General features: G+C 38.4%; 1 protein-coding gene and 1 long non-coding RNA gene across 3 annotated transcripts; one reads left to right on the plus strand and one right to left on the minus strand.

The window, feature by feature from the left end:
- The first annotated feature begins 22,623 nt into the window (after nt 1-22,623).
- On the plus strand, nt 22,624-41,550 carry LOC134491398 (cytochrome P450 1A1-like). Of its 2 annotated transcripts, XM_063295131.1 has the most exons (7): nt 22,624-22,701; nt 27,637-28,465; nt 30,867-30,990; nt 33,662-33,751; nt 34,116-34,236; nt 36,344-36,430; nt 38,451-41,550. In XM_063295131.1, the coding sequence occupies exons 2-7, from the start codon at nt 27,650-27,652 to the stop codon at nt 38,731-38,733; spliced, it is 1,521 nt and encodes a 506-aa protein (XP_063151201.1). In that variant the 5' UTR covers nt 22,624-22,701; nt 27,637-27,649; the 3' UTR covers nt 38,734-41,550. The 2 variants fall into 2 exon arrangements, with proteins under 2 accessions (XP_063151201.1, XP_063151203.1); XM_063295133.1 differs by lacking the exon at nt 22,624-22,701 and having other exon boundaries at nt 27,601-28,465.
- A 17,886-nt stretch (nt 41,551-59,436) lies between these two features.
- On the minus strand, nt 59,437-61,769 carry LOC134492549 (uncharacterized). Its single transcript, XR_010067464.1, has 3 exons — nt 61,730-61,769; nt 60,568-60,680; nt 59,437-59,518 (listed from the first exon to the last, which is right to left on the minus strand). It is a non-coding gene; the product is annotated as an uncharacterized LOC134492549 (long non-coding RNA).
- Nucleotides 61,770-72,089: the final 10,320 nt, after the last annotated feature.

Consider the following 72,089-nt stretch of genomic DNA (forward strand, 5'->3'; position numbering starts at 1 on the left):
GAGCAATTAAGCAATGACTTGGAAAGAAACTAAAATACATTTGGATGGGAAAATAAGGATCGTATTTATAACATAGTGGATGAAAATACCCACATACCATTTATTCTGTTAACCATGTAATAGACATTGTCATTTTGACATTCAGATCATTTCTCTCTTTCCATCACCTCCATGTCAGTCCAATTCATTCATTCTGACCTGTGATGAAACTGGGTGAGGGGGGTGTGGGTGGGAGAGGAAACATGGAAAGATTGTTTTCGTAGATGATGTATTTGCAGGGCATTTTTAAACTCATCAGATTAAGTATTGGAAAGATGGTGGCCTTGATAAAGGAAGCCCTGCTGTTTTTCTGTCTCCTTGAGACAATAAAACCACATAGCTGTGTCTGTGTCTTTATATTTTGGATTGTTCTGCTTTAACACATAAGAGACTGAAGTCCAGCTACTATTCTTAATTAACTCAAGTTAAACTAATGAGGGTGGGTTGGTGGGGAGGGGAGAGATGGAGGATGGGGGAGGAGGAAGGATGATTAAAAAAAGCGACTGAGCTTCAGTTTAAGAGAAGGATCCAATACAATGCATGTTTGCTGCAGAAGAGTTTGCAAAGCCACATGCTTTTGCTAAAAGTAATGAGAGCAAAGGGGAGCCTGGAATAAAAGTCATGCTTCCGTTCATCAAAGTGCATATTCCGAATTGAATGCTACTGCTAGTATATTCTCTTCACTATATTACACAGCATCTTCAGTCTAGGTCTCCATTAGGAATAACCATCCAGTGACACTTCTATATAATGAGTAAAACCCATACTGTAAAATATACTTCCCAACTGTAGTCAAAAATGACAAAAAATAAACAGGAACTTCAGATTTTGAGAGGTTGTTTTATATCATAATTCATTTTTAGCTAACTGTGTCCACCTATTGCTGCTGGTTTTGTTTTGTTTAATCTGACTGTGCATTTATTGTACTTTCTGTTTCTCTAATTGTTAGCCACCCCAAGCAGTGGCGTTTTATGGACAGAGAAGCGAGGGCAACTGCCCCAGCCTATAATGGAAGAATCTGAATCCAAAAAATTTAGATAGGATCAAGCCTTTTCATTCAAATAATCTATTAAAATATATCCAGAGCCTTTATGTGCTTTTCTGTTTACTGAGCATGGACTCCAGTGAACAAAGGCAGTGGAGAAAGTAGTTATACTGACCTAGGATGCAATGTGAAGAACATAGGGGAAGATGGCTGAAATGAACAGTCTGCCCCTCAGCTTCTCAGATGTTAAGGATGGCATCGCTTCATAACACAAAGATAGATATAATACAAAGATAGAGTTTTGATTCAAGCTGTAGTCAGCACTTTGGCATTATTGCCTGGAATTAGTCAAATTATATCCAATTTGGTTTGTGGTGGGCTAAGAAGGGTTGATTTTGCTTAATTTTTAAGTGCTACTATGTACTTCAGTAAGTATTTTTTGTGGGTTTATCTCACTTTGCTGCTATGAAAGGCCTGTAGCCAGGAAGGCAGGAAGAATCTAGTGAGTCCCTACCACAAAATGGCTCCTCTTAGTATCAGGCAGCTGACAAGGTTGTGTCCATCCTGTGCCTGGGCTGATCCATGGTTATAGGCCTGATGTTCTTACTCCAAGATCGGCTAACAAAAAGCAATTGGAGTAGGCTGCAGGGGCACCCATGAGAGGATCAAAAAAGTCAAGGTTGTGTCTGCAATCATGTGATCAAAGCCCAACTCTTTTAAAACATGCATTGCACATATGACACACTAGGGAGCGGCTTTAATTGTACAGTTGTGGATGCCGTATTGATTTCTTTAAAGCTCCCTCCGTGGATGGCCCTGATGGGATTTAACTATTAACTCTACTACATTTAGAGCAGTGTTTCTCAACCATGGCAACTTAAAGATCTGTGGACTTCAACTCCCAGAATTCCCCAGCCACTCATGCTGGCTGGGGAATTCTGGGAGTTGAAGTCCACACATCTTCAAGTTGCCAAGGTTGAGAAACACTGGTTTAAAGTGTCTCCCAGTAGATGTGGAACACTAACTTAACATGGACTAGGTCACCCGTTATTATTAAGGCAAGCACTACTTTCTCTGAGCCAAGCAATAGTGGTACCTAATCAACAGCCAAACTGCAAATAAAATTAGCCTTTAGCTCCCTCCTACTTGTTTCATAGTTCACATACAGTATATCCTGCACTCTGTTGATTCTCCAATGGGGAGGCAGACAGGATCCAATGATTCCTTCAGCAGCAGCCTTTCTCTTTCCTTGCCATAAATGGTTTAAGTGGGCATGACAGAAGGACAATGAGAGGGTGTGTATGTGCACAATGGTAAGAGTCATTGCACATGATTCTGTTTTCCTGGTTAGGGAATTGCAGCAGACTAGGAGGGCTACTGCAGGCACACCTCCCAACTTGTCCACTCTCTCTGAGACCATAACTCTGGTAGCAGCTTTCTGGTAGAAAATGTGTGTAAAATGATGAAGCACTTTGGCTGAAACGTATGCTGATGCAGGTAAGAAAAGTGGAAAACTGCTGTCTTGCTACTGCAGTAGGTCCAGATTTTAGATAAGCAGCTCCTAACCAACAAGTCCTTTTTTCAGTCTAATGTAGTTCTGCACAACCTCTAAAGCAGGGTTTCTCCACCTTGGCAATTTGAAGATTCGTGGACTTCAACTCCCAGAAATCCCCAGCCTGCATTGGGAGTTGAAGTCCACACATCTTCAAGCTGCCAAGGATGAGAAACACTTTTCTGAAGTATCACACATAGCCCTGGCAGTCCACCAATAAATCCTTGAGTTCTGCTGCTTCCCTCAGACTTTAATTTTGAGAGTCGCCAAAACCTGATATTGCTACGATATAAGTTTGGGAGGTTCAGTTCAGCTTGGTGGATCACCAGCTGTGCTGGCTTGATTTAATGCAACTGGTCTGAGTGTAATAGCAACATGTGCCAGATTGGATAATTTTTCAAATATAGAAATGTGTTTAAATGGCAAACGTGAATTCATTGGTACAAATACAAAAGACTGCTTTCACAACACAGCAAATTCTGTTCTGTCCATAATGATACTTAATATCTACTAAATTCCTCCTGGCAAGATCAACTTGTGTATTATCTGTGAATTCAGCTGAATCCTGGATTTGTACTGTTGTATGCCTGAACTTCTATTCTGGGAAGCCTATTCAGAATTTTATAGCATTGCATTGCAGCAATCTAAAGTGTATCCACTTTAGTAATATATTATTACAGCAATAGAAATTGCTGGCATGGATAGCCTCGACATTCCTTTGAGTGGAAGTAAACCCTGGCAACTTCACCACTCTGTCTGAAAGACCATAGGTAAAGGTAAAGGTTTCCCTTGACGTAAAGTCCAGTCGAGTCCGACTCTAGGGGGCGGTGCTCATCTCCGTTTCTAAGCCTTGGAGCCGGCGTTGTCCATAGGACACTTCCGGGTCATGTGGCCAGCATGACTCACGGAACGCCGTTACCTTCCCGCCGAAGCGGTACCAATTAATCTACTCACATTTGCATGTTTTCGAACTGCTTGGTGTGCAGGAGCTGGGATTAACAACGGGAGCTCACCCCGCCGCACGGTTTCGAACCGCCGACCTTCCGATCGACAGCTCAGCGGTTTAACCCGCAGCGCCACCACGTCCCTTCTGAAAGACCATAGGTGGTGTTTATTATGTCACAAGAGCAGCTCTACAAAGTTTTCATCAAGAAAAAGAAAGACAATTTCCCTATGTTAAAAAAGAGAATCAAGCAATATAAAATAGGTGAATTATCTACAGTATGTTCCTCTGAGAAATTTGACATGGCCTACCTTCCTGCTTCTTTTCCTTTGCCTCTCTGCTCCCAATTTACTGATGGCAAAGATGTTCCTGACCTTCTAGAAAGCCTTGTTTCTGCAAGGCCAGGTGACTACAGGATCTTCTTGGAGCAGAAGCCCAAGTGTTACAAGTGATAGCTAATTATTGTCCCAATGGTTACTGAACTCCGCAACAAATATGATTTTTCATAAATTTAATATTTTCTGCTTCTCTCTCTTCACACACACACACACACACAATTACACTTTAATGGACCTGAGGCAGATGGTATAGGAACTATAGTAGAAGTTTCAAGACATGATGATTATGGTAAAGAAGCTGTCAGGTGCGGGCATTCTAGGGTGGTAGGATCAGAAGGCATTTGCTGATTCTGTTACAAAATAACAGTACAATCCTTGGTGAAGCCTTTGTTTTACATACAGTACATATGCATTGTATGTGTCTTTGTTGGTCATAGCTTGACTGGGTTTAATAGAAGTACTGGCTGCTTTCAAAAACTTAAAGGGGAAGAATAGGAAACATGGTTCAATGTCATTGTTTATGCTTAACAAGGCCAGTCAGTCAGCAACCTCTTTGAAGATGAACTGAAGTGACGGGCTGAAGAAAAAGAGGCACTGTGTCCTGACAGGCTGAGGTGTGACTTGATGTATCCTAACCACCTCAGATGATGTCAGAAGACCAAGTGAAAGGAAGAAAAAGGTGGAACAGATCAGAACTGAGATATCAGGAGAAGAAGATTGAAGAAGAAAGAATGAGTTTAGAAAGTAGCCTTTCAGAACTAGCATCACACTCTCCAGATATATTCCATCATCCTCAGCCAGTGCAGCTAATGATGGGAGATGATATGAATTGGAGTCCAATGCTAATGAAGGGCACCAGCCTGGAGAAAGAGACTCATGTACATCCTTCAAAGACTGAATGAGGGTTGGAAAGAAACATATGCACAAGATCAGGTTGTTGTTGTTATTATTATTATTTTAAAATCTCTCCTTACCTTGCAGACAACAAACTAACAAAGGTGTTGGGATAACCCAAACTAACCATCCTTATCCAGAGGTAATCTCTAATAGGTAAAATTTACATTTAAATAAATAGCTATGCTAACATAAGGATATCCTTAAAAATAAACTGGCTAATTTTAGTGGCGCTTAATCCTAGGTAAATAGGTAGAGGATTTTATTCTTTCAAGTTTAAGAACTTAAACTATCCTTAATTGGAATGTAAGAATCCTTGGGATTACAGGAAAGATGAAAATCCTTTGCTTCTTTATTTCATTGCATATGTAATATAGCTTGATTGATAACTGGCAAATAGAGGGAGAAAATGTAGGAGCAGTGAAAGACTTTGTATTTCTAGGTGCAAAGATTACTGCAGATGCTGACTGCACTCAGGAAATCAGAAGATGTTTAATCCTTGGGAGAAGAGCAATGACAAATCTCGATAGAATACTTAAGAGCAGAGACATCACACTGGCAACAAAGGTCCGCATAGTTAAAGCAATGGTGTTCCCTGTAGTAACATATGGCTGCGAGAGCTGGACCATAAGGAAGGCTGAGAGAAGGAAGATAGATACTTTTGAACTGTGGTGTTGGAGGAAAATTCTGAGAGTGCCTTGGACTGCAAGAAGATCCAACCAGTCCATCCTCCAGGAAATAAAGCCAGACTGCTCACTTGAGAGAATGATATTAAAGGCAAAACTGAAGTACTTCGGCCACATAATGAGAAGACAGGACACCCTGGAGAAGATGCTGATGCTAGGGAGAGTGGAAGGCAAAAAGAAGAGGGGCCAACCAAGGGTAAGATGGATAGATGATATTCTAGAGGTGACGGACCTGTCCCTGGGGGAGCTGGGATTGTTGACGACCGACAGGAAGCTCTGGCGTGGGCTAGTCCATGAAGTCACGAAGAGTCGGAAGCGACTGAATGAATAAACAACAAAATGTAATATAGAACAATATTTTCACATTATTCAATTCATTCATTCATTCATTTTATTTATTACCCCCTTTTTTCCCACAGGAGCTCAAGGTAGTTTAAATGGAGATCTGCATTTTATTCCTACTACAACCCTATGAAGTAGGTTGGGCCCAAAGTCATCCAATGAGTTACCAAGAGTGAGAGTAGACATGAGATTCAGAATGGCTGTTCATCATCTAAGGAGCTAACTTAGGTAGTATTTTGCCTCTTTACACTTTGATCAGCCATTTGTTGCATATAATTTCTTTCTACAAGCATTGCAACTCTGCATTTTCAAAAAGAAAATAATTCTCTGATTTCAAGATGTTACAGTAACGTACCTATTATAATAAGACACATTTCTGTAGACATGTTCATATGGTATGGGGAAGAGAGAGGGGTGGGAGGGTGAAGAAGGAGAAGGACAGAGAGTTCTGTACAAAACCCTGCACATTCCAAGCACATTTACTTCTGGAAAACTATCAGCTACCCCCATAATGGATCCCTGTGTACTGCAAGAGGAAACAGAATATTTGGGAAATTCTTAGGCAATTTCTTTGCCCTGAAGATAAAGCTTTGCACATTCTTGATGTTAATAAGTATGTATATGTATACATTCACATGCAATGCCAACCTTCTCTTAATTTTATTAGGGAAAAAGTAATGAAAGAGATAATTCAAGTGCTTGTGATTAATTTGCTACTAAATTATTGGATACTGCTAGGAAGTAAAATGAGTTGATCCTGTTCAAGGAAAAAGAACAGATAACAGAGAAATGAACACCGAAGGCATCTCAATCATGACATTAATGGAACAAAGAGTTTTACTTCCTTAAATAGGCATAGAATAGATAACCCAAATACAAAGGGCCAAAGTTCTTCTGGGAACTTTTTCAGAGTCCGTGCAAGCTGAAATAGATTTCCAGCCTAACAACGGATACATTACTGATTAGAAGGGAACTGCTGTAAAAACTGTTTTGCTGAAGAACATGTTAGTAGTTGAAGGCTGCAAAAACTAAATTATCTGCTATTTAAACAAAATACATAATCCTGGGCAGCACTTGTCCAACATAGCAAGGTTTAAAGAACCTATGTACTCCAAGTCTGTATGGCAAATCATAATTAGTGAAGCATTTTGCTTCTAAAATATCTAAGGATACAAAGATACCCTGCTAAATCTCACTAACAACTCATGCCTAACATATAGGTTATGAAAACAGCTTTGAAACAATAATTGTGAACTCTATATTAGGAAAATTAGCTCGTTTTCCTCATTCATCTAAAATTTCTGTGGCATTTGGTACATTTTCAGATGATCAAGAAAAAATGTATTTTGTAGTAGAATTCACTATTTGATAATATTGACAAACTGTTTCATTTAGTTTGACCAAACTGGAATCTCTATATTCTAGAAAATGGTTTTCAGAATTAAGCCTTGCTGTTGTATGCTGTAATCTGTAAATGACAGAAGGAAACACATCTAATTCTATAGATGGAATAGAATTAGAACATGTGAAGAATGTTTATCCACTTTAACAGCAGATATGCCTGGAAAACACAACAACCTCTATCCTCCATTTTTATTATAAATACATCATATTGAATGCCTTAAAAGAATGATATAGACTGGTGATCTTTAGTCCCTCTGTGCTCAGTTGTGGCCTTTGTGATGGCTTTGCTCAACATTAGTACTCAGAATTTATAATCATCCAGGTTTTTGCTGGCACAGCAATTTCAGCATTGCTGAGTTGATTCAAAACACTGGCAAAATGCCACATTTTGACATTCCCTCCCTTCTTATATACCATGGTTCACTTCACTCATTTCAACAAAACTCACCTTTCAGGTTCTATATTTATGATGGCTTCTTAAGTTTCCAGGCAAGTTGGGCTCTAAGGAAAATATTACTAATATATTAATATCTGGGAGCTTGTTTATAATTTGGAATTACTAGCCAATCTTGAATTGGTAGGAGAAAACTTCAGAGGTGAATCCTCTGATCAGTTTTCCAGTCTAGAGGTTTATGTGACAGGAGGAGGGATAGAAAGAGAGGTAGGTAGGACCAAAGGTTATTGGAAATAAAACAAGAATTAGTGGCCATTTTGTTCATTTTTAAAGGTATTGCCTGCTCCCAATGTGTTTGATGCATATGTACCTAGATATTTCGAGGTACAACTCTTCCAAAGTGTTTCCTCAGAAAGGCACCAAATTTAAGGAACATAGACAAGATGTTCTGTTGGTGACCCCAAAATGCCCAACCTTGGTCTCCTCTCTGAAAAAGGAGCCCAGGATAGTGTGCATTAGTCAGATCAGCAGCAGAGATGAAATGGAACAGCAGCACAGGGTACCTTTGGTCTAGCATAGAAACAACCTGAACCAGGTTCTAGCAGCTACCCCACAATTATTACCCAGGAATATTTTGAGGCTGATATGTAGTATATGTGGGAGACAGGCCCAATACCCTGAAGTTAGGGGTCAGAAGAACTGGGGAAATTTCTGAATGTGGTCCTCTTCTTAATACTGGGTCCCAAATACTTCATTACAATAAATTAAAGAAATACTTATGTCAGCTGGGAGCAGCAATTGCCAAAAATTACATTTATAAAGACTGAAAGGAAGATTGAAACAAAACAAGGAAGAAGTCAGGAAAGTTAGCTTTTTAAAAAAATTCTCAACTCTACAAACAACTGAAAATGCCCCCCAAACTATTATCTTGGTAAGATGCCAGGTATGTGTTTGAGAAATAGATGAAATAAAGACTGGGACTCCATCATTGGTTGTTTTTTTTTTTAAATTAATCTGATGCTCTCTAGGAGAGAATTAGTTAGAAAACTACTAAATATGTTGCCAAGCAACCATCTCTAGTTCTAAAGCCCGTAATAATTAGAGAGGAAAAAACTTTAAATGTTTTTTTTCTTTAACAAAAGAGAACTGGTGAGTCATTTTCAGATGCTGGAAAATAGAACTCTAGCAGAGAAGAGTTCCATGTTTCTGAAATTCTATTTAGGGATATTTGGCACAATTAAGCCATCTCCAAATACCGGGGTCAATAAAACGCAGCTCATAAATCCTGTCATCCTAAAGGCATCCAAGGTAAAACTATGGGAAGGCACCTTGTCCCAAATAACTAGAAATGAAGCAGTTGCCTTTTTAATGGTTTTTCTACCAGACAAACTAGAAAGGGATGGTAAATATCCTGCAAGTCAAGAGCTCTGGGATACTGAGGCCAGGGGATATTCTATTTACAATATAGTATCTATTCAGCACCTTAAAACGGGATATAAAACAGGAAACATCAACAGAGTTTGATAAATTATTTGTGAAACAGGGCTGATTTTTTTCAGAAAATAAATAATACACACACAAAAACATGCACTTATAAAAAAAAGGAGGGAGGGAGAAAGGAAGGGGACCTCCGCTCCACCCCACCGCCCAAAATACCAGCATAAATTCACAGATGCATAGATTTACATAAATGTTCTACATAAGCATTTCAGTGAATGGTAGCCATATTTCATTGTAATCATCCACAACTATTCTGCATTGATAAGTGGATAAGTAACGTATTTGTATGTTGTTAGTATCAAATCTGTGGATCATTGAGTAGTTGGAGCCATATATTTGGCTTTTAAATGCTGACAAATAAGGTTTTTTTTAGTTAAAAGTAAGGCATGGAAATGCTGCTTTCTTTGTCCAGGTGTTAATTTCCATGAAATATGAATACAATTCAAAAGAATATGAATGTCTGAAAATATTCAACCTTGACTTGAATTTGATTAATTCTTCTAAGGAATTCTTCCCAAAAATGGAACTATGACAGGACACTGTACAATCCTATTTGAAGCATTACTTTCATTGCATCTTCCACAACATGTTGATTTGCTTCAGCCTTTTCTATATAAACATAATACAGTCTAATAAATACAAAATACTGTTTTTTGTTGAATGAAATGTAACCTAAGTTTTATTGAAGTTTTTAGTATTGATGTTAAAACATCTTCTCGTTGTCTAGGCAAAAAGGAATCCCTGATTATTCCATTCAACCATTAAAGTTTGCATATCAAATTAATTCATCACCAACAGAATTTTAAGAAGACTAATTATAAGGCTTTTTGTATCAAAGCACCCTGCTTATAGTCACTCATGCCCTTGTGACCTCCAGACTGGATTATTGCAATGTGCTGTATGTAGGGCTGCCCTTGAAGTGTATTTGGAAGCTTCAGCTGGTGCAGAATGTGGAAACATGGGCAGTCACTGGTGCTGGTTACTTGATACATGTGATACCACTGCTCATGAGCTTCATTGGCTTCCAGTGTGCTTCTGGGTACAATTCAAGGTGCTGGCCATCACTTTTAAAGCCCTTTATGGTTTGGGACCAGGCTATTTATGGGACCATTACTTTCCAATTGTCTCTACCTGCCCTACCTGATCTGGGAGGAGGGGAATGCTCTGAGAACCATTGGCAAAGGAGTGTTGACTGGTGGGGCCCAGAAGGAGAGCCTTTTCTGCCATGGTGCCATCCCTGTGGAACATAATCCCCCTGAGATTAGATTGGCTCTGTAAAGTCCCTGTTGGCCTTCCGTAAGGCCTTGAGAACTTGGTTTTGTGCCCAAACCTGGGGCCCTGAGTAATGAGATAGAGCCCATCTCCTGGTTGTCTGGATAATTGGTTGGATGATGCCTGGCCGCTATTTGTTTTATTTTTATTTTTTATATTGGGTATTTTATATATTTTATTTATTTTATTGTAAGCCACCTAGAGTCATATAAAAGTAAGATGGGCAGCTATATAATTTGAATAAATAAATAAATAAATAAATAAATGGGATTTAATAATCACTTGTAGCAGATTAAGTGTTTTGAAGTTGAAAATGCAGGTCCCAATTGGGATATCAATAGATAGAATGATAAATATTGCCACTGAGTCCTTCTAAGCCATTAATACCTTCTATTTAAAGCACAAAACAATAATTCCAAAATTTTCATCTACTAATTGATACAAAGCATAAGTCCTGGTTTCCATCCACATTTTCCATATAATAATTCATCTAGATCTCTGAATAAAATCACCAACTTAGCATTAGAAAAAGGATCAAAACACCATTTCCTGGAAATGTTGATAGGGAGCGAGAGATCCAGCCCGCAGCCCCTATTCTGTGGGGTTCTGGAGGGCTTGTTACTCTCTCCGGTCCTTTTTAACATCGACATGAAACCACTGGGCGAGATCATCCATCACCATGGGATGAGGTATCATCAATATGCGGATGATACTCAATTATATATCTCTATCCCAGGTGAAGTAAGTGATGACGTGACCACCCTCTCTGAGTGCCTGGGGGCTGTGGGGGTGTGGATGGGGAACAATAGACTTCAGCTGAACCCTGGCAAGACAAAGTGGCTGTGGGTTGGGGGCTCCTCGGTTTCTGGGAAGTTGCCATCTTTAATTCTGGATGGGGTTGCACTGCTCCAGACAGACCCGTTGTGTAATCTGGGGGTCCTCCTGGCCTCCTGCTCAAAGAGCAGGTGGCAGTCATGGCCAGGAGGGCCTTTGTGCAACTCTGTGTTGTGCACCAGTTACACCTTTTCCTGGAATGAGAGGCCCTTTGAACAGTCACTCATGCCCTGGTTATCTCTCACATAGACTACTGTAATGCGCTCTGCATGGAGCTACCCTTGAAGAGTATCTGGAAGCTACAGCTGGTCCAGAAAGCAGCCGCGCAGGTAATTCTTGGTGCCCCAAGGATGGCACACGTAATACCTTTACTGCATGAGCTGTACTGGGTTCCAGTTTGCTTCTGGTTTGCTTCTTTAAAGCCCTACATGTCTTGGGGCCAGGCTACCTGAGGGACTGTCTCACCCCCATCGCATCGACCTGTCCCACCCGGGCATGCAGAGAGGGCATGCTACGAATCCCATCTGTTGGAGAGTTCCATCTGGTGGGGTCACAGAAGCATGCCTTTTCTGCAGCAGCACCTGTCCTTTGGAATATTCTCCCCCCGGAGTTGAGACAGGCCCCATCGCTCTTGGATTCTGCAAAAATTAAAAAACCTGGTTTTGTCATCATGCCTGGGGCGGGAAGGAGAACAGCTCTAGAATTGACCTGTTTTGCTTATGAATTGAGAGAGAACTCTGCCATCTGGATTTTATTACATTTTAGTATATTTATATTTTATATTTTATCATCTATTTATATTATATTATATTACGATATAATATTTATCACATTGTGGTTAATTATTTTTTTAATGTAAACCGCCCAGAGTTCCTTCTTGAGGGGGAGATGGGGGGTGATAAATTTGACAAACAAACAAACAAACAAATAAATAAATATAATTGTAATGTAATCTAGATTGATGTAATAGTAAAAGGAACTATTTGAAATATATTATATACTGATCTCAACAGTAACTAACTAAAGGTGTCGTATATGAATAACGGAGGGATGTGGGACTCTAATCCAACTAACTAATGGTGTCATATATGAATGCACTGGTGCGAGAAATAAGGAAAATTTCCACTAAGGGGATTTATCCAAACTTTGGCACTAGTCAACAGATACACAAAATTTGGAAAAGCAAATAATTCTCTTTAATAGACATCTGTACTTTTCAAAAGGTATCTTAACAACAACAACAACAACAAAGCCTCTATCTCTTCATGAGAAACATTTCCAGGTTGGCTATACAGATTTTAGTAGAATTTTAAAAATTGAAAATTTACAGTTCAGAGGAATGACATAACATCTTCTTCATCTTTAAAAGCTATAACTATTTTCATCTTTTATCTTCTTTAAATTATTTGCTAAGATCTGACCAGGTCTTGTCCATTTTCCCAATACATTTGACATAAACATATTAATGACAATTAATTCACTTATATTTAATTTTCTGTATCTCTCTGTATAAACTATTGATAGCACGTTTAGCAATCGGTGCCCAAAGGGTTTTTAATTTATTTTTCAAATAAGTCTCATGTAATTTTTCTGTTATTATTTGATGCATGTAAGAGCATGAATATAAACAGTTTAAGCTTCCCAATCAAAAATCAAGGAACCAGCCATACCTGCATTTAATTCAAAATATTGTGATATCTCAAAATTAATATATTTATAAAGACAACATAGTTTGATAAAGAAGAACTGAAATAACCAAGATCCAGATGGTGTACTATCTTATTAGAATTGTATTTTTAAATTAATTGGACTATGATCTGATATAACTTACAAAGTTTGAATATACTGAAATAGTGCTGAAGACACCAACAAAAAATTAGAAGTGTTTATTAACCATTTACTAGAAAAGGTATCCTCAGTTGAGATGAAGCATTTGCTACGAGTCAATCAAAATTAAGTCCTTCATGTTTGTAAGAATTATAGTTTTTACTGCTGAATGTTTTTAGATTGGGGGTATTTCTATCTAGATCAAATTTTAAAATCTTGTTAAAGTCTCCTCCAATCATCATCATTAAAAAAATACTAAGTCTAAAGACTGTGTTATTTGTTGGATGAACAGATAACAATGATTCATGGTGATAATAGTGATGATAAGTCATCATAAGATATCTCTACTAGGGAAGACAGTCATGAAATATGATTTTTAGCATTGGTCTATGATCCATTCCTTTTGAAGACCTGTTTTCCCTATGTAAACCATGTGGCTATTTACACAGAATTGCTTAACTGTTAATTGTTTAAACCCTGTATTTCTTTCAGATTGAATGAATACCTTAGCAACAGATGTCTCGTTTGGAAAAGCCTTTGCAAAATGATCCATTAATATTAATTGGTATTAATACTGCTCTCTCTATTTGATTTAGATATTTGGCAAAGGCTTTCCTGAAAGAAAATACTGCTGAACTATAACACATCAGCAACTAACTGTTGGGGGAATCCAGAACTGAGATACAGTTTTGTTTTTCAAGATGGATTGATTAATTACAATCATACACACACACACACACGTTTGGGTGTACACATGTGCTTACATATGGAATGCACACTGAACAGGGATAATACATATTGCTGGTAACGTCAAAGCATTCAATGTGCAATTTATTTTACTTTTATCTGGCCATATGGACACTAATCTTTAAAACGATCTTATCTGTGGTCTTCCAAATTAGCATAGAGTACCAGTTCAACTGAAATGTATCATAGGACACAAATTCACATACATAGACATTACCTAGATTAATAAATAATCTGCCATACTTTTTTTAAAAGGCTGGTTAAAATGGATCTACTGCTACATTTTAAACATCATTATCTACTGTATATTTGGAATTTCCTTCAATTTCCTTGTTATGTGTAATATTTTGTTTAATGTATGAATTGTTTTTTTTGTTTGTTTTCTTACATGCTTCTTCAGTTTGCTCACATTAGCTGAACAGCAATTCCCTTGGGTTTAGGATTGCTTGAGCTGCTGAAATATTCAATTTATGGGTAAAGGTACAATTTTTCAAAACTATGAGATAATTGGAAGAGTGATGTTATTTATGTTATAGTCACAGAATGCGATAGCTCTTCATTAATAATCCGTTTTCTATGTGCTCATTAAAAAAGGTTATTTATCCTTGATTTTCTGATCGTAGTAAAAGTTACAGTGAAGAAAGGAAACTACACTAACAATTTATCAGGGAGATTATACAAATACAAATAGATTGATAATCTCAACTGTAAATCAATAGTTTTTTCACAGAATCTGTATATTAAAATGTGATTGATCAAGTATTCCAGAGACTAGCAACCTCAACATTCATGTAACTTAAATCAGGCTTTATTTACTAATAAAGTAAACTTTATTTACATTGAAAAACTCCTCAGATATATATAACTCCTATATAACTTCTGTAGTGAGAAGTTATATTTGTTCAGAAAACTATGGGAATTTCTGCAAATTCAACTTCCTTATTTATTGTTTTAAGGTATTGCAAACACAAGAAATGAAGCTTTGTGCTAATATTTGTTTTCCAGTGGTTACCTATCGACCGTGAACTGCTTTCAGAAGGCCATACTGATGCCTTTTATCAGCTTTCAGCTTTCAAACAATACCTTTAAAGGTATTTTTTATTTTCCCAGTCGATCAAAAAATTATAAAATACCTCTACATTTTTAAAAAATCAGCATCTCTTTGACAACACTTCTTCCTGCTTCCTTGTAACATATTATGTTCACAACACACACCTCCTTGAAATCCAATTTGATAGAGGATGTATAGAGATATTTGAAATCAATCAATAAAAGACAGTTAATGAGAACAAAAGCAGCCAGCCTGGTGTCCTGGTTAAAGTACAAGGCTAGAAACCAGGAGGCCAGGAGTTCTAGTACTGCCTTAGGCACGAAGCTAGCTGGGTGATCTTGGGCCAGTCATTCTCTCTCAGCCCTGGGATGGAGGCAATGGCACACCACTCCGCAAAAAAACCTTGCCAAGAAAACTGCAGGGAAAAGTCCAAAATTGCAAGAAAACTCCAGGCAGTTGCCAGGAGTCAACAGTGGCTCAAAGGCACACACACACAATGAGAATAAACGTTACAAAGAACACAGATCAATTAAACATGATCAAAAGTCCATGAGTTTTAAAAGGAAAAAAAAAATTAAGGAAGAAACACAGTAAGTACTCATTCTAGTGTTATTGTGCAGCTACTTCAGTTCATAAAGCATGTAATTCTTCTAAATCAAAAAAAGCTGTGCACCTGTAGCCCATGTTGTAGAAGTGTGTGTGTGTATGTGTAATTTATTAATAAATCAATTATTATCAGAAATATGTGTGACCATGATCACATCTTTGCTTTTTAAGTGAATCACAGACATACCTGTCTCTGAGTTTAGGAGATAGCACTTGACATAAGACTCACATTATAAGTCAAGTGACATATTGTATGTTCATGTCAGCATCCTGTGAAAATGCTATTTTCAACAAAGGAAGCAGCTTTTTGATTATAATGAAACATAACATAAATTGCACAATTATTTAGTAATTCTTGAAAATGTTAAAGAGAGGAGAAAAAAGAAGTATAAATGTTTACTCATGCAAACACTGACATTTCATAAACACAAGTTGAAACTGTTCTATGTGCTCAAGGAAAATTTCAGTGGGATGTGAGAATATTTATTTATTAAGATCTTGTCTCTTTGCCAGGCTCTTATTTTAATTTATTTTAATATTACTATGGCAAAATGCTTTTATAAGCTTTGGAGTTTATCAGAAAATAAGCACTACTTCTATATTAACCATGATAATTGCAGCTATTATATGTATTGTGTGGGAGATGGGGAGTAAGAGAGGGAAAAGAAGAGAAAATATTTTCAGTTGTGGTTCAACATGGGGAGATATAAACCAAACAAAATAACTCATAATTAATAAACTTTTCTTCACTTTCCTCTTTTCTTAAAGTTACATGTGTAGGTAATAGGGACGCGGTGGCGCTGCGGGTTAAACCGCTGAGCTGTCGATCGGAAGGTCGGCGGTTCGAAACCGTGCGGCGGGGTGAGCTCCCGTTGCTCGTCCCAGCTCCTGCTCACCTAGCAGTTCGAAAACATGCAAATGTGAGTAGATCAATAGGTACCGCTTCGGCGGGAAGGTAACGGCGTTCCGTGTCGTCATGCTGGCCACATGACCCGGAAGTGTCCTATGGACAACGCCGGCTCTAAGGCTTAGAAACGGAGATGAGCACCGCCCCCTAGAGTCGGATTCGACTGGACTTTACGTCAAGGGAAACCTTTACCTTTAACTCATAATTAATAAACTTTTCTTCACTTTCCTCTTTTCTTAAAGTTACATGTGTACCTAGTAAAATATATTTGCAATTCATTTTTTTTTCTATTTGTATTGTTTTGTTTTTTATTGTACATCTCTAAAATTCTTAAGATTAAATTCTGTTCCTTCTTGGTAAACAGTTACTCAAGATTACAGTGAGTTGTACACTAGTGTTTTTGATTCCTTGCCCAGTACAGCTATATATCTATAATCTAAGTACCTCAAGCATTTCATTATTTAATGCATTATCCAAACATTCTGAACAAATGCTGTCCCACGACCCTATGCTTCACTAAACTTGCAGATGCATATCGGTGCAATTCCCAAAGCAGACGTGAAGGGACAATAGAAAGAATCCATTCCGTAGCATTCACCAGTGGAATTTTTGTTTTTCTTTTATCCAGCCTCTATTATTTTTATAAAAAACCCAACATACCTAATACTCCTTCCTCTCCCTATTTTCCCCACAACCACCACCCTGTGAGGTGAGTTGAGCTGAGAAAGAGTGACCGGCCCAAGGTCACCCAGCCGGCTTTCATGTCTTAGGTGGGACTAGAGCTCACAGTCTCCTGGTTTCTAGCCTGGTGCCTTAACCACTAGAGCAAACTGAATTATACTACTGAATGATTTTATGATTTCTATGCACAATCTGTAGGTTATTTTGGATGCTAAATTTAAATAAATCAAAGTTCAAGTTTTTCCTCCGTCCATTAAAATCGGGAAATCTTCTTTCTCACCAATCATAACATTCAGTGTTGTGCCTATTTATTTAATGCAGTGGAACTTACTTTAGGTAGTTGCAAAATTAAGTGAAATGCTGAAATCATCAATCCATTTTATATTAGTAGTTCATTATTTTTAGGAAATTGATCTATCAAGTTAACATACATTTTTTGTGTCATCCCTTATGAATTTATGTGGGGAAATCTTGGCTTTACCCATGGTTTCTTCCAAACTTTCAGGATCTGTATTTCATATTGAGACAGAGAGGAAAGATACCTCTAATTGTAACTTTAGGTTCCTAGTGAAGAACATATTATTGAGAAATTATAGAAATGCATCTAACATTCAGAAAATCATGCATCTAACACTATAGAAAATCTATTTTCCCATTTCTCTAGTCTTGGTGAGAATTAGAGGGTTCCTTGGCCAGAAACATGTTTTATATTTGTCACTGAGTCTCACAAATCATTGATCTTTCTCTCTCATACACACTAAAAACACACATTAAAAATAGCAGGCATTCTTAAAAGTTTTGCCACCCAAACCTTTTCATTTTTTAGGGAGTAATCTAAAGTGAAAATCAATCTAAGAGTTGACACTGACTTGACCGCACATAATCAATGAATGAATGAATCAATGAACCAATCAGTTAATCAAAAGTAATGATGAATCTACTACTGGAAGTTTTACATGAAAAGCACCAAGACTTCACACCAGGAAAAACAAGGAACTTTTTGACTTGGCAGATGATGCTTTGGATCCACCACATTCAGAACCCCTCATTCCTCTAACAGCCAGAAAACTCTAAATAGCATACTGTCTTTAGAGCTGGCATATTCCTCCCCCCGCCCCATTAGATTTAAAATAAGAGAAATTTTAAAAAGGCTGAACTGGAGCAGGAATGAAAAAAAATGCACCCCATTTTTACCAGCAGGGCTAAAGAATTTATGGTTTCTTCATATGGAATTGGTCATGGATAAACTGCCATTGATAAATTATCAAACTGCCATTGATAAATTTAACAAGCAGTACACTGTTCTACAGTGTTTTATTCATTTGACATCTCAAATGTTGCCTCACAGAGAGTAAGTATGAGTTAGAGGGGGCCTTGCAAATCATCTAGTCCATATGGACATCATCTGAAAATCTCTAGTATAGTACAATCGGACATTGTTCTAAGCCAATTTTTCTAAGCATATATTTGCATTAGGTCTAGTATACTTATTAACTCATAACACATTCTCCTTTATTAGGCCTGTTAAAAGTTCTACTATATCTGCTTTGTGTCATATTACAAAATACTGTAGAGATAACTACAAAAATTTCTGTTAGCAGCTGATTCCACCATTGTAAATGAGCCTGAGAAGCCTTGACGCAATCTTGTCTCTAAGAAACTAAAACCAAATATTTGTAATTTTGGTGTATTTTGCAAAAATAAAAATCATTAACTGGGAAAGTCCCCAAGTTCTTTAGTTTTGAAAGAGCAAAATAAATAAGAAACTGGAGATATCACAGCATACTTGAAAGACAACAGAAACTGAGGTCCCTGGAACAGAAACATTTTAGTAAGGATTGATGTAGGTTCAGAGTAACCCATTTTTAAAGATACCATTGAACACTTATTGTTAACCATCAGTTATGCAAACCCAGATATTATTATGTGATCCAGTAAGGTAATTAAGTAAAAGATATCTCAAGTCAAACTACCCTGTAAAAAAGAGCAAAGTCCTCCAGTTCAAGTTCAGGCCCTCTATCCAGATTAGATTTAGCATGATTCTTCCTCTACCAATATTTTCAAATGTTCCAATATTTTCCATTTTGCTTGATAACCTTTAACTCAGATGTACCAAGGAGCTTCATAGGGGGGAATGAAGAACCTCATATGTACAATCGTGTTAAGGTCCCAATATCCCTAAGAACATCCAGGGCTTCTTTGTGGGTGTATCAACCAAGAAAATTCCCCACTGTCTTCCCAAAATCATCAGGATCTACAGAAATGATCCACCAAATACATTCTTCCATAGCTGCAGAGAGAGAGAAAAATGTACAAGTCTCTGCTTTAAACAGAAATTGACCTGATCATGATAAAGTACCTGGATGAAAAAGTCAGGACTGAGAAGGAAATACTGTTTTATGCAGAACATACAAACTATAGAATTCACTGCCTGCAGTTGTGGTAATGAAAGCCAATTGGGATGATTTTAAAGGAGGACCAGATACATTCATGGAAGACCAGGCTTTCAATGGCTATTAATTCTGATGGCTGTTTATTACTTTTTGAATTGTAGGGAACCTGCTTAGGCACAAAGCCAGCTGACTGACTGTGGGCCAATCCCTCTCTCTCTCAGCCTTAGGGAGAAGCAGGCAATGGCAAACAACTTCCGAAATCTTGCCAAGAAAACTGCAGGGACTTCTTCAGGCAGTCTCCAGGAATCAAGATTGACTCAAAGGTACTCCCCCCCCAAAAAAAAAGGGTTCCTGGGAAATTACTGTGGAAGAGGGCTATCATTCTCTAGTCAAGGCCTGTGAGATTCCTAAGCACATCCAAGTGACCACTGTATGCAGCCTCAAGCATCCCAGATCCAGCAGAGTTGACATGGAAGTTGCCATCCTCCAGGTCAATAATTCTAGGAATATTCATCAAATATCATACCAGTACAAGTAGGAGCTTCAGCATAATTTTGTTGTTCTTCTTGCTGTCTAGGTATTTCTAGTTTTGCTCTAATTACAGAGTATCAGCAGTAACTGCTGCAACACAGTATCTTTTATTTGCATATACAAGAAAGATGAAGGAAAGAGAAGTTTTAAATGGTCAGAATTAGAGTTATACGAGTATGTTCTAGTTGGCTGTTTATTTTATTTATTAACTACCATAACTAGAGACCAAAGAAATATCAAAATCAGCAGAAACTATATAATAATTGAGAGAAAGAAAACATTCAAGCAGCTGCATTTGATAGGCGACATACACGTTGGAGACCAAATCTGGTAAAAGTGAGTCAAGCCTAACAGAGACTAATAGAGATGGTCATGGCTAGCAACTCCTAAATAGATATTGATAGAAGAAACAGAGAAAAAGCAGTCAAGGAATATAACAGTAAGTAGAAAAACAGAGTCCCAGATATTCCTAACTATACAGTAAACCCATCAGCTTCTGACAGCCTCGCTATAACATTTGCGATCTTCTTGTATGTTTTAGAACATTAGTCTTGCAGCAGCTGCAATATGTACAGTATAGTCATTGACTGCAGTAAGTGGGAAAGCTTGCTAACAAGTGGTTACTTGGTTGGCGATTTTATATTTTTATTGGTATTTTATCTGCCTTATTGTTATGCTTTTTGATGTGTAATTTACTGATGCTTTATTCTGTTTTTTAAATTATATTTATGGCATTTTTGATGCAAGCTAACATGAACATTATTTGATGCAAAGATAGAACACATATCCAGCTAATAAGTAACTAGCTCCTCATTAAATTGTTTAGGAATTTCTCTTAAAAGATCTAGAAATGCAGAATGGAAACTGAGCTAAACTCTGTCACCTAGAGAGAATGGGTATACATACAGAAAGCGGATATGTATACTTTCAGAAAGGGTAGCAGCACATTCGATGTTTCCTCATGTGCAGAATATCATATACAATGTTATGAGAAATATTGCAAAAGTATTTATTTGGTGTCATTACATGACTTAGAAGGCTATACTTACTCAGTATTTCATGCAGTGTTATACAGGTAGTCCTCGCTTAATGACTGCCCCGTTCAAAGACCTTCGAAGTTATGACAGCACTGAAAAAGTAACTTTACAACCAGTCCTCATGCTGACGACCATTGCAGTGTCCCCGTGGTCACATGATCAAGTTTTGGGCCCTTTGCAACCCACAGGCATTTACATGATCACTATTTGCACACTTCATAGTTTCTGACAAGCAGATTCAATGGAGAAGCCAGCAGTAAAATCTTAAGTTGCAGTCATGTAATGTCTCACTTAACAACCACTTTGCTTAGTGATGGAGTTGCTGGTTCCAATTGTGGTTGTTAAGTAAGGATTACTTGTACATCATATTTCATCCTATATGGTGGTTATTTTTATTTAAGAAAAGTGTTGTGTATGATGTATGACATCCATAATCCTCAGGTATAGATATGGGCAGTGAAGCTATGATCAGGATAAAAAAAGACTGACAAAAGAAAAAGTGAGATAAAAAAGCAGAATGTCAGGAAAAATAACTATTCACCAATACCAGAATGGAACAGCAAGATTATTTTGGAACTAGTTTTTTAACCACAGAGTCAGAGAAGAAAATACAACAAAGCAAATCTGATAAAATTACTATTCTGAAAAAAAAGAACATGCTATAGTAAAACATATATCAATAGCACCTCCTGGTGGCAAAAAAAATCTTAGCAACTTTCAGGGTGAGAATTGCTTTGTAGGAATCGTCGTTCAATTACAGTTCCTAGCAGTTCCTGGGACAGCTGGGAACTGTAGTTCACCAACAGCTGAACCTGGACATACCAGAACCACATATCACTGATTTAAAATATAAAATTAGTAGTACTGTACTAGTCCCAGCTACAAAAAGCTGAAGGCAAATATATATTTGCTGGGGGCTTCAAACTTTATGGTCCCATAACCACCTAAAATGATAAATGAATTTGTGTGGCTCCTTCTAAGAATAAAATGAATGCTTATTCACCAATAGTAAAATAGGACAGCAAGACTATTTTGGGACAAGTTTTTGAACAGTGATAAGTTTTTGAACAAGTGAAGAAAATACAACAGAGCAATTCTGATAAAACTTATTATTCTAAATAATATAATCTAGTAAAATACATAGCATTAGGCTTAGGATTGAGTCAGAAATAGACATTCATTTACTTTTGATAATTAAATGTTCATTTATATATCAAGTAAAATAATGATCCTTGCAACTATGTAAAATAACACCATTTCATTAGAAATAAACAATGAAACAATCAGATTTAAAACTCATTTTTTCAATGGGAATGATGAGTTTGCTTTGGGCATCATTCTTGAAATCTAGATTTTGTTTCTGAGACAGCCACTCATTTCTTATCTACATTTACTTTGGATCAATATCTGCTCTTTATATGCCCTACTGAATAAAATTCTGCATTTGCTGGCAGCTTATAGGGCAGAATGGGAGCAAATACTGACCCTGAACCAGCTTTGGGTACACATGCCCTGAGAGCTGTGCATGAAAAGCTGGAGTCCTGTTAGAACTTGTTCTGGACTTTGCTTGGTCAAGGCAACTGCTGGTTTGTCTAGGCAGGGAAGAGTGGAGTAATGCCAGCAATCCAGCTGTGCATATATAAGCCATCCAGTTGTGTTTCAGGCGTTGATCTCCACTTTGCTTAGATACGACTCTAGCCCAACCCCTTGCTAAGGCACCAGGTCTGGAAAGGCTCAGGTAGGTCATCATATTGGAAGTGTGGCAGATCCAGCTGCGTTGGATCTGTCATTTGACAGGTATTCTCCTTCTTTCTGTCCCCGAACCTTTTTGTTAGGGTTGGGTTTAACAGACAGTGTTAAGCTTACTAGGAGACATGGCCATCACCTAGGGAGGGTAATGACTCTCCACGGAGAGAGAAATCCCTCTTCACATGCTCAGGAATACTGTCACCCACCCCGGCAACCAATCCTAGCCTCATCTCTTCGACTTGTGCAGAAGGATGGACTTTCTCCAGTCGGATTATGCGCAACAAGCAGTCACGCTAGCGAGGGGCCCAAGGCGAGAGCGTTCCCGCGTTTGGAAGGAGGCACTCGAGAGGGTTCCAAGAGCTGCGCCCGTGCGTCATTCTGAGGCAACGTACAAAAAATTCTCCAACGGGAAGCAGCTGGAAGCCTCGCGCACGGAAGACGAGCCCTCGCCAGGAGCCAGAAAGCAGTTGTAACCTGTACTAGCTCCGTTGCACCAAGCGAGTTGGGCTAAGGGGTCCTCGTTTACGGCGGGCTCGACGTTCCTCGCGCACCGCGTCTTGCTTTCCTGGCTGGGCGGGCGCTTCTGCTCAGTCTCCCGCCACGCTCTTTACGCCGCACTGAGCCTGCTGTCGGTAGGAAAGACAATAAAAAGGGGTGGAAAAGGATTTATTTCTCTAAATCAGATCAAAAGGCCTATGAAGTGTAGATGCAGAATTCTTTCTCGCGGCTTCGCGCCGACCTTTGCAGGTTGCCCAGATAATGACAGGCGCTCCAGTGTCCCTTTTGCAAGCTTCCTGGCTGCGTTGCAAGTGGAAAATCCCACTGTTCAGCTTTTTGCAGAAAAGATACATGGGCTTCATTTGCAGGTCGACTCACCTCTCCTCAGGCGGATGCAAAAGGAATATGTAAGGTTTTCTTTTTATTGCCTGAGACAGAGTGACCAAGGAACTTCTTAAGGGTCAGGAGAAAGACTTCTGAGTGAAGACAGTCTACACACATTCTAGGCTCAGCGCTGGTTAATTTAAAAATCATATCTTAGAAAATATATTTAACTTAGAGATACTCCCTCTCCGCATAACTGTAATAAAAGTAATCAAGTTCGATGTGGCAACAACAACAATAATAAAAAACTTGGAAGAAAAGAAGGCAAAATTCACTTTGCATACTAATGTGCAACCTCAGCTAGGCTGGCACCAGTGATATTTATAAGGGCACTAGCACTTGCCTTAAAAAGTCGTCGTGAGTCATGCTAAAAAAATGCACCTTTTTCTCTCTTGAATCTAATCTTTGAACGTCGTTACTGCAAAGCTAGTGCAAAGGCATTTTAACATGATGTACTTGTTTCACTTTCAGACGTTCCACCCTGCAAAAGCCCCAAAACCTGATATAAGTAGACTTTATGAAAATGACCAACTTTCTTTCCATTCTTTCATATTAGCATCAGGGGAAAGCATTTTGGGAGATGTAAATTCTATGAAGTTCCAGTCTTCAGCTCTTTTTTGAAGAGAACTTTCCTGCTGCTTGTATATGAGAAAGAAATTTAGAAGATTGTTTATTGTGAAGTCTTTTCCAAGCAGGAAGTTGTCCAGAATTCCTGGGTCTGAAAATCACTTCTGATTCCTGCTCCCCACCCCGCCCACAGTTTCTTGCTACTCAACTCCCATGAGAAAAGCCAAGATGTCTTTAAGGAATTCTGTATCAGGGGAAGGGAATGATGCCAATAAATACTTCTAGTTTTAGAGGCACAAAAAGTTAAAGTTTGGATCTGTTCAAAGTACGCCATTTGTGCAAGTATTCGTTCCAGTAATGCCAAGTGTGCACATCTATATAGTCTTCAAGACACCTTGAAAATGCAGTTTAAATTGAAACCCAACTGCAAGTGGTGTTTTAGACAAACACCTAATGGTTAATCAATTTGTGTTTTCCTGCAAATAGTTGCTGTTTGTTCTGTTTCCGCCATCACAGAAGCTCCTGCTTTAGCTGGACACGTTCTCTGATTAATTCTTCTTGATATTAATACTCTTCCTCCCTCTGTTTTGGTTTTTCTGCCTTTACTGGTCAAGACTTTGTTTAGCAAGCTGGAGTTGGCCTTGCTTGCCACCTAATGTCAAATGTTGGGTTGCCACATTAGACTAAGCCATAATGTGTTTCATTTAGTTCGGGTTTAATGTAAGGTATAAATCCATCCATTGTGGTCTTCAACATTGCTTATGGCTTAACATGATGTGTCAGTCAAAACATTATGACTTGTGCAAAACCATGGTAGAATTTAGCAATGACTTAGCATGGCCGGCTGGGGAATTCTCGGAGTTGAAGTCCACACATCTTAAAGTTGCTGAGGTTGAGAAACACTGAGTTAGCATGATGGGTGAAACAATTCCCTGTTAAGTCCTGCCTTACAGTCCAGCTTCCTTCTCATTTCTGCCTTTTGCCTCTTGTTTGTTTGTGGTGGGTCAACTCTGGAGGTCTGGGACCTGGACTATATCCAGCCTCCCCATAGTTAAACTTTTTCTTTTCAGGAAAGTAGAAAAAGGAAAGTAGCAGGAATGTAAGAATGTGATAACCTACGTTTGTTAAACTTGCCTGGGAATTTAATTCTAAACTGTCTGTGCTAAGTTAGCTGTTTGGTGATGTTGAAATCTATTACTGCATCTTCAGGATTTGGGTATAATTCAGGCAAAGTATGTGCAGGTTTGAGAGCCAGTCCTGTGTAGTGGTTAAGACACGAGGCTAGAAACCGGGAAACTGAGAGTTCTAGTCCCGCCTTAGGCACAAAACCAGCTGGGTGACCTTGGGCCACTCTCTGTCTCCCAGTCCTAGGAAGGAGGCACTGGCAAACCACTTCCAAAATCTTCTGAAATCCAAGAAAACTGCAGGACTTGTAGGCACACACAAACATTTGCAGGTTTGGGACTCAGCCATAGATTAATTTGAATCCCAACTGTTCAAAGTGAAAAAAATGGCTCAGCTTTAGGAAACATGAAAAAATAATGTAGTGCAGTACTTCTAAACATATATAAAATGCCTTCCTTTCTCTAATGCTCAGCTATATCTAATCTATGTATACACGGGGAATACATTTTTGGAGACAGAAGACCCCTGTTCTTTTAAAAATGAAAGCAAGGGTTGAGGATTGCCTAATTAACTGGGGATGTATATATCTTAGGATGTTTTCCCATTGCTGAGTTGAAATGTTCTCCCCCCATCCTTAGAACAGTAGAAACCCAGAATGACAAGACATTTACTATCCCCACTGCCAACTCCTCAACTGCCTTTATTCCCAGTCACTTTGCATCTCTCCAAGGATCTTGTCCATGCTGAGGTTGCCCTTGGAGTGTGTTGGAATGAGGAATGTGCTGGGATGTGGCAGGAAAAAGATATGGGTAGGACGGGTTATGATTGATTGATTAATTAATTAATTTTCAAATTTTTATCACCGCCCATCTCCCCCAAAAGGGGGACTCTGGGCGGTTTACAATAAAATTAACAATTAAAACCATAAACATATAAAATACAATAAAAACAGCCAAATATAAGTAAAAAAATAAAAATAGATATAAAATCTAAGTAGCGACAGGTGGAGAGGGCTCTATGGCGCCAGCCACTTCCAGGAAGAACAATTGCCCTTCCCATCCCAGGCGAGAATTATATTAATTATATCTAATTAATATAATTATATTAATTATATTGTGCTAGTGCTCTGGAGGCTAAGCTGTGAAACATCTAATAGTGTACAGTTTATTGGAATGTATGTTCTCTGACACAATGTCTTCCAGCATGTTGGATTAGAAATCCCATTAATCCTTCGCCACCATTGTCAGTACTGGCTGTGGATAAGGGGAGTTGCAGTTGTTAGCTGTAGGCAGGGGTTTCTTGACCTAATGGGTGGAGAACCCTGTTCCAAGAACCCTGTCAAGAAAATAAAACTGCATGCAGGTCTTCAGAAATTGCAAGTGTCTTGTATGAAATTTTTCCTGAACATGTGGAAAACCTGCTCACAAAGATGAAAAAAGTGGTTGTGTTATATTAAGGACATTAAGGAGTTATCCAATATGTGTAGGCAGAGGTTCTGAAATTTCCAGGTGGATGGATAGACACCTTTTAATCCTAGAAGGGCAAAACTGAGAGAATGTCTAACCTAATTAATTTATTTCAGGGTTTCTTCACATATTTCCCTCCCTCCAAGAAGTAGAATCTTTTGTGCAGAAGGAAGTTGATTTATCTTTTATTACTGTGGAGGGGGTGTGAATCTGAATAATTCCTTCCTCCTTATGCTAATTCTGAAATTCTAATTCTGTATTTTTTTGAGTGAATAAGATCTGTCAAAGGACACCAGACAGGAGCTGAAACAGCCTAGGGATCTTTCCTCTCCCCACTCCTAAGAGTCTTAGGGAGAAGCAGTTGGTGTAGAAGAAAGTGTTGTGTGTACATTGGAATTGAGGCAAAGAGGAGAGTTTGCTCTTTGCTAGAAACCCCATGGCATTGGGGCTTTTCTTAGAAATTTAGTAAGAAACCAGAACCTATTTGAATGCTAATGTTGTGAACCTCACACTTTATGCTCCAATCTCTCTCTGTGTGTGTCTCTGTCCCACAATCCTCATCTGTCTCTGTCTCTCTCTCTCTCTCTGTCTCTCTATCTGTCTGTCTCTTTATCTCTGTCTGTCTGTCTCTCTCTCTCTCTCTCTATCTACACCTGTATGAACTTATATCTCAGAAATATCGTTAGCCTCCAGATACTTCATTCCAAAGAAATTGAACTCTGAGTCAGCATTGTCACCCCTCAGACAATATTCAGAATTATTTCCTAAAAATTGGAAATGGATGCATAGGCACGTAACACTTTCGTAACTCTGTATTGTATATCCATACATTTGTCTGACAGGCTTTTGAAAAGAGTTTCAATTTCTGGCATTTTCCTTTGCAGATCCTTTCTGAAAATGAGTTTTGCAATTGAGGAAGTTTCCTTTTCAGAGGTGATGATTGCTTTCTTTACTATAGTATTAATCTTAATCTATGTACGATTTTTAACAAAGAGCAAACAACCACTTCCACCAGGACCTTGGTCACTACCTATTTTGGGGAATCTTCTCCAGCTTGGAGAGAATCCTTATGTTTTCTTTGATCAGATGAGGAAGAAATACGGAGATGTGTTTCAGATACAGCTTGGAATGGTTCCTGTTGTGGTTGTTAATGGGCTGGATGCTGTAAAACAAGTGCTGCTGAAAGATGGAGAAAGTTTTGCTGGCCGACCTGATATGCACACCTTTTCTTTTTTTGCCAATGGTGAGAGCTTATCATTTTCAGTGAAGTTTGGAGAGAGTTGGAAGCTGCAGAAAAAGATTGCTGTCAAGGCATTAAGGTCACTTGCCAAGTCTGAAGCCAAGTCCTCCACTTGTTCTTGTCTTCTTGAAGAGCATGTTTGTGCTGAGGCATCAGAACTGGTAAAAACTTTTTTAGAACTCTCAAAGAAAGGGAGCTTTGATCCTGTTGTGGTGACAACCTGTACTGTGGCCAATGTTGTCTGCGCCCTCTGCTTTGGCAAGAGGTACAGCCGCAATGATGAACAGTTTCTGAGTGTGATTAAACTGAGTCATGATCTGATAAAAATCACAGGTGTCATCAATCCAGCTGATTTCATACCATGTCTTCGTTATCTTCCACTTCCTGCTGCAAAGGTTGCTCGCGTGTTTTTTGGAAAATTCAATAACTTTGTTGCACAGCATGTGGAAGACCATTATGTCACATACGATAAGGTAAGCTTTGAACAGTGGGAACTGAAAACAGTTCTGTATTGCTTATAGTTCCACTATATGCTTGGGGATTCTACAGGTAGTTGTCGCTTAACAACAGTAATTGGGACCGGCAACTCTGTTGCTAAGCAACACAGTTTTAAAGCGCGATGTCACGTGACCATGCCAACTTAGGGCAGTTGTGGCAGTTTCGGTTGTCATTAAGTGAACCCTGAGCAGTTGTTAAGCACAACATCACATGGTTGCCATTTGCAACCTCCTGTTGGCTTCCCCATTGACTTTGCTCGTCAGAAGCCAGCAGTGAAGGTTGCAGTGATGATCGTGTGACTGTGGAGCTCTGTGACCATCATAATTGTGAGCTGGTTGCCAAACACCCGAATAGTGATCATGTGACCATGGGGACACTGCAGCCACCGCAACTATGAGGGCTGGTCATAAGCCTCCTCGTTCAGTGCTGTCATAATTTTGAATGGCTGCTGAATAAGTGGTCACTAAGCAAGGACTACCTGTATGTATAAAAATAACTAAAAAAAATACAGAAAGTTAGCTAAAGAACATTATTTCCAAGTTAATATATTACATTACTGTTTATTGTGAAATGGCAGAAAGGTGATCAAGTTTTGAATTCACATACCACCTGAATGTGTAAGCATTGGGTTTTTTCTTACTATTAAAATATCTCTGATGTCTACAGAATAATGGTAGGAGGTTTTTTTACTTCTCTGCTATCAAGAATAGCCCCTAAACAATTTTTTTCCTAGAACCCACTCTCCTCTGCTATGTCTTGGACCACTACAGATCTGCTCAGGAAGAGGCATCCATCAAGTTTTGTTCTTTTTCTGGCAAAAGCATTCTGACTTCTACAGTAAGCCTGCTCTCACTAGCAGAGGGATACATGACCTCCACCTCTTAGACCAAATGCAGCCAAGAAGGTCTCTGTAGATCCACTGCATAGATATTAAGCAGCTCCTGCTCCATTAGCCCTCTTTTGAAGGTGCTCCCCTGGCTGATGGGAAGAGTAATTAGTCCCTGTCTCCACTTGTTCTTCATATAAGGAGCAAGTTTGGGAACAAGCCTTCCCCGCATGGTTCTCCATCTAGTAAAGGGTTTCTTCTTCTACGCACAGGATAGAAGCAGGAAGCAACTGCTTGTTTCCATCTTTGAGAAGAATGGGCTTACCCTTTCTGAAACTGTACCTCTTCGATTATCTGACCTGTGGAGAGTAAGAATCCAGCATTTGAGTTGGTGCTTTACCCATCTACTAGCAGAATAAAAAAAATTTTAATTTTATTTTAATGATTTATATGGCTGCCCACCTCACAACAGTAACTCTAGGCAGCACACAAAACAAAAGGAAATTAAAACAATCCAGTAATAAACGTCCAAGGTCAACAACAACAACAAAAGCCACAGTAGCTAGTATTTGTTCAGTCACCATTGTTTCTTAGCTTACTCTTTCTTAGCCTGCAACTCCTCATGGCTATTGATGTATTTATTTAGTATGCCTTCCATTCCCAAAGGCTCTTTAATATATTCTATCTAGTGTGGATTGACCTATGCATAGTATAGCTGTGACCAGGTCACAGCAGAGCTACTAAAATCTTCAGGGGCTTGTTGTTTATTCGTTCAGTCGCTTCCGACTCTTAATGACTTCATGGATCAGCCCACACCAGAGCTTCCTGTCGGTTGTTGCCACCCCCAGCTCCCCCAAGGTCGACTCCATCACCTCTAAAATATCATCCATCCATCTTGTCCTTGGTTGGCCCCTCTTCATTTTGCCTTCCACTCTCTCCACTCTTCAGGGGCTTAGACAAACCTAAAAGCAACCTGATCCAAAGAGATCACAGAGTTCTCTGCTTGTACTAGACATTTCAGGGATTGTCCATTCTTCAGATGGGATCACAGGATCAACAGCTGTCTGTGACAGCTAAACTGCAACTCTTGTTTACCTCTTTGTTCTGTATATTTTTTTGTAATCTACCCATAATTTCATCATCTCATCTCACCTCTGCTACAAGTGATAGGACCTTCATCTGCTTTCCCGATACATCTGGAAACTGAAAGCCTTCAGACTGAACTTCCTATAACCAAAAAACTTATTTTTGACTATAAGGAAATATCTCAGAATTATGTAGTGAGAATCTGCATTTCAGTTCTATCTCTTCTTGAAGTCAGAATATCATCATTCTAAGAAATGTACTGTACTATTAATATTATTGATCATTAATATTCTTTTTTTCCCAAAAGAATTTCTCTTGGTAGATTCTAAAGACCTACACTTGTCTTACAGGAAAAATAACATAAATTATCTCAATATAGAATTAAACAAATTACAGCTTGCAGAGTGCATAGTGCGAGATCCTTAGATGAAAATAGCATCATATATTTTGTTTCCTTCCTTTAGAATATTTTCAGAGACGTCACTGATGCCTTAATTAATGTTAGCAATGAAAGAAAAGCAGTTGAGAAAACTGTAACCTTATCAAATGAAGAAATAATAATTACTGTCAATGACATCTTTGGAGCTAGTAAGTATTACTATTTTTTCAATACTTTAAGTGAAGCTATATTTTGGTGTGTACCTTTTTGGATAGAGAAGATGTGAAGAAATTGTAGGAGGACACCCCCTCCTGAGTTCTTGTTGCTGGGTTTAGCAAGTATGATTTCAGAGTGGTGAAATTCAAAAGAAGGATGGATGACACCAGTCTGTCTCTCTAACAATCTCTAAGCTCATCCATGTGTGTGAATCTTGTACTGAAGTTATAATGAATGAACTTAATACTGTGGCTGCAACTGAACATCGCCTATCTCACTTCAGCATTCAACATGAATGTTACATCATGACAATAAGAGCCTGAGCCTGGTGAAACATAGTTATTTTTCCACTTTTACTGCATCTGCTGATAGCTGACCAGGGTGACTTGCTCCTTGTTGGGCAGGGATGGGCCTGAGGATCATCTTTTGAACCATTGTGAAGAATATTCTAAGTATCTGGCTCAGATTTGCTTGGACTTAACTCCAGCCGGGCTGGTCCAGTCAAGATGCCTGAAGCACAGTCATGCTTGTTACCTGGGAAGAATTTGACCCTGTAATTTCTGACGAAATAGACAGGATCCTTGGTACTTTGTATCTGGCCACCTTATAAGATCCTGGTCCCTCCCAGCTTGTGAAGGCTGCTTGGAAAGTGATGTGTGTTTAGGTCACTGGCCTTTTTGAGAAGTGGTGGTTCTACTGGCCTTGAAAGAGGTGGTGATATACTCCCTCCTCAAAAGACCATTGGTGAACCTTAACATCCTGGACAATTATCATCCAGTCTCCAGTTTCCTAGGGAAGGTTCTTGAAAAGGTGATTGGGTTGCAGCTACAGATGTTATGGAGGTAGTGGATTATCTGGATCCTTTTCAGTTGGGTTTCAGGTTGGACACAGAGTGGAGACAGCATTAGTCCACTTGTTGATGAGCTACCATCCTGGTCCTCCTTGATGTCACAATGGCTTTCAAAACCATCAACAGGTTGCAGGGAGTGGGAGTGGAGGGCACAGTTTTATGGTGGCTCACCTTTCCCGATGGTTGGTTCCAGTTGGTATTGGTTGGAAGGAAGAGGTTGAGCCGGAGGCTCCTAATTTGCAAGGTGCCTAAGGGTTTGACATTCTCCTCTTAACATTTATTTATTTATCAATCAATCAAATTTTATCACCACCCATCTCCCCCCTAAAGGAGGGACTCTGGGTGGTTTACAATAAAACAAAGTTAAAATTCAATATAGTTATAAATACAATAAATACAAATGTAAATAAGCAATAAATATAAAAATGTGATAAAATCCAGATGGCTGAAGGTTCTCCATCAGTGAGTATAAAGGGCCATTCTAGGGCACTAGCCATCCCCAGAAGTGGCTATTCCCCTTTCCGCTCCAGGCCTGCTGGCAAAACCAGGTTTTTAGTTTTTTACGGAAGTCCAGGAGTGAGGGGTCCTGTCTCACCTCCAGGGGAAGAATGTTCCAGAGGGCAGGAAATATTGAACTGATGACCATTGGGAAGGTCATCCATCAGTTTGGGCTCAGGTATCATCAGTATGCTGATGACGCTCTGTTGTATGTCTCAAATCTGGGCCAACCAATCAGTGCTGTCAAGGTCTTCTGTCTTGAGCGCTGATGGTGAGCAGGAGGGGGCCCCTATTCGGGGGGGAAAACGCATGCGTAGTAGTGAGGAGTTGAGCAGTCATTCAAAGAGACACAGAACAGACCCGCCTTGACTTTTGGGGTTTATCTGTATGGGTTTTCTCACGTTTCTTCAGTTAGGATTTTCTGTCTAATGTAGCAGTAATAAAACACTAGAGACTTATTCCTCGCCTCAGCGTGGTTCCTGACTGTTAGGACATCTCCAAGTTTCTGGAGGCTGTAAGGATCTGGGTAGGGAACTGTAGAAGAATGCAGAGATATTCTTGTCAGAGGAATGCAAGAGTCGTTAGGCACTGGTGCTGCTGTAAAGCCCTACATGGCATATGACCTAGCTGTCTGAAGGACAGCCTTTCCCCTGTAATGTCTTCCTGTCCTGTTTATTCCAATTGTGTTGGCTAGCGTCAAGTCCCTTCAATTAAGCTGTGTCACCTAGTGGGTCCCAGAAGGTAGGCCTTCTCTGTTGTAGGACCTGCTCTTTGGAACAGAATTCCCTGCAGAGATCCTCATGGCTCCCACCTTGTTCATTTTTAAATACTCTTTAAGTAATTGGCCTTTCTTTCAGGCTTTGTGTTAGATTGATGAAGGGTGCTGGAAGCTGTGAGCAATGTAAATCAAGAGTTTTTGCTACCTGAATGATCACTGTTTTTATTGCTGTGGCTGCTTTGTACTATCTTGTTGTTTTAATTTTGCAGCACCACCCAGAGTCAACTGGAAGGGACTGGCCTACAAATTCAAGAATGAGCCTATAAACCTGAATGTATTTATTCATTTATTTGTATAATTTCTAGCCCACTTTTCACTAACATACAGTCCCATGTTGCAGTATTGACAGTTAGGTAAACTGCTAAAATGAGCTATCAAAAATAATTGATTTCTGATTGTGGAAAAGCAGTTTCATATGGAATCTGTCCTTTAAGTTTTCAGTTGTAATTAATGTACATTTCCATTATAAGCTGCCCATGTTTCAGGTACTAAGTTCTAATGTAGCTGCAATTCTAATATTGTTTCATTTCTTTTCCAGGTTTTGGTACACTGTCATCATGCTTTCAGTGGATATTTCTGTACCTGATAAACAACCCAGAAATTCAGACAAAAATTCAAGAAGAAATTGGTAATGTTGCTTCTGAGTGATTTAAAATAAATAAATACCAAATGCAGTGAAACCTTGATTTACTAGATTTCAACTAAATGGATTTCAACTAAAATAGAGCAAGTTTCTGGACAAATTTCAGTTTGCATAGTGATGTAAATAATATTTCTTTCCATTTGTGTATTGATATCATCTGGCAAATGACATAATTTGCAACATACAACTGACATCGATCGCTGCAAGGACATACTCAGATTTAATGGGAATAATGGCCACCCCCCCTCTCCAACTGGTTCATTATATAGAGTTCCACTGTAATATAAAGATTGAAGACTTCAGTTGTGAAATAGTTCGTGTTAAATAAGTTCTGTTTTATTCTTTGAAGATGGAAACATTGGGATAAGACCTCCAAGGTTTGAAGACCGAAAAGACTTGCATTATATAGAAGCTTTCATCAATGAAGTCTTCAGGCACACCTCTTTTATTCCATTCACCATTCCTCACTGGTAAGAAGTAACATTGGGGAGTGGGTTTGTTTATACGTTGGCAAGTTCTGCTAGTACTGTTATTTGATCTTCTACATGGCATTGACACAAAAATCCCCTATGATGTGAGATTTCAGATTGTCAAAGAAAGGGAAAGAAATGCTGGATGAACAGTGTTTATTATTACTGAATTTCTGCAGAATGCAATGACCATGACAAGGATAGAAAGGATGCTATCATTTTTATTTCAATGAATGCCTTACAAACTGAAATATGCATAAGAAAGATGTGGCTAATCAAAAGGGAAATGCTGGGACACTAATACTCCAGGATCTGATGTACAGAAATGATACTCTGTTTGTTGGAGACTGACACTCAACGCTTGTGAGAAGTTACAGTCCTGAATAGTGTCGTACTCTTACTTTGGACACTAAACAGAGTGCTGAGAGTATACTGAGGTACAGTAGTAAGCAGCAAAACATTAAAAACAAATATTCATAATATATTAGATGTAGAGTGTAAGGTTAGCCCAGCTCACAGTGAATGCTAGCAGACATCCATTGTAGTTGAAGGAAAAGGTAAATTTAGTAAAAAAATCTATGAGGATAGGCAAGCTTCTCTTCTACCTAAACTACATCTGAAGAGGGGGAAAGAGAGAGAGAGAGAATTTCCTTTGTCTCTTAAATATTGAGACTCTTTTAATTCAGCATAGGCCATAGGAAACCCTTCCCCACATCTGTCTCTCACTGTTTGTCCTAATGGTAAAATAGCCTCATAGGTGGAAAAAGATGATGCAGCCTCTAACACAATTTTGTCTGCATCCACTGAATCCTTTTTATTCATTCTATCCAAAATCTTTCAGTAGACCTGCTCACACAGCCGGACTTCTCTTGCCATGCTCCTCCCTCTGTATCCCAAAAATCTTTTCCAGAGTTTCCCCCTAGTATATTGGTTTGGAAGGACTGCAAGTGATTGCAAGGGGAAGATAGAATGTATTGTTCCAACACTGGCTATTAGATAGAATCTTGTGTCCTGCAGAGTGCTGAAAGCACAATCAGTTTCTCCTGTCTCAAGTGTTCTAACCTTATAACTCTAGGATGCAGTCCATTATTATTGCTTTTGCTCTTATCCCAAAAGTCTGTTCATTTCTGTTGTCCAAAAGAAGAGAATGTGCTATTGCAATAAAGTAACCAGTATGTAATATTTTACATTCTCCCCAAGATTACAACCCATCATCACCTTGAAAGACAGTGCACATAGTAGTCACCAGGTTGCATAAAGCCAGAGTTACATAATTCTGACATTATGTGGGAAGGTGAAAAAATGATGGCTGCCATGTGTGTGCATGTGCAAAATGGTGACTGCCATGTAAATGCATGTTGTGTACCATATTTTCATTTAGAATGTGCATACAGTATCTAAGTGCAGTACAGAGAATGCAGTACAAAGTAGCCCACATAAACTATAAAACAGTATAACAAACAGTTTGAAACATTATTCAATCCCTGCCCTATCATAATTTAATTAACTGCCACTGAAAAGAAAATTTATCAGCTTTATGAAGGACCTGGAAAAAGAAGCATTTTTACATCTTAGGAGATCAGACCCCCAAATGTAGTTCAAGGGGAAGTTAGTTCCAAAAAGTAGGCCAGAGCTAGACAGAAGAAGGTCTGAAACCTAAAGTGCTCTTCAAATAATGGGGCGTTCCTGAATGTGCAGACTGGGAGGTCAAGACCAGCAATTTAAACAGCTAACACTCCAGAAGCCCCAACCGATGTAAAGATTACCACAAAAGGAGAACTAGGAGTGAATCACCAAAGTCCAGAACCACACAAATTGCACCATTCTGGAACCTTTGGGCAGAAAGCAGAGCCACGAAGGCCAGACAACAAACTACTGCAATTGTCTCCACCTTTTAAACTATTGCCTGAACCTCATGAGAGGACAGTCATAGCAATAATTATGATATGCACACAGGGATGAATTCTATCCTACATATGCCCTCCTACATTTATTCAAGGTTATTTTGTTCAGGTATTTGAAGGCACCATGGAATAATGTTAAATGATTGTGCCAATCTGGGTCACCGTGTTGGAGTAAATGCTGTTTTGTTTTTAATATTTTCTAGTACTACCAAAGACACCGTTCTCAATGGGTACTATATTCCAAAAAATACCTGTACGTTCATTAATATGTATCAAGTTAATCATGACGAGTAAGTACTAGAAGAAGGTAATAATAGTAATAGCAACAGTGGTATTAGACTTGTTTACTGTGGTTTTTTTCCTTATGCTACTACTGTAGTCTGCGACCCTATTCTAAACAGTTATGAGGACTTAATGACCCACTTTTAGCTATTACCTGAGCTTCGTGTGTGCACAATCTGACAGTAGTAGTTGTAGTATGTCCCCAACGTAGTATATATGTGGATGGTTGTACAGATATTTGTACTGAATTCCAGGTGACGCACTAACCATTTTCCCCAGTAAATTGGAGCACATATCTTTCTCTTCTTCACAGCTTCTTCACAGAAATCAAATTCACCCCACCTTAAAGCATACTGTGTGTATTTTCTCAGGTGATTCTGTAACCTGTTGGAGTACAGAAAGATTCATCTTTTGAAGCTGGTGCTATATTCAGCTCTTCTAAGCACTTCTCTTAAAAACATTATTTGCTTTCCTCCCTTATCTCATGTACTTGCCTGTCCAACCATTCCCCCTTGTTTTTGCAAGACTTTAATTGATGTACTTTTATTAACTAAAGCATCTGTTTCCTGCTGCAGCTTCTGAAGTAACTCTTCAGCTTCCTAGGTCAGCACACCCCTTCATGTTTTCCTCTTGTTTGTATCTCTCTCAGCCCTTTTTAGCAGTTTGCAAAGTGTTAGATACACAGATGTTTCATGCTTTATTGCAAACTGGGAGTCATATATGTGCAGAAGTTTAACGACTGCAGGATACAATTACCCAAAGCAAGCAAAGAAGCAAGCAAGCAACTGGCCTTTTGTGGTCCACATTTTCATCGTAATGGACTTTTTGCTGCTCTTTTCCCACACAGAAATGGGAAAGACACCTGCAGCTGGTTTATAGAATGGCCTGTTGTGGTCGGTGGCCTTTTGCTTCCTGCCCTGTCAATTTCAGCCCTTACAACAGTCCTGTGACCATATAACTGAAAGAGTCTCCCTTCCAAAAATACAGGGACATGTGCCCACCCACTGAATGTTGCTGTGACTCTTCTCCCGATTTCATGAGGAATGATCTGGTGAAAGGAGCATCAAGCCCCTTAGCTGCAGGGGAGAATGGGAGAAGCAAGGTTCACACAGACTTTCTCTGACAAGTTTAATGCCAAGCATTAGGGCTTAGAGTACAGAATCTTGAGAAGTGAGATAGGAACCCACCACTCACTGTCCTTTATCAGTGAGGTCATTAAGATAGAATCTGTTCAAAGCTTTTGAATCTCTTTCTCCTTGGAAGTTTGCATGAGGGACTAAGAATCCATTTCTTTAATAGGCCAGTAATGGGATCTCCCACCTACTGATTGTTTCTGTTTAGAGATACTCTTCTTACTCAGCCTCAGCACAATTTCTTACAGGGAGCATTGGGGAAATCAGCTCAAAGGAAAATGGCTCTTTTCCCCACAGGGAAGAAATTGTGGGGAGGAAAACTCTGGACAGGGAAGGGCATATGCATCTCAAGCTCTGCAAATAGAAATTCATATTGAGCTGCTTTTAGATGATCCTTGAAGTTACAGTTAGGCCATTTCTCATTTAGTTCTGTGATGGTTTCTAGGGATTATTTAGACCAGTTTTCTCCCAGGCTTCATGTGTTGGGCATTAAGTTAGGGAATATGGATTTAGACATTAGAGGTTTTGCCTGTGTCTCTCTGCTAGTGGTGCTGTTGATAAAGTTCTTCTAGCAAGACCAAATCTTTGCTTCAGACATGATGACATTATGTAAATGCCATGATTATATACTTGGGTTCTGATATCTAATGCAAGTTCATAAGTCACAGCATTGGCATGATGACATTGTCTTGAACATTTCATCATTTTCTTCCTGATAGACAGCCACGAGGGTGTTGCTTCTCTCATTCTCAGTTATGGTCAAGTGATTTTGAAGGCTGGTGGATTTAAGTTTTGAAATCAAATGTAGTATGCTTATGAACTCTTTTTGCTTCTCTTATGAATCATATTTTAGTTTCCCGCTTTTTCTTTCTACACTCATTTATTTCTGTTCCAGAAACTTGTGGATAGACCCTGACTTGTTTAAACCACAGAGATTTTTGAATGAAAATGGTGAACTCAACAAGAGCTTGGTTGAAAAGGTTTTGATCTTTGGAATGGGGCTCCGAAAATGCTTGGGAGAAGAAGTTGCACGTAATGAGATCTTTGTTATCCTCACCACTGTCTTGCAGCAGCTGAGACTGGAGAAATTACTTGAAGATCAGCTAGATATAACACCAGTATATGGACTGTCTCTTACACCTAAACCCTATAGAATTTGTGTGTCAGTGCGTGCTTGACTTGAAGAAGAATATGAGGAAGGAACAGCTTTGCTTTCATCACCTACTGATTGTGTGAAATAATGTAATACAAAGCTGCTGTTTCAAAGTTAATTTTTTTCCAAATGCATTGGATGTCAGCTCCTATCTCTCTAATAGAAATAGAAAGCCCAACATATCTAAAGGGCATCAATTTCAAAAAGGCTATTATAAAGTCAGCCTATGATTGTACAGAGTATTTGTACTTATAACTATGCTGTTTTATAAATCATACTTTTATCACTTTATGCTTATAATGTGAGATTAGCTGGATGTCAGTCCTGGTTTGTCATTAATAAGTTCCTTGTACATCTTTCTTTCTTTCCATGCTAGACAAATAGCTTATAGAAGAGGGACAATTCAGATGGGAAATCAGCAGTATCATAGCTTGATATATCATGTATCCAAAAATCGACTTTTAAACATTTTTGTCAGCTGTGCAAGGTAGTCAGACAAGAAGTACACTCAGGAGTGCTAGCTCTATCTTTACTGTAAGGTTACATTAACAGAATCTTCCAAGTCTGAAAGTACCTCTCCTGTCCCTCACTTCTACTCTCCCGAAACTAGGGAGGGTCCCTTCTGATACACTTTCACCACCCCTCTTCCTTCAGTCTCAAATTTCTAGGCTGCGGCTCTTCCTCCTGTCTCCAAGATCATTCACACACACCATTACAATTTTAAAAGATGTAGGTGATCCACTCATGGAATTCCAGATGACACGCCCATTTTGGCTTTCAGCTGCTGAATAAACTTGTTTGAACAGGAGGTAATTCCATTCTCTCATCTTTATCCTGATAAGATTAGATGGATAAAAGTTAGAAAAGTAAAATTTATATAAACATATTTTCTAGGTCTTATACTAGGCTTCTTCTCCAATTATGCACATTCTAACATCCAATTTCATGGGCATAGCAGGCTTATAGTCACTGAGTGATGGTATTATATGTTAACATGAAGGGAGGGAAGATGTGTACAGAGCGAAAAATGAGAAGAGGGACAGCTATATTCTCATGCTATGCTAGAGAATAAGGTTCAGAAAGAATAAACCAAATATGTAATGTAAAATAGGAATTTTACATAAAAGTTCAGGGAATGGGAGCCTCTATATGTAACTGCGGGACTGAAACTTTTCCAGCAGCTGTATCATATGTAGGCAGTATCTTGTCCCTTCAGCCTGATGCATGTGAAGATAAACATCTGCAGAGGGAAAGAGAAATTCTGGCATCTGCAGAAATAATAAAGAGGTACACTGAGATCTCATGGTTTAACTGAAGGTAATTATCAGGGGTTGTATGTAGACAGACAGTGTTTAGCCTTAAGGGTTATGATGTCTAGGGTTAGAAACCCTAACCCTAGCTCACTCATACCTGTGTACTCTACTTGAGTTGTTCGGTAATGAGCATATATAAACCTCTTCCCACATCATTCTGTGGGCCTAAATTATACCACAAGACCATGATACCTTCTTGAACAGGCTGTCAGAGTTAGGATGTGGGGGCACTGTACTATGGTGGTTCCTCTCCTACTTGGAGACCATTTCCAGAAGATGGTGCTGGGGGATTCTTTTCTGCCGCATGGTAGTTGCGTTATGGAGTCCCTCCGGGACTCATTTTATTCCCTATGCTCTTTAACATCTACATGAAACCCTGGGAGAGGTCATCCAAAGTGCCATCAGTATGCAGATATCCAAATCTACCTTGGGTGAAGTGGTTGGTATTCTGAACCAATGCTTGGCAAAGTAATAGACTGGATGAGGGCCAATGAACAGACTCAGTCCAGACAAGATGAAGATACTGATTGTGAGTGGTGGATCTGTCCAGTTGAGTGGTGCCCTGCCTGTCCTGGAGGGGTCTGCATTTACCTGAAGTGAACAGGTTTGCAATTTGAGGCTGCTCCTAGATCTATCACTTTCATTAGAAGCTGAGGTGGCCTTGGTGGCCTGGAGTACCTTTTATCACTTTTGGCTAACTGCGACCTTACCTGGACAAAGGCAGCCTCACAACAGTTACTCACACACTCAGTAATTATGTGAATGGGTTGGATTATTTCAATGTGTTGGAAATGAGGCTGTCTTTGAAAATGGTCCAGGAACTTTAGATCAAAATAGAGTGGCTAGACTGCTCATTAGGACTGGCTGATACAAATATATTATGCCAGGTCTTCACCATCTACAATGGTTGCTGGTCCATTTCTGGACTCAGTTCAAAATTCTGGCTTTGATCTTTAAAGCCATAAACAGCTTAGGACCAGATTACCTGAAGGAGTACCTATCCAGACCTTGAGATCATCTAATGAAACCCTCTTCCAGATCTCCTTACCAAAAAGGGTGAGATGACCCTTTATAAGAGGAAGAGCTTTTTCTCTGGTGGCACTCCGTTTATGGAATTCCTCCCCAGAGAGCTTGACTAGCTCCCACATTAGCATCATGTTAGCACCTGATGAAGATTTTTCTGTTTTCCCTGGCTTGTTAACTGGCTTTTACTTGTATTTTACTTATAATTTAGTTCATACTGTTTTAATTTTCAAATGACCGCTTGCAGCTTCCTAGTTTATATGGTGTTTTTATTTTGCATTTTATTTGATTTTATTGTATACATTTTTATTCAAATAGTATTTTTAGCATATTTTATTGTAAACTACCCAGAGAGATTTGGCTATTGGGTGGTTTAAAAAGTATAATAAATAAAAATAAATACCATGGGAAACTGTTTCCATCAATGAATACTAGTAACTAATTTTTAAAAACACCCATTCTATATTGGTTGTACCTAACTTTGAAATAAAATATTTTCAACTGTGTTTCTCTGGTCTTCTCAGTAAATCCATCTAGCATTGCAATGTCCTTTCCGTGTGAAAGATGCTCTGTGCTACCTGTCTGTACACAGCTATTCTTACTGCCTGTTTGACCCTTTTAGAGCTATAGGTATGGATGTATTAGGGTGCTGAAGTCAGAGGCTTCCACAGGATCTAATGCTTCCAACATTGGCACCATCTTTGCTGCACATGCTTCTGGTTGCAACCATCTGGAACACTTGTGTGGTTTTGGAACCAGGAGCTTGATGGTTTTGTTCATTACAGAGCATGTGAAATATGTGGAGAATTGAGCAGCTGCCTTTCCTGCCAAGAAGAATTCAGAAGTAGCAGGAGAGGAATTTCTTAATAGCATCCATTTAAAATATGCCACACTTCTTTAAAAAGTTTATTCAGGCTAACAAATATCAAGAAATTGGTTGGCTAACTGCAATTAGTGAATTTTTTGCTGCTTTTGTAGTGTCCTATCTCCCTTGCAAATCAAAACAAACGCCAAGGTTAATCTTGGCGAGGCAGAGCCTCCTATGATATAATGTGGTTTTAACAATGCGTCTGTCTAAAGCATTTAAAGTGCTGTGGATTTCCATGTAGCAGATCTGCAGAACAGTCCTATGTTCGTTGACTTGAAAGTTTATCAAATTCAGTGGACTTTACTTCCAGTCAGTGTGTTGTAGGTTTGCGGTTGAGGTCTGTCAAGGATATGAGGACTAAATGACATAATCCTATAGAGTTCTAAGGACCATGAGACCATCTGGATTTCCTTCTCAGGATGGACAGAAAGCTTTGTGGTTGAAAAATTCCAACATTAAATTTGTTAGGGTTTAATATGGGAAACTTCTATTACGGGAAAACCCTGAAAGAGCTTTATTTGTTAAACTTAGTTTTGCTAAAGAAACAAAGTTTAACATTTTACTGAAAAATAATGAGCAAATCAGTTGAAAAAGCAAAATACCTTGTATCTACGTAGTTTTAAGCAGAAATAAATACTTAATATTCAGAATGACACCTATAAAGGTGAAGATAATTATTAGGAAAATATTAGTATAGCTGGTAAATGATGACTAGAGAGAGTTGTGACAGATTGAGGTGGCCTATAAATTTCATAAATAAATAAATGAATAACCATTTTTTAATTTTTCAGCCTGAGCAATTTTATATAGTATTAATCCAATGAAATACATTTTCAGTTTGATAGTTAACAATGAATTGAATCAATTTCTTACATGGCAATTAGATACCCAGAATGTTTAAATCCACAGTATGGTGTAGTGGTTAGAGTTTGGGAGACCAGATCAACAAATTGCATTGCATTTTTTGATGAAAAACACTTGATCTTTAACCCTTCTGTGAAATGGGTTTCCATTGGAGTAGCAAACTAGAATACAGAGGAAGGTTTTAAATGTTCAGAAGTTTAGCCTTAGCTCTTCAGTTTCCTGCTCCCTGAACATTTATACTGTAACTTCATTGAATATTAACTTTTTAGAACATTGCACTTTTAACTGCTACTGGAATGATTACTTGCACTGTATTAAAAAGCATGGGGCAAGTATGTGAACTGCCTTCTCCATTAGCTCAAACTAGACATTCTTCAGATGCATTTCTTTCCTTGTTGGTTACTTGCAGTTTCACATGAAGACTTTTCCCCCTTACTTTCTGATTGCTACCATATCTGACATTATCCATGCTCAGAATTACTTCCTTTTAGCAAAATGGGTATAACATTCATGTTCCTAAGAAGCTTCACTGAATCATTATCAGAAAGAAAACACCTGCCATGACATTTATTTTAAAATGCAAAATGCTTAATGAAATAGGCAAGTCCACATGTGACATTAGAAGGTACACAGAATTTCGAGCTTGATATGGACTATGTTTAGCTGAACTCCATTTGAAACATGTTTTCCAACCCACCTAAACAAGTCGCAAGCTTGTTTATATACTGGCCATGTTAGAATTGGGGTGGTGTTGGGGGCTACGACTGTTGAGGTTTAATTTAAATTTAAATTATTTAAAATTAAAATTATTAAAATTACTTAAATGTAATTGGTTTAGGTGCTGCCCAATCCTAGAACAACTCCAGGTGGCGGTCTAAAAGATCTGAAGAGCATCAGATTGGAAAGATTTGAGAGAACAAAGCTGGTTAACTGTTAAACTGATATCTGAGTTTGACTATTACTGACTGTGCTATGCTCTCTCTGAGCTCAGAATTTCCACTGGTGAAACAAAACGGTATTTCCACATCAGCATAATTTTCTCTCCCAAAATGTCACTAACCATTTGAACCACGACTGCATTCAACTACAACCTTGCCCTGACTTGCTGCCAATCCCACAACACCAAAATCACACTCCTTCCAATAAGAAGAAACAAAACCTAAACTTAAAGCCAGATATTTTGTTTGCTGGTCTTATGCTGAAGCAAAGGAGAACCTGACAAAATGGCCCAATTCATTCCTGCTCAGTTTTCTCTGGGCTATTGAGAAGCAGGTGTAAAGTCCTCGAGCCAATGTTTACCTAAAGGATATGAAGCTCAAGAGCTGGCAGAAAAGTTGACAGATAAAGGTTCTCCCCAATGGGAAAACAAAGTTACAGTGGCTTAAAAGCAGTTTGAACTTTGCACTTAAGCTGGACATTCGTTAACTCAGCTACCCAGCGCTGTTGCAGGGCTGGGGACACAGCTCCACAGGTTTCCAAACTGGCACGATTTAGCTAGGGATTGATGAATCCATCACTTTTAGTTTCAACTTTCTCGTTTTTCCATTCTTCAGTCTGTCTCTTGCCATTTTCAAATCAGATGTTTTTCATTGTAAGTTTGCATGAGAATAAATTTTTTGCATACTTTCCTAATGTACATTTTAAGCATATTTATGCAGCTGTGTTACTTTTTCTTAATATGCATTTTGTGTACTATTTGCAAAAGGTTTATATTTTTTGGGTGCCCATTTTCTTGAATATACACTTTACATTTTAAAACAGCACTGCCAAATCTAGAGCACTGTGCATATAAATATAGTTCTATTCTGGCTTACAAATTGCTCTGAGCAGTATGAAATAGGTATGTTTGTGTTCAAACATAAAGGAAACAGACTGAAGTGGGTAAGCATTCAGACATCTCGCTCTGTGCTAACTAAATTTTCCCAGAGCAAGAGCCAATTTGAAGGTGAGGAATGATTTAGAGTTGTTAGCAACTCATGCTGAATCCAGATCCAGTAAAGAATCCCAAATGACTGATGTTGAAGAAGGGAGGAATGAGTCAGACCGATTTAACAGGGTAAAGAGTATACGTATGCACATATATATACATACATACATACATACTGTTAATGTTTTCTACTACAGATTAAGGTTATTATGGTAACTAATCGTTTTAGCCGGGTGAAGAAGTAGAATTCAACTGTCCCCTTTTCGAATGTTGATTTTTGCACCTGGTGGGAAGAACTTGCCTGGACTTGTTTTAGTTTCTGTTTCCCTTCTGTGTAGGCATGTAGAGTTGAGTTAAGCAGCTCTCACTGAGAGCCTGAAAGAATGCAGAAGCTTTTAAATATGTTTTGCTTTCTGTAAATAAAATTATTTTTATAGAAATGCCTGGTGTGTGACTTTTCTGATCTCTCCTGGGCCAAAGGCTTTCCTAGCAATCTGCCAACACATACATACACACTCTTTACCCTGTAGTTCAGCATATATAGTATGAGCTTTATGTAGGATATGCTGAACTGCAGAGACACCGGAAGACAAAATTCCAATAGAAGCATGCAAAGTCAGTGACATTGGGAAAACATTCTTGAGATACAGCTTGATAAATCCAGCTCAAATCATTATCAATATCTACATTCATCCACTGTATACATAATTCCATTGGTGTAATACAACTACAAAAGAAAAGAAAAATAAAACATGTAAATACAAGTAATAATCACCACCACCACCACCACCATCCAAGGAGTTCTTTGGGAAATGGTACAGACCACTGACAAGTAGTGAAGACTAAAGGGAAAAATTATTGTATAAAAATACCACTTCATTTCCTAACAAATTTGAAGATATCCACTTATCTTCTAAATATTTTTCTCTATATATACAAGCATCTTATTCTATGGATTTAGCTTTATGTTATCCTATTCTTATAGGCTTCTATGGATTTATCTGTATCAACTTCTTTTTCAATATGTATCTTATTCAATGGTTTTCTTACTGTCTGTATCATAATCCCTATGAATTTTTATCAACTCCTTTTCTCCTGTTCCTCCCCCCCACCACACACCCTTTTTTTTGCAGGCAGACTTGAATTATCCATAGCAGCATGAATTATCAGGGCTTAACCAGCCCTGTCCTTCTCACTCTCTCAGCTGTACAGTGCAGAGAAACTAAGGCCCTCTTCGCCTCAGCTTGAGTTCCAGCCCTCTTTAGCCACTCTTCAGCATTCCAGTCTTGGCTGCTTTGGTTGATGGCTGGCACGTTCTAGGCTTTTTAACCAGGAATTGCGTTAAACTTGAAATGCTGCAGGAACTTGAGTGTCCTTGAGGGCAGTTCCACACTGCAACCTACTGTAAGCTGCTTGTCTCCCATGTTGCTTCTAGCTGTTTCTTAAGCCACCTTCAGAAATTCCAGTCTGCATTTCAGTGGGTTGGTAAAGGGCTGGGCTGGTGCTCAGTCTGGACTATGGCCACCATACTGTAAGACTTGATTGTTTTTTCCCCTACTTCTTGCCCTTCCAATCCATGCAGAAGGCAAGCCTCAAAGTCTACCAGTGCCTGACTTTTCCTCTTAGAGATTGTTTCCTTCTCACTAGTTCTCATGCCTGTCTTTTGCTTTCCCAGATGTTTGTACACATGGATGCCTTCGGCTCTCCCCTTCCCACATGATCATCTTGGCACTAACAAAGGCCCTTTCTTGTTTCCATGATTGCTCTGATACAATAATCAAAGCAACAGGCATCAGCTTGTTCTTTCACTCCTACATTCCTCTGTAGGCCCATGGGAACTTTGTAGCAAGGAACAACTAGTTTCATAGAAATAAAGAAGCAATGTTCTTATTTTTTCAACTTTAAGTAGGGGGAAGAAGTTTTGCAGTACTGTGAGCAAGGGGTGGGAAAGCAAGGGGAGCACGCTTCACCCAGCCTGAGCAAAAACCAAAAGGTGTCCACTGGCAGATTGGTTGAATGGAGCATGAGCTTCCAGGGTTGAGGATCGGCTACTGATTTAATGGGCCATTGCTGGCACAATCTCAAAATTACCAAAAATAAAATAGAATAATAAATAAAATAAAATAAAATAAGAACTGCGGATCAGCAGTGCAGGATGAAATGGACGCACAAAGTAACAACCAGCAGCTGGAGGGAGGGGGTGTGCCAGGGACTACATCCAATTGGACCTGGGGCTGCTAGTAGAATGGGACAAAGTACAGGAGATGATCTGGTCTGGAAGTCTAAAAAGTCTTGGTTGGAAAGAGCAGTTTTTAATAAAAGCTGAAAAATACATGTGCGGGATGCATTTGCAATGGGCTGGAAGTGGAAGGAGATCAACATTATTCATTCCTGTGCTCACGAAGTGATAAGTGGCCCTAACTGATGATGGGCCCAGCAGAAAGTACAGATCTGCCCTCAATCTCTGTTTGGAGTGGAAAATATGTCACCAGCATTGGCTGGCTGTTGGCTGTTGGCTCTTCTGTAGAATTGGCATGGTTGCGAGGTTCTGCCACACTGCTCATTGTTCAGCTGCATGCACTTCTGAACCAGCACACACATCTTCCATGGCTCCAGTTGCCCACTCCATGCTGACTCATCCCATTCACTCACCAAGCTGGCTTTGTCTTGGGCATATTTTGTTTTGCTCAGCTCCCACCTGCAACTTTTCCCTGCAATGTTATCGTTTCGCTTCTATCCAACACACATAGAAAAATGCAACATCTCCTGACACACCCACATCCAAGTCCAGAACGCTCCACCTTTGGCAGATGGAGCACAGTTGGTCCAGCTAATTCAGCTGCCTCAAAGTCCCAAAGGGAAAGAAATGAGAAAGGGAAGGAAGGGATTGTGCTGACTGCCATCAGGTTCTCTTTCTGGAGGATATAAGAAACAATACATCAGACAAACCCGTAAATAAAACACAACAATAATTATGACTTGGTGAAAATGATTGCAATTCAGCATTTGAACAACAAATTAAATCTTGACCATATGGAAGAATATCATCCAATCTTTCCTTTATGCTGATAAAGAACCAGTTTGAAGAAGTTGAGTCATTTCATTGAGCCAACCAGTGAATAATGAACCAATGAATAGATTGAGCCAATGTGAATAATCCATACCTATTTTAATAATTTTTAAGGCTGTCAACCAAACTTAATTGTTGATTTAGCCTTTAAAAAAATTGCCTAATACAGTCAAAACCGTGGGTGTTTCTGAATCAGCCAGTGTAAATGGCCAAATGTATCAGGTTCAAAGCATATGTTTTATCAGAACATACTGTCATTTAGCTGTTTTTGGCAAATGATGTTCTTTGTTTTAACTTCTAATGTTTTAAAAATATCATTAACAATTTCTGATCAAGAATTAGAGTCTGATGTTCAATTCCCTAAAACAAGTATTGGCTCAAGGAACCAGACTCTGTCTGTTTTCCCAGAAAGTCTTTAGTCTGATGCTCCTGTAGCTAATACTCCATTCCTGATACATCTAAAAACAGAAAAGTGACATCCTTGCAGCTAGACATGGGCATGAAACCTAACATTGTACATATCTAGAAGGCCGTCTTCTCAACCACTTTGTACTATGGCAAGATTTCAGCAAAAAAATGGAAATGAGGAGAGGATTATTTTTGTCCTCCGTATTGGTATTCAGCCATTCTGCCTAGAAGTTTTGAAACTAAAACTTCTATGGAATCATTGGATAAACTAGATTCAAGCAGAATTCCTAGATAGAGCTGCTGCCGTCTATCAAGAAAAACTGGATTACACATCACATGGATAAGATAATATGGCTGCTTAGCACCCATGCAAAGGCAGTATCTCCAGCGTGAACTTGCTAACAAAGCTCAGCTTGCTAGACCTTCACTATAATAAGAATTTTTACAAGGCTAATTTAAGAGCAACTACATTGTAAGACCAATCTCATCACAGCAGCTTGACTGAGTCTCTGTATGGAAGGAAATGGTGTTGTGGATATTATTGTTAGGCTTACTCTCAATTGTTTAAAATAATTGACAGAGAGGAGTACATTCATTTTGAAATTAATTGTAATGTAAAACAAAGATATTCATTAATTTTTCTTGTTATTTAAATGTTGATCATTCAGCATTCTAAAGTCTATTATATTTGTCCATGTCAAGGCAGGAGCAGGGAGTACAGCTGATTTTATGCTATCCAGAGTTGCTATGAGTTGGGTGGCCTATAAATTTTATTTAAAAGCAAGCAAGCAAGCAAATAAATGCTTATAAATTATGAACCCCACCCCCAACAAACTTTTATCACAGTATAAAATGTTTTATAATTCAAAATGTATGCTGGAGAATTTTCACAAGCAACTATCACAGAAGCCCTCCTTCTGAATTTACTTTTAATATTCTTGTGATATTAGGTTGAATCCAGCTTTTAAATGATAGAAGGGCATGTAGCTTTTTTTTGGTTAATTTGTTCTCTACTGCATATTTAAAGGAAATCTAAAGTTGATTTCAAACATGAAAAAACGAGAGAATTGAAGGGATCAAATCATATACTTAGAAACAAATGATCTTACGTTTTGCAACAAGATGAGACAAAATGCAATTCAGAATACAGACAGCGTTGTGTTTGTGGCATTTATTTTCACTGTTATAAAATGTCTTCCAGGAGACACAGAAGGGTAATCCATCTGCACAGTTCTTCCTTGTGTTGATCTAGAGCCTATATTTCACGATAGTGTAAGCTCATTCTCAAAAAGTCTTCTAGATCCTTTTTTCATTTCTTTTGTCTCTTTTAAAATGTACAGAATAGATCTCTATCTCTATCTCTATCTCTATCGTCTCTATACATGAATACAGTAAATTACTTAATTTTGGAGAAGGAGTTTCTCTTCAAAGTTTATTTATTTATTTGTCATATTTTTATTACCGCCTATCTCCCCCACTTGGGGGACCCTGGGCAGTTCACAATAAAACAGTATAAAATACAATAAAATCAGAATAATATCAATAAATATACATATAAAATATAATAAAATCCAAGTGATGGCAGATCTAATTCTACCCAAAGGGGACTGGAACCGGTCCCGGCAGGACTAGGGAACCAACCAGCCCTAAGAGTGGCTCTTCCTCTCCCCACTCCAGGCATGGTGACAAAACCAGGTCTTCAGCCATTTCCTGAAGTCCAGAAGAGAGGAGGCCAACCTCACTTCTGGGGGAAGGGTATTCCAAGTGAAGCTGATGCAATCATTTCTTTTCCTTTGCTTCTTCTAATTTTCTTAAGCAGGCTAAGAAAGGGAAATATATATATATTTCCATCCTAATTTCATATATATATATATATAAAATTGCCAAGTGATACCAACATCAGGAAGAAGGAGTATGAGAAGCTGGAGAAGTATATAAAATTGCCAAGTGATACCAACATCAGGAAGAAGGAGTATGAGAAGCTGGAGAAGTACCAGGGCCTGAAGGAGGAACTAGGGAGGATGTGGAAAGTGAAGGCCAAAGTGGTCCCAGTGGTGGTAGGGGCACTTGGGGCTGTGACCCCCAAGCTGGGAGAGTGGCTCCTACAGATCCCAGGAGCAACATCAGAGCTCTGTCCAGAAGAGTGCAGTGCTAGGAACAGTCAAGATACTGAGCAGAACCCTCAAACTCCCAGGCCTCTGGCAGAGGACCCGAGGTGGAAGAAGACACATACCACCCACAGGGGTGACAAGGGATTTTTAAATATATATATTTAGATAAACAGACAAACAGAAAGCTGTGCAATGCTTTGGATTTATTTGGAATAGTTTTTTTAGAATGGCATACAATTGCAGGAGCTGCATATTCTTGGGAAACAGTGCAGCTACTTTAGTGAGTCATAGACAGATACTGTGTTTGTGCTCTTGCATGTTCTAAAGCATTGCTTCCAAATCAATTTGAAGCATTACACAGCCCTAATATTTATACAGATAGTCTTCATTTAGTGACCACAAGTGGGACCTGAAACTTGGTCATTAAGTGAAGTGGTTGCTAAGTGAAACCATGACTGTGCTTATGAACTTACTTCAGCTTTCCTTTGCTTTATAGATCTGCAAAGGTCAGGAATGTGAGGATTGGTTGTAAGTTATTTTTTTGTCATCATCATAACCATGAAAAGTTGCTAAATGAGGCAGCCACTAAACAAGGACTACCTGTACTTTTACAACAGGCTATATATGCATGTGTGTGTGTGTCTGTGTGTGTGTGCAGTATTTTTTATGATATGATTTCCCAGAGAGCATGGGCAGAAAAACAAATAAGATATACTAAGCCTTTGGATAGAAATAGTAGAAATAACAAATTACAACAACCTGTCACATTTATCAAAAGTTTAGAAAAAATGGGCCCGTGTGGATCCTTACATCATTGCCATGCCTCCTACAACACCTGGCCATTTATAAAATATGACTCTTGCCACAAAAATGGTTCCCACTGTTGTTTTAGAAGGAGGCTTTACAAGCTGTGGGGAAGGGAGAACACTTGAAAAACCCGGGCATGTATGCAGATGGGTAGTGGGCCAAGGATAACTTGGTTATATTCTAGTTGCTGAAATGTACAAATATCTAGTAAAACTGGACCCTGCTGCACTTACATCCAAGGACCAGGTTACTATAGTACTTTTGTCTATTTCAATCTTCCATATTGAAGTACACACTAATAGAGGCGTCCACAGCAAACTAAAATGAAACCATAAAAAGGACATTTGTGTGGTGAGGTTATCACATACAATGCAGTTATGTGCTTGCATCCTGAGGTCTGAGGAAAATCTGCAAGTCAAGGCATTTGCATGATGACATCTTCATGCCCATTGTGTCACTTCCACCTCTTCCCCAGCCTCCCCTCAGATGCCCATCCATACTGACCTTTCTCCACTCATCGTGCCAGTAATGTTTCTGTAATTTGAGGGTTACACCAATGTTCACTTTGTAGAAACTCACTGAGCTCTGTCTCTCGTTTCTGTAATGATGATTTAACCTGTTCCAGACCGGTTTTAACTTCCAACAGAAGTTTCTTTTCTGGTAAATAATCTTGTGCTTCTTCTATATCCACCTGAGTGATACCAACAAGTCTTGATAGTCTCAAACAATGGTAAGACAATTGTGCCTAGATTATCAAGACAGGTTATAGTGTATTCGCCTGTACTTCTATTTAAAAAACTACAATGTCTTTTTTAAAATATTTGATTAAAAATGTTACAAAAGAGCAAGGCTTAAAAGTTAATAGTGCCCAGTGCTGCTCCTACATAAATATGAAACTATTGTTTCTTTGAGTTTGGTTGCTTTTCTAAAATGTCACAAAGCCTAGTGCAACAAATTAACAGCAATTGTGGAATTCAGATGTTTTCCTGAAATAAAATCTCTGTTCATGAGAGATCATATTTCCCACTAAATGCAGAAATGTAAGCCCAACTGTTAGGACCATGTCAACCTGAAGCATGCTCTAGAATGTACTAGTGTGAGTGTCACTGACACTTCTTGATCTCCTGCAACGTTACTGATTATACATGGCACAAGTCTCAGATGCTATTCTATGCTGTTTTAACACCTATGGTTTAGCCTATAAAAAAGAAATTCAAGTCCTTTTTTCTTTTTTTAATTCCTTAAGAAAAAATCTGGAGAAACATCTTGTTGGTTTCACCCTTGATACTAAGCCTTAGATCAAATGCTAGCCATAGCTGTAAGTTTCATGTAATAGACTAGTTCTAATACTTTTCCTGCTAACAGATCACAAGGGATTCAGCTGATCCTCAGGCTGTTCCAGTTACATTTTATTGAAGGAAAAAAGAGAGAGAGAGAGAATTGTGCTCATAGGCGACGGAATCTCTATTTGCTGTTCATATGATATATTACTTTAGGTGGGCTGAGTGGCATCAAGGCCACTCTGCCACACAAAGCATATGGCCTGATCAGAAACTTTTTTTTTGCTTTAATGCTTCATTAATGCTTGCTATTGATATAAATTGCCAAGAAATTTTACACAGAAATTTACCTTGTTGGGGGACAGTTTTAGCTATGATACAAATGTATGAAAGCTTAGCATTTTATTTTCTTCCCTACTACATTCTGCTGGCAATTTCATTTTCTCCTAATTTTTCATTCTTGCTACCTTAAATTTGGTTCAGTTGATTTCCACCTGAGTTTTTAAAGTACTTTTCATGCTTGCTTGTATGCAAAGCAGTCATGTATGCTTGCAAGGGTCTGTGTAAGAAATTTACCTGATTATTATGCATTTTATTTATTATTCATTATTTAGCTATACAGATATTTTTTGTGTGCACTTCCTCCTAATATATACGGTACACACTTTATACAAACTGCACTGCAAAATTTATAGAAGAGAACATGTTGAAAGGTAACATTGTCTTTAGTTTAGTTATTAGTTTGCAAATGCAAAATTAAGTAGTTTTACATAACATGGGAAATACACAGTGTAGCGAACATCCTCATCTCTATATGTTGCATATTAACCAGTAGCAGTAGCAGAAGCAATGCACAGCTATATCCATTTCATATCTGTAGTCAAACATTGACTACCAGGAGAGCCAGTCTGGTGTAGCGGTTAAGGCACTGGGCTAGAAACTGGGAAACCGTGAGTTCTTAGGCATGAAGCCAGCTGGTTGACCTTGGGCCAGTCAATCTCTCTCAGCCCTAGGAAGAAGGCAATGGCAAACCACTTCTGAAAGTCTTGCCAAGAAAACTGCAGGGACTTGTCCAGGCAGTCTTTGAAAATTGGACACAATTGAACGAATGTTTTTTTTAAAAAATTGACTACCAAATGCACAAAAAACCCCGTATCTGGTACTGAATACTGTTCCCCCCACTTTACCAGGTTCATATAATGCCAGCTGCAAAGCACCACTGATATGCTACAGATTGGGGAAAAAGTCCAGATTTTGGCCTCTACTGAAAGATGAAGATGAGGCTTACCACAAAGGAACCTTGCCCATCCTGTGTCATGTTGTCAGACTTATTTTTTGTTGTATACTTCTCCATTTCTATATTTTCAGTTACCTGAAAGAAACTAGACTTTATCTAGTTCATTTTAATTTATATTTATTTGCTACTAAAGTATTTTCATTTCCTTAATAACAGCTGTTGGCCACAGAATATGGAATTTTGAAAGCAACAAATTACTCATCAAACTATTGCTAGTGCTTATTTCTAAGTCACCTTAGTCACAAAAAGCATGTGTTAGCTGAGCAAAACAGGAAGATGATTCCAGCAAAATTTTCAGGCCAACTTTTCAAAGACGAATTAGAACACTTAAAAATATACAGTAAAAAACAAACAAACAAACAAACCCAAAACCTAATAACATTCCAAAATGAGATGGTGTTCCAGACAGTGTGACTCAAAATGTTTAAGACTGTTCCAATTAAAGCAGAAAGAACTAGAAAATACTATACTGTTCTTTCTACCAGTTGAATTAATCTTACTCATTATTTATAACCAACTTAACATGACTAGTTATTCTTCATCTGAAGTAAAATATTTATTTCATCTGATAGTGGTGCTTTTTGCTGACCACTATCAGCAAAAAGTTCATCTGGATATTTACCATTTTCTGTACATTCTCAAGGTCCAGTCTACTTCTGTGAAGTTCCTTGATAGCTGAAGAGCACCAGAAAATAAGAGAGAAATGTATTAAGAACTTATTGCTTAAAAAAACCCCACACCTCTACTTGCAAGGGCTATCAATGGGTGTTTAAATTTCTGAGTCACCTTTAAGAACAAAATCCCAACCAATTTCCAGAAAATAATTAGTCTGAGATATATATAGTAGAGATGTTATGCTTCCAGATACACAGTAAATCCACCTGCAACACTTCTAACTCAGACTGTTAATGATCTACTTTTCATCCGTACATCACTCACAGATTTTCCTGTGCTTTCACCAACCTTGATTGCCTCTGATTCCTGTAGCTTGCAGTTCAGCCTAAGAAACTTTGTCCTAACTACAGAAAAATTTAAGCAGCAGCATCCTCTAGGTAAGGTTTAGACCAGTCTTTTCCAGCATGGTGCCAAATGTAGCCCAACATATCCTGGGATGAGGTGGGGGCACCAAGTGGTAGTGCTGGAGGAAAAAAATTGACTGATGCCTTGCTTACTTGTTTGGTAAAGACCCATGTATGTATGATTCAACTGATCATGGCACTCAGTCTAAGCCAGTGAAGAGTGCTTCTTTTTCATTTTGAATAATTCCATAGAACTGCTTAGTTACATCCTGTATCATCTACTGAAGTAATACTATTGTGTAGAAGGTACAGATTGTTTTTCTGTGGCACTACAGCATTATAGTGTTATTGCTGTTTCACATTTGGAGCAGAGGCAACCTCCTCCATCACAATTGTCTCTGTCTACTGGAGTCCCTTAAAATGTTGCTTCAGCACTGTAATGTTTAAATGGGAGGAATTATTAAATATATTGTAAACAGTGATGTTAAGTGTATTTAATTGATCTAATTTAATTTTAATTAAATCAAACTTAATTTCTATCCTATCCCTATCTACTTTTATGCTCCCGGTTAGCCATTCCCAAGGCCAAATGCATAGATGATGAATTTCTGACTTCGGGTTTCTCAAACTAGATAACATCTGGGAGGTAGCATTATAATTCTTGGAAAAGTCAGCATAGGAACCTCTTCAACTCCAGTTTAAGAAGCTCATAGGGTAACACATTATGGAATAAAATACTTTATTATGAGAGTACAAATGCTACACAAAGGAGGAATAAAGAAGGGCATAATGGCTGCAATGTCTATAATGCATGAAAAAAAGAAGCAAGATTTTTGAGGTAAAACACTTACTTAAAGTATGCTGGGTATACAGATAGTATAGCTTCTGAATAATGCTTCTTAGGAGCCAAGACTGAAAAATATGATAACAGTGAAACAGAAATAATTTTCTTCCAGTATTTCATAAACCAATAAGAGAAGTGACAGATCACGCATACTGTAGTTCAACTGCTAAAACGCATTCCGGGCCTGTAGGATGCAGTAAGTGTAATATAAATCCTAAAATATAAATATAAAAAACACAAAAGTGATGCAAGATCTAATGCCAGTGAGAAACCTATTAAAATAGTTTACATATGGTTTACATTACATTTACATTACATTTACATATGTAATGTAAAATAGTTTACATTACAAAAAAGGAGAAAATACAATTTTAGTTTTAAAAAAAGCTGGCGTGCTTACCAGATGGTTTAACAAACTTAATTTTGGGCTACCTTTTCTTTGCCTTTCTCATCCTGCATTTGGATCTGATTCATGAGCTCCTCTTTTTCTTCTCTCAGTTTCCTGTTTTCTTCTTCCAAACTCTAGATACATAAGAAATGATACAATGGAAATGAGGATCTGCTGGCTTCTGGTTGATCTCTGAGTGACAATAATTGTAGTTCTCCTGTTATTGTCACTGCATTTATCAATAACTGCAAATCTCTTAAAAACTTTAATAGACTTCAAAGAGACACCAGAGGTTGAACTGAGATATTTTCTCCCCACTAATAAAGAGCTTATCATGTCTTCAAGCATGAAAGATGATTCACTATTATGCATGCTACATTTTTCATATTAGGAAAATGGATTCAGTCATCCCACCTAGTTTCAGCAGTTATCGAGGTAACACTGATAGACAGTTTCATCAGAAGGGATTGGTGTTTCTGGATCTATGGCTGTGGATTTGTAAGGAGGTCAGCTCTTGTGTGGGTACTCTATCCCATCAAAACTTGAAAATATCTAGTGCAATGCTAGACCGCATTTTATTTCCTTAACCAGGAGACTGAAAAAATAAAAAGCAAAGCTACAGCAGTTGCAGGTAACAGCACCTCCAATCGTTAAGAATGCAGGAAAAAAAATAAGCGATTCATAAATCATGCACGTGATATTTATATAGTTGTCTACCTTTCATTCAAAATGACTGCATTTTGCTTCTTACCTTTTTTGTGTCTTGCCAGTTTTGCTTCTCTTTTCCCACCATTTCTTGATAAGCTTCTAGATAAGTTCTCAGGTGCTTTATTTTGTCACTGTATTGGTTTTTCAGAGCTGTCATGGCATGTTCCTATCAACAGATTATGGTGAAGAAAATAATTTTAATGGCAGCTATTTGGGGAAAAAAAATCCTCTGAACGTAAACATTTGGATTACACTTCTTTTTTTGTAATATAAACTTAATACCCATCTGACTTTCTATAGAAGTTTCACCCAGTTGGGATGCACCAGAAAATCGGAGACGAATAACCTTCTCCTTTATGTAGCTGCCTACATTATCAAAAGATTTTGATAACCATCACAGAAGCCAGGAATGGGCAAACCATTTAAATAAATCAATAAAATGGCCCAAGTGACATGAGATTGCTAATCTCATGCGGTGTTGGTGTTTCCCCCTGCAAAGATTTTGAAATAAGATTTCAAAATACTTAAAAATGCATTGGGCCTTCAAACAAAGACTGGATGTCTTTGTTATTCCTTCCCATTTGGAAGAGAATGGCAGCCAGCAGAAAGAATAGTAGTGGACATTTGGAGAAACTTGTATTATGGTGTTTTGTTTTGTTTTTTTACTTTAGGCAGTGAGAAGTGTCCTTGTATCTAGACACAAATAGAACTTTTAAAATTTTATGAAACTTTTTTTCTCATGAACAGTATATCTAGACCAAGCTCTACTAGGTTTTCCAAAGTCCTGCTGATAACACATTACATTTGAATCATATTTTCATCTAAAATGACTAGACAGCTCACAGACTTCTGAAAATAACTAAAAAACCCGTAATTAAATCATTTTCTAAATGTGGAGACTCAGTCTACTCTTAATTATGCATTTTTAATAATAACATTAAAAATGTATTGGGTGTGATTCAGAGAGCAGCTAGTGAAATAATTATGTTCCAGGACAACAGATCCACAGGGCAACTAAGTCCAAAACACAAGGGTGCCTGATTCAACTCGAATTTTAAGATAACTTTTTCCAACTTCAAATGGTAATGGACATATCCGTAAACCTGCAGTAAAACTGCTCAAGCTTGTGCCTTCAAGTGAGAGCTAAATTAACCACCATCAATAGGGCTGATGGGGAAGCTTTTTTTTCCTCAGGGAAGGAACATAATAAACCAAGTTATAACAAAACTAACACAATATTCATCTGTTTTACTGGAAGGAAAGGAAGATTCCTGATTGCTTCTCCTTTCTTCCCAGAGAAATGGGTTATATTTTAGCCACTGATGGGAGGAAGAATAGAAGAACAAAGGAGTATTAAGGTCCCTCATGGCCTCTCCTTTCCTCCTCCAAAAAGAGGACATAATTAATGGGGGTTCATTTTGCACAAGGGAGGTTTTTGTGCATACCCATTCATATTTGTGTGTGTGTCTGCGTGTGTGTGCTCATGCATGCACCATGGGTGACTCCTGTGCCGTGCCTGGCAGCTGGAACAGCTCCAGGAATTAAAAGATCATCCATCCCTGTGTTAAGAAATCAGAAACAGAAGAATATATGGAAATTATTTCCTGATATTTGAAGGGACAATTTTTTTCTCTTCCTTAAGGCATGCATGCACACACTCTCGCTTTTCTCCCTTTTACCTTTTCCTAGCTGATTCTTTGTCCTACTAGTATTCCTTTACTCCATAAAATTGATTGGCAGAGATGTAAATACATATTTCCCATTGCTCTTTCCAGAGGGCTATTCTCAGACCTTGGCTAATATAAAACCAAAAAAAAAAAAAAAAAGCCTAAGCAGAGTCAAGAGCCTGTTTAGTACTTGGATCACAAGGAAAAACCACAGCTATAGGCTGGGCTGGGAAGTTGAAAATACATCCCCAAAGAAAGCAGTGGCAAATTATTTCCTTACTGTTGACAAGAAAACTACATGGCATGTCTGCAGATCAAAGTCACTACAGGCTCAATTCAAAGGAGATTATACCTTTTTATTGCAAGATAATTGGATCTTTATTGTAAATGCTTTTTCTTTTCCCACAGACATCCAAAACACCACTAGAGGGGGCTATCTTCTAATATGAAAACCAGAGTTTATGTTAAAGTTTTTAAAAAACACCATCATATTCAGAATGAGGCAAAGGACAGTGAACAGAACCCTCAACATAGGATAAATGTCAATCCGTGTTTCTGAAACTTGGCAGCTTTAAGATGTATGGACTTTAGTTCCCAGGCAGCAACTTCCCCATGCAGCATCTTAAAGTTGCCAAGTTTGAGAAACATGGATGTAAATGAATTAGATGGTAAGAGAGAACTCTCACTACATTTTCAGGAGAATTTATCTTTAACTTTCCTTTAATGGGGCTATTCTAGAAAGTTAGCCTAATCTGAAACAGAATTTGTTGAGTTTGATTCTCATTATTTTCAACAGGTTACAGGTTACAACTTGGTGCCTTCCAGATGTGTTGGAAATTTGGGGAGTTCCAATACACCTGGAGGACAATGGGTTGAGGAGGTTGGCTTCTCTGCATACGATCTGGAAACATCCTCCTAACAATGCCATCCTATAAATGCAGAAGACTTAATCCTACATAACTATGTACACAGTTGCAGTCTAAACAAGTCATATCCCATGCCCAACCATCTGACATCCTTTACCAGATGTAACTCAAGTAGAAAGGGTTCTGTTCATTCATGTTTGTTCTTACAGTGAAATGAAAAGCAATTGAACGCTTGGATTGTTTCTTTGTCAAAAGAAAAAAAAAATCACCTGGCTTTCCTGTCCAACATGCTGCAGCTCTTTGATAACCTTCACATATCTGATTTTCATCTGGTGCATGTCTTTTGCAATCTGTACAGAAATGCAAGCAGAAATAATAAATTCATTCTCACACTACCCTGCAACTCAGATGCATGATATTATAAGAGCGACAACAAAGATGGTTGAAATAGCCCAGGCAGGCTGCAAGACCAAAATGATGATACTTTAACTGCATTTAATTTTAATGGGCTGAATAAATTCACAACTGTTATAATACTGTTCTGAGTAACTGTGATTTTTAAAATCTAAGACAGGATTAGAAGTAAAGTGATACAAATATTTAAAGCAGTGTTTCTCAACCTTGGCAACTTTAAGACGTGTGGACTTCAACTCCCAGAATTCCTCAGCCAGCATGGCCAGCTGGGGAATTCTGGGAGTTGAAGTCCACTCGTCTTAAAGTTGCTAAGGTTGAGAAACACTGGTTTAAAGGAACAAACTGTACATATAGAGTATTGCATATGTCTCAGTGGGACATACAACTAACATTTAATGCATATATTTTATATTCATACTATTGTTCATTGGATGAATATTTGTAGATTTGTCAAATGTTTTTAATGACCTTCATCCAGCAGGATTGTTCATAAGCCAAGGGTAGGGCAGCTCTTCAAATCAAGCACTGCAAGGGAAGGTCTCACTTCAGTCTTACCCTGTTGAGCACAGAAATATCTCTCTGTTGAACCAGATGTAAACATAGTTCTCTCTCAGGGCAGAATGTGTGTAAAAGACCAATTATATGTTTATTATTCATTAAATAGATGACAGGAAAAAATGTTATCTTAAGAGACAAATCTTGCAATAGAAAAGAAAGTAGAGATTTATCTGCAATAACATATAGTAAGGATGAATGTGAAAACGAATCATTAATGCATTAGCTGTTCATTATTGACTAATGAACTTTCTCAGGAGATGTGTTTTTCTGTATCATTTTCTTGGTCCTTTTGGAATTCTTTAATGCTTTTTTGGTGACATTTTGCCAGGGGCTGGAAAGTGTTGGTCTTTTTTCTGTTATCCATCTTTCTGCCATATTCCTTGCTGCATAAGGTCGATGTATGTCAGAAATTATCATCATTGTTTACCTTGGTAATGTATAATTTAGCTAATCTATATGGAATGTAACATAACTCTTCTGTGGATTGGTATCCATCCAGCTGATTGTCATGAGACAACTGTCCAGGAGAACTCGGATGACCTGCAATACAGTATATAAAAATATTAAGGGAAAGAAAAAAATAGGGCTGTGCAATGCTACAGATTTGATTCTGAAACATTGCTTCAAAAAACCCTGGTGTGTGAATGCAGCATTGTCAGCAACACATTAAAGCCATTGCATTTTTTCTGAGACTGAGTAGCTATTCCCTGCAATTAGGGTTCCTGGGAAGAGGCATGGCTGCTTTAATGAATTACAAACAGATGCTGTGTTCTCACTACAGCACACTCTGAAGCACCTTTTTGGTCTCAAATGTAAAATATTTTTACAGCCATAGAAAATATAACTTGGGCCTTTACGACAGCCTTTTCCAACCTGGTCCTCTCCACCTGAATTTCAGAATTTCCAGCCAGTCAAACAGTTGATGTAATTTGTTGCCTTATCCCAGGCAACCTAGAGGACTTCAGATCTTGCTGAACTACAGCTTCCCAGTTCCTCCTGTTCCTGGCCAACCTAAGATTGCTGGTAGTTGTAGTCCAGCAACATCTGGAGTGTCATTTGCTTATCCCTGCCTTACTTTTTAATATAGACTTGAATGGGTGATTTAAAGAAAGAAGTCAATACAACCATTCACACTTTGAAGGACAGGCCAAGGAAAGGAAACTGATACCCTCATACATTTATCATTATTAAAATAGTAAAAGTAGTTTAAAATAAACTCAAGTGATACAAAATATTAGCCTATATGGCTTTGCCAAAGTGAGGTGTTTCATGCCACTGAGGCACCATAATTCTCCTCACTGAGGGGAGGAGGTGATGTGATTCTCTTCCAAAAGTACTTAGTGTGACATTGGCCTCTTCCAGCAATTCACTAGCCTACTGGAAAAGTTGGAAGAGGCCAGATTGCCTTACAATTTGGCCAGATTCTCCCCAAGTTCCCCAGGGCTTGTAATTTTAATACATCCACAAAGAAAAATTATATTTATTATAAAAAGAAGACATGCCAAAGGAAAGGCCCAAATTTTGCTGTGAGAATTTTATTATGAAATGGCAGGCAGAATACATGTTTCTGCTTATGTTGTGAAAAGTACCTTTTTCTGCTGCCATTTTGTTTTCTTTCTTTTCACTGAGGCATTTTGCAAATGAAAGCGGATTGTTGTCAAAACTCTTGTTCAAGAAAGTTTCCCCTTGCCCAGTTTCACCTGCAAAACAAATCAAGCTAAAAACCAAGCCAGTAAGTTGCTGTAATTGTTTTTGAGCAGCAAATATCCTTGTGGCTTTAGAATTGCAATGTATCTCAAATTGTCCTTTAGGTGACAAAGCTGAAACTGATCCAAAAAGAAAAAGAGTTGAACTGCATCAACTATTTTCGCAGAGATCTAGATTTGTAATAAAGCTCCTACTGAAATCTTTAATGTGTGCAGTGCCTAGACTCCTGATATAGTAATTTTAGGAAGAGATGAATCTACGGGGTGCTTTCTGGGGTGGGGGGGGGGCATGTAGGAGTTAAGTAGAGATTGTCAGAGAAAAATGGTCAAAACCCAAGAATAGTCTTGACTCAAGGCTGAGAAGTATATTAGCTTTCTGTCCTTTGAAATGATGGAAAGGCGGAAAGCAACAGCAATGGGTTTGACTGCCATAAATGGGAATCTCATCCTGATGATAGAGGGCAATCAACTGTTTAATGTGCCATTGTCCTAACTTTACTCTTATCTACTGTAGCGATGCTGTGTCATGTTTCCGAGAGAAGTATGCCAAGTTTGGACCTAGCAGCCAAGTCAAGACATGCCAAGTATCATGTCTGAGAACTTCTACCAAGTTCTTGCCTTTCAGCTAACAGGGCAAATCATGGGTGATTAATCCATAGAAACAACCACATATAAATTTAGATCAAAGGTGAAGACTGTTGACATGTGCGGGGCAAATTCTTGTGATCACAAACCAGTCATTATCTACAGTATTATTAGATGCTGCCTGCCTCCAGAATTGATAGAAATGTCCAGAGCACTCTGTTGGCTGGGGAATTCTGGGAGTTGAAGTCCACACACTTTAAAGTTGCTGAGGTTGAGAAACACTGGTATAGATAGTATCCCTAATGATTTAGTTTTGCATTTACTTCCTTGTAAGGTACTTGACAACATCTGTACAATATTCTCTATTTTATTCTAAACGAAAAAAAAATCTGCATTTGCTTATGCATGTAGTCTTTCCTATACTCATTTGGTACACAAATAGCTAAACATTTTGTTTGCTTTTCCTCTCTCTATATATACACCAAGAAATGTATGCATCTGTTTTTAAGAGCAAACAAAATAAAGTAGTTGCATTTGATAGGAAAAATAGAGTCGATGTTTGTAAGAGTACAAACAGCAAAAGTGAGTAATATGAAAGTATGTTGAGCTGGTTTCTAGAAAGAATAAATACAAATCAAATCAAATCAGAAAACAGATATATTAAAGGAACAGTGAATTCGTTGAGACGAAGGGGAAAACTAAGAAAGTTGTGGTTGGATGGAATTGAGGAGATCCTCAAAAAGAGAGACATGAGAAGTTTAAGGAAAAAAAATATAAATCACTGTGGTATGTGATATGACGGCACAACACTTCATACGTTCTTCCCTCCTTGTCTCTCCCCATGTGTGCTGCTGCTTACTCTTTTTACACACTTGCATAATGCTTCTTATCCCCCATGGGAATGATGTGATAGGTGCATATATACTGTGTGCATGTATGTAGATACGTTATCATTACTGTAACAGATACTTCCTATCTTGAACATCCAACATTGATACCTGGCCAGGAAAGCAGCACAGAAATTCAGATAGAAATCTGTGGCCTTCCTCAAAGTTGTCTTGGTCAGATGAGTTAAAATTATTAATTCCCTGCCAGCATAATTCTGGAAATTTTAGTCCTAGTCTCAGGCATAATTAGTGGCCTTGCTTACCGTGTCCAATTTCCTCGTCAATGGCTATATTTTTTGTTGAATGTAAAGGATGGGCTTGTATCTCATCCAAGTCGCCAGTAGCACTTCCTGGCAGGGAAATATATGAGATGATGTTTGATTGTGATTTGGACTCAACATCATTTCCCAGGCACTCTTCAGTTAGTTGGGAGCCTGATGGGAAAACCGTTTGTATCCAGGCCCCTGAAACAGAAAGATGCGTTTCATACATATAGTTAAACCTAGAAAGTTAAATCTGAGAAAGGATTGCTATGTGCCAGAGAAATTGCAGCTAGTGTGTGTGTGTGTGTGGGGGGGGGGTTCAGTGCTGGGCTGCATCACTTTGCCTCTTTCTGAAGTGCAAAAGGTGGTCGAGCTGACAAAGGGAGCTTCACGCCTCAGACATCAACATGCTTGTGACAGTGACTATTGCTAAGGTCCAAAGCTGCAGAATTTTGCATACTATTTTTATGGCAGAGCTCCCAATCATGCTTGCTTTCTATGGTGGAATTACACCAGAACTATATTATAAGCCCTAAAACAGCCTTTATGTTAAAAATACACATAAAGAACTTTCTGCATCAAAACAGGGGGAAAAAACCCTCCCAGAATGTTTTGCCTCTGCCCTTGTATGTGATATGGCTCTGCCTACTGTGTCTTACTATTTGACCCACTGAGGTCCTCTCCACATTAAAAAGTTCAGTGCAGCTGCCACCTACCAAAAGCGTGCTCAGCCCAGTTTTACAGCATTAGAAGTACACCACTTCAGCAGAAAATGTTCTCCACAAGCTGTTATTTATATTGTTCTTTAAAACACGTATCTCACCCATTCTTTTCTAAAAGGTTCATGCCCAAAACCTCATCATCATCCCAACTCCCATCACCCAATTTTTCTCAAATAATTCTTCTTTCTCCCGCAACAGGAACCGTTGCCCAGATGCTTCTCCCTTTTCTCCCAGATCCCTAAAAATAAAGGCTTAATCCTTTATTTTTCTTCCCTACTGGAAACAAAATCTGAAGCTTGATTCCACATATTTGTCATCACCTGTTCCACTTGCTACTTGTTGTGCGCTGTTGCCCTTCCTGCCTGCCTGCTTTGGCTCCCTCTCTTGTTGAAGTTTATATAGTTAAATTCCAGAAGACAGGGATGTTTTGATGTTGTGTTACATTATTTTGTAAAGAGAACCAATATAGTGTAATGGTGAGTGTTGGCCTTGGTCTGGCTTGAACGAAATGGGATTCGAAGTATGGCTTTACGACACAGTTCACCAAATGGACTTTATGCCAGTCATTGTAATGATTGCCTATCCTAATATACTCAGATGCACAAGCAGGAGCTTAATAATATCTGGTTTATTAAAGAATAGCATGCAAATACAAAGAAAGCTGAGAATGAGCAAAAGCGCACCAAATACAAACTAAAAACCCTCGGCACAAACGTAATCCCTCCCCTCACCCAACCATTTCAAATTCCCCACCCCAGGTGCTGATAACGAGTTCTGCTGATCTCCTGGGAAGAAAACCTTGAACACAGTAGATAACTCAAACAATTCCATTCCCCTGAAGACAGATAACAAACCCAGCAGAAGGAGTCCGCACAGCCCCTCCCAAACAGAACACGCGTCAGCAACTTGACATGCGAAACGTTACGATGTACAATGCACATTGAAACGGGGAACTTGACAGTCATATTCTTGGAAAATCACATACCTCACTGGGCTGTTCTGAAGTTAAACGTGTTGCCTTAAGGAAATAAGGTTTCTTTTTAAACAGCTTGGCAACAAGTTAAAAATAAAAGCTGGGTTTAAAAGCAAAAAGGAAATAATAAAGCAAATAATAAAGTTGTATATCAACAATAGAGGAAATAATAAAGCTGTATATCAGTCAGTTTTATTGTGCTTATTGTAAGGGAACCAACACTTTCAATTTCAGTGCCCTGCAGTTTGATGTCTTTCAGTATATTTATGATTTACTCTTGCCATTGCTTTCCAAAGCTTTCCATTGCTTTATCGTACTTGATAAAGGAAGAAATAAATGTAGGAAAGATTCAGGATTTTTCCATCTGTACAGAATTCCATGATGTAGTTTTGCTAAAGATATGCAAAATTCAGCCAAGAGATGCAGAAAACTATTTAGGCAATTAGAAAATAATTTGAGGAGAGAAATCCAGGCTTGTTTTTATTCTGTCTTGTAATGCTCTTTCTCACTCCATGACCTCACAAAGTTTCAGCTGACATTCTTGCAGTGCTGCATCAATAAACATTCCAGCCTGTTTTTCCTAAAAATCCACCCACTTCTCCCATAACTGCAGCACTAAATGTCAGTGTGTGTCATGAGCAACAAACAAAGAAAAAAGCAACCAGAAATAACCCCCTCCCTTCCCACTTCTTCTCTGCTTAGTACTGTGTTGGGTAGATGCGACTATTATAATGCAAAGGATAAACATTCATGCTTCAGGTTTTAACTACTCAGTCTCCTAATTATAACTTTATGTCTTGGTGTGTGAGACTGGAGCAAGTTATGCTAGGGATAAGGAACTGTATTCATGGATGTGTGTTCACCAAACCTGTGGAAATAATACCGGCACATTAAAAATGTGGATCTTGCCTGAAGCAGTTCTTCAGGCAAAACCACCCTTCCCTGTATGGGTTCACAATTCTTTGGGAAAAACGACACTGTGGCTACCTACTCAAAAAAAAGTGTAATTGACTACAATTTCATAGGATATGTCTTCTGTACACAAATAAACCATTTTAATCAGATTTTTAGTGTACCAATAATGTTTCAATGGTAGTTGAAAAGAGGCTTCAAACTTTGCCTTACTTTATTCCAGTGAAAGAGCTGCATCCTGTTTCTGCTCTATCACAACAGAGATGGAAGAATGTTTACAAATGTTGTACAGTATAACATCTACCTTGAAAACTGTTTATTAAATAATTTAGGAAAGATGGTCATTTCCAGAAAGAAGAGTTATAAAAATCAAACACAGCAGACTCGAAATAACAATGACATTTTACATTACATTTATACTGGTGAAACATTTTTGCCGATGGGAGGGAAGTGGGGGAGAGAAACTAACACAGGAGAGAATATGTGTATTTGTGGGTGTGTGAGTGAGAGGGAGGGAGAGGGAGAGGGAAGGAGGGGGGGGAGAGAGGCTTTGGAATAAATGCAGGATTTATTTTGCAGATTCTACAGTATAGGTAAGCATTCCAGTTTTTTTCCTACTTTTTTAAGTGGCTAAAAAGAGAATTTTTGGAACACCTCTTTTAAAAAATTCTTAGTCAAACTAAAACTCCATATATAAGCATATATGCATAATGAAAATATGCTGTATTTCTGGGACATGAGAAAGTCCTTTATTGTTTGTTTTAGTAGATGAATAAACTAAATGTTGATTCTGAAAATGAAACCTGTACCCCCTGACTCTGGAGTAAGTTTGATTACAACAAAGATGAAACTTACTTCTGAGTAAATACTGTATATCTAGGATTAAGGTAACTATGGATTGAGGAGTAAATGCCAGTCACTCACCACTCACAGGCCTCATTGCTGAAACATGTTCAAGCTCACCCAGAGGAACAGTGCAGATTATGTTGAGGTACTTTTCATAGCTCAAGGACAGGAAGAACACACGTTATTGAGCCAGGAGGAAATGCTAGAAGCCATGTCTTGAATTAGCTTGATCCACACAGCATACCGAACCTTTCAACTACAGTGTCTGGGTTCACATAACACACTATGCTAAAATGAGAAAAGCCACATTCTGGCTTAGAACAAAGCTTGAATTCAGTCATCAAAATGGCTGCAAGAGTGAGAGGCAGAAGCCAACAGGAAGAAAGAAAAGTGATGAGAAGATACTTTTCCATAGTTCACTGACTGCACATAAAGTGAAAAGCTGAGAGGTTTTCACATAAAGTGAAAAGGTTGAGAAGTTACAAACCTCCAGAGTTTTTCTTCAGCTAAATTCCTAGAGAAGGGGTTTTGGCCAAGGGGGAGCGTTCACAAGATTACACTTATGCCTCTGTGTAGACTAAGGCATACAGCTCAACATCCTTATTCATTTTTTCATGAAGCTGTCAGTGTCTTGTGAGATCCCTATGGGAAAACCTCAGACAAAGATAAAAATTACAGCCACGATTTCAGCTATTAGAACACATAATTACTCTTAATACTGTCAGACTCAAAGAAGCAACATTATAACTTTGCATTACCTAATATGCAACTAAAATACTGTAATGGCTTTCACTCTTACTGTGTGAATGTAAGAGATTTATAACTTCTCTTTGCTGTATATCTGAAATCTGAAAACGAAGCAGAATGCTCACATAATGTCTAGTTACCAATTCATGAATCATTAACTGAATTTAAATTATGATGACACTAATTTCATAAGGTGATTTCATATTCTGACCATAATTTCCTGGTTTTGATGAATAGGTATTGGAAAATGTTATTAGTCTTAGTGTAGATGAGCTTGTTTGCCAAACTCATGGAGGACTAGGCATGTATGGAGATACAAAGTGTTTGCACATCCCAGTTTATTAATGTGAGATATATTTATCGGAATATGACCAACATGTGTTCTTCAAACCTATTATTAGAAATTCTTCTTTCTCTTCACCCACTAGCCAAGTTTGCATTCTGAACAGGGTTGGGGTGTCTGTGGCAACCTTGCAAACAGGAAAACTGAATCAATTGAATCAGCCAATTAACACGCTGGGGTTTACTTTTAGCCCTAAATATCCTGAGTTTGTCTGAAGATAGAGTAATTCCCTCCAGTTAACCATATTCTCAAAATAGCTGACAGAGGTATTAAATGACTCCTTTGCCTTCTGGGCAGAGATAAGTCCTAGAGAAGATCCACAAAACCATGTCAGGTTTTCTCCACCTGAAGCTACAAGTTAGTGGGAAGTCAAAACAGGGCCAGAATTTTTTTTTTTTTAAAGAGTGCATATGGTTTCACTCTGATGGAGAAAATCCATCCATGTGGATGCTAGGAGTCGAAAATGACTTGATGGCACATAATCAATCAATGGTGTCCCGCAACCCTGTCCATGGTGGCACCCATTCTTAGTGCACCATTGGGGAGACAGAGAGGAATGCCAGGAAGAATGCCATGCTGGAGCATGGAAGCTGGTCATTTAGCTCAAGGAGGGGACAACTCAATCAGCTATGTAGTATGAAGATAGCCTTTATCTTCCCTTTGGGTCTTGTACTCGGAAAGGAAGTGTATCCCTTATGTGCTCTAATGCCTTCTTCTATGCTGTCTTTTCACACATGGGTTTCTCAGGCTTAATCAAGATTTACTCCATTTTTCTAGGTTCTTTAATGAGTCAGATCATCAAAACAGCTGTATCTTGGATATAAATCATTAAAGCAGCTTCTTATATCAAGCTTATGCAGAAACCTAAAAAAGACTTGCTGTATTTACATCCTGCATATTCCAAACCAGCTCTTCCAAATTGTTTTGAAACATGCACAGCCCTATTCCTAAGCGTTTTTATGTAGAGGTAGAATATCTTTGCTTTTTAAATAGACATGGTTAGGATTGTGGGGCACACAGGCAAATAGTTTCTATTATCTTGAAACTGCACAATTTTCTTATAATCATTAGAGTTGTTTGGACTGAAAGTGGATTAATCATACCTGTTTTGCTTTCACTTTTGCTTTCAACTGCAGGAAAGATGGAATTCCTTTTTTTCTTCCACAGCCAAGAATGTGATGACAAAGGAATATTTTCATCACCTGTAAGGTACATAGAAACAAACAAACAAAAATATAATCATTATTTTAAAATCTGTTCATATAAACTTACATAGAACCCTCTTTTTATTGTGGGGAATCTGCTATTCCTAATAGCAGGTCTGATATTGCAGACTTCACTTGTTAAATCAGTTGATATATAGAAAATGCATACATTCACAAGTTGTTCAGAATAACCCAATAGATATGATCTCTGAAATATTAACCTAGTTGTTTTGTCCAGGCTGTTCTAATTTCCATACAGGACCATAGATCTTGACTTGAAGCAAATATAGTGTAACAGAAACCTTGATCACATTCCCAAGAGAATCTAATTTGAATTTAATTGTACTTAGTACACTTCTCAGTTGCCCAGTGTTGTTTCTGCTGGTGGAAGGGACAGTCAGGAAAAAAACCAAACCAAACCCCAAACCCCTTGACCCAGAAGATTGTAATAATTGCCTCCATTTGCAAATATCCCCTTTGGGAGCAAAGTGGAATGACCATTATCACCAATAAGAGACCCTAAGTAGTATGTTTCTGTATAATAAAAGGGAAGTTTTGTTCTTGGTTGAAACGGATCTGGGTGTAAGCCCCATTCTTTTTACATGAAACAAATTGTATGTAATCTACATCAGAAATGGTTTTGGAATTGAGCTCGTTCTTGGTTATCCAGATGGATGACTTTGTCCTATTACTGAAACATGATATTCTGCTGGATTACCATGTGAATTAGGAATGTGAGATGCAGTGATATGATTGGTCCTCTCCATCCTGTTGGATAGTTTCAAAAGAGGCCCTTGGGAGTCTGGCTCTTGAACTTCAGGCACATAAGCTCTGGAACTCTTGCAGGGCCTGATTTTATCCTTCATGTCACTTACATGAAAATCACTGGAAAAAGTCATTCAGAGATTTGGGGTGAAGTGTCATTAAATGTTCAGAGTAAATAAATCCCATACATACAGGCATCTGTATCTAACCAAGCTGGGATTAATTGGAAGATGCTGACTTTTCCTTAAGGTTCCATATATCCCCAAGATTCTTGGAAGGGTAGTCAAATAGGTTGAATGGAAAAGGGGAACAAAGTAGGATTTAAAAATGATTTCCCTGACAGAGGAACATGCAGGGTCTGCAAGGAGAATTGCTCCATTCTGGTGAGGATGTTTAGGCATACAGGTAGTCCTCATTTAGTGACTACCACACTTAGTGACCATTCACAATTACAATGGTGATGAAAAAGTAACTTTACAACCAAGCCCTGCATTTATGACCTTTGCAGGTCTGTAAAGTAAAGGAAAGCTGAAGTAAGATCATAAGTACCATTGCAGTTTCACTTAGCAAAAACTTTGCTTAATGACCGAGTTGCCAGTCCCAGTTGTGATCACTAAACGAGGACTACCTGCAACCTAAAATTTAACTTCAATATTCTTGTCTCCCATGGTAACAGGCATTCAGCTAGGCCAAGGTCTCCTCAGGTCCCAGGTCCCAGCACAGTATAACCTATTTTTTTCTCCATCCTACGTATAAGTTAGGCTCTTGGTGAACAAGGAAATTTAGCAGGTTTTGCCTTTGTATGCAATAAAGCATATGAACTCTTCTCTTTCCTTGAAAATGTTGTCATCCTTCCATCTCTTTTCTCCCTCTCTGTTTCTGAATTACTTCATTTGCCTGCTTTTCTGTTGATTTAACTATGTTGGTCTATGTTATCCTATAAATACAGTATATTCCTCGAGTTTCTCTTTTCCTTACCACTCCCTGAAATGATGTTAACACATTATTTAGCTTGTTTTGTTTGCTACTCTTTTGCATACTTTTCTGATGGCCTGCCTTGCTTCACCCAGCAGGTTCTTTTATCTTGTGCAATAGAATTGCTCAACATCATATTCCTCTTTCTCTCCCTTTTGAAAAACTCTTCATTAGCTGTTTAAAAATAAATTTAAATTTAAAAAAAAAAGATGCACACACAAAACACCATCTGCCTTTAGGGCTCACTGCCTTCTAACTTTTTTGACAGCAAAAATAATTGAAGGCAAATTTATATACAAGGAATGATATATGAATATAATTAACGGATAGAACAAGAGCATAGCAATTAATACCTCCCATTATTACTCTGTATAATTTATTATGCTTATGTTATTTCTGTGCCCTTTGGCGGCATGGAACTTTGTTCCAGCTGATCAAATTAAAATTACACATGTTGAGGAAATAAATTGCAGAACTATTCTAGCTGTCCAAATCACCCTAACAATTATGTGTGGTATACTGCACGGAGGTAAAAACTACTCATTTCACTAACTGGAATTATTGTTCAAATTATGTTAAAAATCCATAGCACACACGTACAGGCAACAGATGTTTGGAATGATCTACAAAGAATTGACCCTCCGTCAGTGTGTGCACAGGGAACCTCTCACCTCACACTGTTGAACAAACACTCTAATTCTATAACCACTCACTTCTGAGCATCCCCAATTATTTCAAATGGATTTTTATTTGAGCAGATAGGCTAAAATTATAGGATAATTTCATGTTTTTATGCTTCCCTTTGCTCTCAGTGAAAGAATTCAATGGTGTGGAATTTTGATATGAAGCAAATTGATACATACAGTAACTCTCAGATCGGCGGGCTCTAAGCGGGCACCTTCTTCGTTGGCTGAAAATTCTGGAAATGGCTGCCCTGACAAATATTTTTGTAAGCTCACAAAAAGTATTGGCATACACAAAAAGCATCAAAATGCCTTTATTATTTATTTATTTATTTAT

This window comes from Candoia aspera, chromosome 2 (assembly GCF_035149785.1).
Source record: "Candoia aspera isolate rCanAsp1 chromosome 2, rCanAsp1.hap2, whole genome shotgun sequence".
Taxonomy (NCBI): Eukaryota; Metazoa; Chordata; class Lepidosauria; order Squamata; family Boidae; genus Candoia; species Candoia aspera.

Coding starts and splice junctions, on each gene's coding strand:
- LOC134491398 (XM_063295131.1), top strand. CDS start 27,650: ATGAGTTTTGCAATTGAGGAAGTTTCCTTTTCAGAGGTGATGATTGCT. Junction 33,752..34,115: donor AAAAATTCAAGAAGAAATTG/GTAATGTTGCTT, acceptor TATTCTTTGAAG/ATGGAAACATTGGGATAAGA. Junction 36,431..38,450: donor TATCAAGTTAATCATGACGA/GTAAGTACTAGA, acceptor TTTCTGTTCCAG/AAACTTGTGGATAGACCCTG.